Raw genomic sequence first — 72,089 nt, forward strand, 5'->3', positions numbered from 1 at the left:
TTTCATCGATTGAACTTATTTCACTCAGCGAGATCATTCTCCTTCCATGCAAAAAGATTTTATCTTCAAATACAAGAACTTTTCGTGTTTTTGTTGGTTTTCAGCAAATAAAAATATTTCAGCGAGCGAGAGGTTTTTTCTTTAATAGCTTCAGATTTTATCTTAAAATACAAGAACTTTTCGTGGTTCTTGTCAATTTTTGTTTGTTTTCATCGAATGAACTTATTTCAGTCAGCTGGAACTTTCTCCTTCCATGCAAAAAGATTTTATCTTCAAATACAAGAACTTTTCGTGGTTTTGTTGGTTTTCAGCAAATGAACATATTTCAGCGAGCGAGAAGTTTTTTCATTAATGGCTTAAGTTTTTACCTTAAAATACAAGAACTTTTCGTGGTTCTTTTCAATTTTTGTTGGTTTTCATCTATTGAACATATTTCACTCAGCGAGATCTTTCTTCTTTCATGCAAAAACATTTTATCTTCAAAGACAAGAACTTTTCGTGGTTTTGTTGGTTTTCAGCAAATGAACATTTCTCAGCGATCTGGAAGTTTTTTCTTTAATATCTTAAGATTTTATCTTAAAATACAAGAACTTTTCGTGGTTCTTGTCAATTTTTGTTCGTTTTCATCTAATGAACTTATTTCAGTCAGCTTGATCGTTCTTCTTTAAAGCAAAAATATATTATCTTCAAATACAAGAACTTTTTGTCGTTTTGTTGGTTTTCAGCAAATGAACATATTTCAGCGAGCTCGAAGTTTTTTCTTTGATAGCTTAAGATTTTATCTTAAAAATACAAGAACTTTTCCTGGATCTTGTCAATTTTTGTTGGTTTTCATCGATTGAACTTATTTCCCTCAGCTGGATCATTCTCCTTCCAAGCAAAAAGATTTTATCTTCAAATAGAAGAACTTTTCGTGGTTTTGTTGGTTTTCAGCAAATGAACATATTGCAGCGAGCTCGAAGTTTTTTCATTATTAGCGTAAGATTTCAACTTAAAATACAAGAACTTTTCGTGGTTCTTGTCAATTTTTGTTGGTTTTCATCTAATGATCTTATTTCACTCAGCTCGATCATTCTCCTTCAATGCAAAACGATTTTATCTTCAAATACAAGAACTGTTCGTGGTTTTGTTGGTTTCCAGCAAATGAAAATATTTCAGTGAGCGAGAAGTTTTTTCTTTCATAGCTTAAGATTTTATCTTAAAATACAAGAACTTTTCGTGGTTCTTGTCAATTTTTGTTGGTTTTCATCTGATGAACTTATTTCAGTCAGCAAGATCTTTCTTCCTCAATGCGAAAAGATTTTATCTTCAAATACAAGAACTTTTCGTGGTATTGTTGGTTTTCAGCAAATGAACATATTTCAGCGAGCTGGAAGTTTTTTCATTAAAAGCTTAAGATTTTATCTTCAAATACAAGAACTTTTCGTGGTTCTTGTCAATTTTTGTTGGTTTTCATCTATTGAACATATTTCACTCAGCGAGATCATTCTCCTTCCATGCAAAAAGATTTTATCTTCAAATAGAAGAACTTTTCGTGGTTTTGTTGGTTTTCAGCAAGTGAACATATTTCAGCGAGCATGAAGTTTTTTCTTTGATAGCTTAAGATTTTATCTTAAAATACAAGAACGTTTCGTGGTTCTTGTCAATTTTTGTTGGTTTTCATCAAATGAACTTATTTCAGTCAGCTGGAACTTTCTTCCTCAATGCGAAAAGATTTTATCTTCAAATACAAGAACTTTTCGTGGTATTGTTGGTTTTCAGCAAATGAACATATTTCAGCGAGCGAGAAGTTTTTTCTTTAATAGCTTAAGATTTTATCTTAAAATACAAGAACTTTTCGTGGTTCTTGTCAATTTTTGTTGGTTTTCATCGATTGAACTTATTTCACTCAGCGAGATCATTCTCCTTCCATGCAAAAAGATTTTATCTTCAAATACAAGAACTTTTCGTGTTTTTGTTGGTTTTCAGCAAATAAAAATATTTCAGCGAGCGAGAGGTTTTTTCTTCAATACCTTTAGATTTTATCTTAAAATACAAGAACTTTTCGTGGCTCTTGTCAATTTTTGTTTGTTTTCATCGAATGAACTTATTTCAGTCAGCTGGAACTTTCTCCTTCCATGCAAAAAGATTGTATCTTCAAATACAAGAACTTTTCGTGGTTTTGTTGGTTTTCAGCAAATGAACATATCTCAGCGATCTGGAAGTTTTTTCTTTAATAGCTTCAGATTTTATCTTAAAATACAAGAACTTTTCGTGGTTCTTGTCAATTTTTGTTGGTTTTCATCTCATGATCTTATTTCACTCAGCTCGATCATTCTCCTTCAATGCAAAAAGATTTTATCTTCAAATACAAGAACTTTTCGTGGTATTGTTGGTTTTCAGCAAATGAACATATTTCAGCGAGCTCAAAGTTTTTTCTTTGATAGCTTAAGATTTTATCTTAAAATACAAGAACTTTTCGTGGTTATTGTCAATTTTTGTTGGTTTTCATCCAATGATCTTATTTCACTAAGCTCGATCATTCTCCTTCAATGCAAAACGATTTTATCTTCAAATACAAGAACTTTTCGTGGTATTGTTGGTTTTCAGCAAATGAACATATTGCAGCGAGCGAGAAGTTTTTTCGTTAATAGCTTCAGATTTTATCTTAAAATACAAGAACTTTTCGTGGTTCTTGTCAATTTTTGTTGGTTTTCATCTGTTGAACATATTTCACTCAGCGAGATCATTCTCCTTCCATGCAAAAAGATTTCATCTTCAAATACAAGAACTTTTCGTGGTTTTGTTGGTTTTCAGCAAATGAACATATTTCAGCGAGCTTGAAGTTTTTTCTTTGATAGCTCAAGATTTTATCTTAAAAATACAAGAGCTTTTCGTGGTTCTTGTCAATTTATGTTGGTGTTCATCTAATGAACTTATTTCAGTCAGCTCGATCCTTCTTCTTTCATGCAAAAAGATTTTATCTTCAAATACAAGAACTTTTCGTGGTTTTGTTGGTTTTCAGCAAATGAACATCTTTCAGCTAGATGGAAGTTTTTTCTTTAATAGCTTCAGATTTTATCTTAAAATACAAGAACTTTTCGTGGTTCTTGTCAATTTTTGTTGGTTTTCATCGATTGAACTTATTTCACTCAGCTGGATCATTCTCCTTCCATGCAAAAAGATTTTATCTTCAAATACAAGAACTTTTCGTGGTATTGTTGGTTTTCAGCAAATGAACATATTTCAGCGAGCAAGAAGTTTTTTCTTTAATAGCTTAAGATTTTAGCTTCAAATACAAGAACTTTTCGTGGTTCTTATCAATTTTTCGTTCGTTTTCATCGAATGAACTTATTTCAGTCAGCAAGATCGTTCTTCTTTAATGCAAAAAGATATTATCTTCAAATACAAGAACTTCTCGTGGTTTTGTTGGTTTTCAGCAAATGAACATGTTTCAGCGAGCTGGAAGTTTTTTCTTTAATAGGTTCAGATTTATCTTAAAATACAAGAACTTTTCCTGGATCTTGTCAATTTTTGTTGGTTTTCATCGATTGAACTTATTTCACTCAGCTAGATCATTCTCCTTCCAAGCAAAAATATTTTATCTTCAAATAGAAGAATTTTTCGTGGTTTTGTTGGTTTTCAGCAAATGAACATATTGCAGCGAGCTCGAAGTTTTTTCATTATTAGCTTAAGATTTCAACTTAAAATACAAGAACTTTTCGTGGTTCTTGTCAATTTTTGTTCGTTTTCATGCATTGAACATATTTCACTCAGCGAGATCATTCTCCTTCCATGCAAAAAGATTTTATCTTCAAATACAAGAACTGTTCGTGGTTTTGTTGGTTTTCAGCAAATGAAAATATTTCAGCGAGCGAGAAGTTTTTCCTTTAATAGCTTAAGATTTTATCTTAAAATACAAGAACTTTTCGTGGTTCTTGTCAATTTTTGTTGGTTTTCATCTAATGAACTTATTTCAGTCAGCAAGATCTTTCTTCCTCAATGCGAAAAGATTTTATCTTCAAATACAAGAACTTTTCGTGGTATTGTTGGTTTTCAGCAAATGAACATATTTCAGCGAGCTGGAAGTTTTTTCTTTAATAGGTTCAGATTTTATCTTAAAATACAAGAACTTTTCCTGGATCTTGTCAATTTTTGTTGGTTTTCATCTAATGAACTTATTTCACTCAGCTAGATCATTCTCCTTCCAAGCAAAAAGATTTTATCTTCAAATACAAGAACTTTTCGTGGTTTTGTTAGTTTTGAGCAATTGAACATATTTCAGCGAGCTTGAAGTTTTTTCTTTGATAGCTTAAGATTTTATCTTAAAATACAAGAACTTTTCGTGGTTCATGTCAATTTTTGTTGGTTTTCATCGATTGAACTTATTTCACTCAGCGAGATCATTCTCCTTCCGTGCAAAAAGATTTTATCTTCAAATACAAGAACTTTTCGTGGTATTGTTGGTTTTCAGCAAATGAACATATTTCAGCGAGCTAGAAGTTTTTTCATTAATCGCTTAAGATTTTATCTTAAAATACAAGAACTTTTCGTGGTTCTTATCAATTTTTGTTCGTTTTCATCTAATGAACTTGTTTCAGTCAGCAAGATCGTTCTTCTTTAATGCAAAAAGATATTATCTTCAAATACAAGAACTTCTCGTGGTTTTGTTGGTTTTCAGCAAATGAACATATTTCAGCGAGCTGGAAGTTTTTTCTTTAATAGGTTCAGATTTATCTTAAATACAAGAACTTTTCCTGGATCTTGTCAATTTTTGTTGGTTTTCATCGATTGAACTTATTTCACTCAGCCAGATCATTCTCCTTCCAAGCAAAAATATTTTATCTTCAAATTGAAGAATTTTTCGTGGTTTTGTTGGTTTTCAGCAAATGAACATATTTCAGCGAGCGAGAAGTTTTTTCATTAATGGCTTAAGTTTTTACCTTAAAATACAAGAACTTTTCGTGGTTCTTTTCAATTTTTGTTGGTTTTCATCTATTGAACATATTTCACTCAGCGAGATCTTTCTCCTTTAATGCAAAAACATTTTATCTTCAAAGACAAGAACTTTTCGTGGTTTTGTTGGTTTTCAGCAAATGAACATTTCTCAGCGATCTGGAAGTTTTTTCTTTAATATCTTAAGATTTTATCTTAAAATACAAGAACTTTTCGTGGTTCTTGTCAATTTTTGTTCGTTTTCATCTAATGAACTTATTTCAGTCAGCTTGATCGTTCTTCTTTAAAGCAAAAATATATTATCTTCAAATACAAGAACTTTTTGTCGTTTTGTTGGTTTTCAGCAAATGAACATATTTCAGCGAGCTCGAAGTTTTTTCTTTGATAGCTTAAGATTTTATCTTAAAAATACAAGAACTTTTCCTGGATCTTGTCAATTTTTGTTGGTTTTCATCGATTGAACTTATTTCCCTCAGCTGGATCATTCTCCTTCCAAGCAAAAAGATTTTATCTTCAAATAGAAGAACTTTTCGTGGTTTTGTTGGTTTTCAGCAAATGAACATATTGCAGCGAGCTCGAAGTTTTTTCATTATTAGCGTAAGATTTCAACTTAAAATACAAGAACTTTTCGTGGTTCTTGTCAATTTTTGTTGGTTTTCATCTAATGATCTTATTTCACTCAGCTCGATCATTCTCCTTCAATGCAAAACGATTTTATCTTCAAATACAAGAACTGTTCGTGGTTTTGTTGGTTTCCAGCAAATGAAAATATTTCAGTGAGCGAGAAGTTTTTTCTTTCATAGCTTAAGATTTTATCTTAAAATACAAGAACTTTTCGTGGTTCTTGTCAATTTTTGTTGGTTTTCATCTGATGAACTTATTTCAGTCAGCAAGATCTTTCTTCCTCAATGCGAAAAGATTTTATCTTCAAATACAAGAACTTTTCGTGGTATTGTTGGTTTTCAGCAAATGAACATATTTCAGCGAGCTGGAAGTTTTTTCATTAAAAGCTTAAGATTTTATCTTCAAATCCAAGAACTTTTCGTGGTTCTTGTCAATTTTTGTTGGTTTTCATCTATTGAACATATTTCACTCAGCGAGATCATTCTCCTTCCATGCAAAAAGATTTTATCTTCAAATAGAAGAACTTTTCGTGGTTTTGTTGGTTTTCAGCAAGTGAACATATTTCAGCGAGCATGAAGTTTTTTCTTTGATAGCTTAAGATTTTATCTTAAAATACAAGAACGTTTCGTGGTTCTTGTCAATTTTTGTTGGTTTTCATCAAATGAACTTATTTCAGTCAGCTGGAACTTTCTTCCTCAATGCGAAAAGATTTTATCTTCAAATACAAGAACTTTTCGTGGTATTGTTGGTTTTCAGCAAATGAACATATTTCAGCGAGCGAGAAGTTTTTTCTTTAATAGCTTAAGATTTTATCTTAAAATACAAGAACTTTTCGTGGTTCTTGTCAATTTTTGTTGGTTTTCATCGATTGAACTTATTTCACTCAGCGAGATCATTCTCCTTCCATGCAAAAAGATTTTATCTTCAAATACAAGAACTTTTCGTGTTTTTGTTGGTTTTCAGCAAATAAAAATATTTCAGCGAGCGAGAGGTTTTTTCTTCAATACATTTAGATTTTATCTTAAAATACAAGAACTTTTCGTGGCTCTTGTCAATTTTTGTTTGTTTTCATCGAATGAACTTATTTCAGTCAGCTGGAACTTTCTCCTTCCATGCAAAAAGATTGTATCTTCAAATACAAGAACTTTTCGTGGTTTTGTTGGTTTTCAGCAAATGAACATATCTCAGCGATCTGGAAGTTTTTTCTTTAATAGCTTCAGATTTTATCTTAAAATACAAGAACTTTTCGTGGTTCTTGTCAATTTTTGTTGGTTTTCATCTCATGATCTTATTTCACTCAGCTCGATCATTCTCCTTCAATGCAAAAAGATTTTATCTTCAAATACAAGAACTTTTCGTGGTATTGTTGGTTTTCAGCAAATGAACATATTTCAGCGAGCTCAAAGTTTTTTCTTTGATAGCTTAAGATTTTATCTTAAAATACAAGAACTTTTCGTGGTTATTGTCAATTTTTGTTGGTTTTCATCCAATGATCTTATTTCACTAAGCTCGATCATTCTCCTTCAATGCAAAACGATTTTATCTTCAAATACAAGAACTTTTCGTGGTATTGTTGGTTTTCAGCAAATGAACATATTGCAGCGAGCGAGAAGTTTTTTCGTTAATAGCTTCAGATTTTATCTTAAAATACAAGAACTTTTCGTGGTTCTTGTCAATTTTTGTTGGTTTTCATCTGTTGAACATATTTCACTCAGCGAGATCATTCTCCTTCCATGCAAAAAGATTTCATCTTCAAATACAAGAACTTTTCGTGGTTTTGTTGGTTTTCAGCAAATGAACATATTTCAGCGAGCTTGAAGTTTTTTCTTTGATAGCTCAAGATTTTATCTTAAAAATACAAGAGCTTTTCGTGGTTCTTGTCAATTTATGTTGGTGTTCATCTAATGAACTTATTTCAGTCAGCTCGATCCTTCTTCTTTCATGCAAAAAGATTTTATCTTCAAAGACAAGAACTTTTCGTGGTTTTGTTGGTTTTCAGCAAATGAACATCTTTCAGCTAGATGGAAGTTTTTTCTTTAATAGCTTCAGATTTTATCTTAAAATACAAGAACTTTTCGTGGTTCTTGTCAATTTTTGTTGGTTTTCATCGATTGAACTTATTTCACTCAGCTGGATCATTCTCCTTCCATGCAAAAAGATTTTATCTTCAAATACAAGAACTTTTCGTGGTATTGTTGGTTTTCAGCAAATGAACATATTTCAGCGAGCAAGAAGTTTTTTCTTTAATAGCTTAAGATTTTATCTTCAAATACAAGAACTTTTCGTGGTTCTTATCAATTTTTCGTTCGTTTTCATCTAATGAACTTATTTCAGTCAGCAAGATCGTTCTTCTTTAATGCAAAAAGATATTATCTTCAAATACAAGAACTTCTCGTGGTTTTGTTGGTTTTCAGCAAATGAACATGTTTCTGCGAGCTGGAAGTTTTTTCTTTAATAGGTTCAGATTTATCTTAAAATACAAGAACTTTTCCTGGATCTTGTCAAATTTTGTTGGTTTTCATCGATTGAACTTATTTCACTCAGCTAGATCATTCTCCTTCCAAGCAAAAATATTTTATCTTCAAATAGAAGAATTTTTCGTGGTTTTGTTGGTTTTCAGCAAATGAACATATTGCAGCGAGCTCGAAGTTTTTTCATTATTAGCTTAAGATTTCAACTTAAAATACAAGAACTTTTCGTGGTTCTTGTCAATTTTTGTTGGTTTTCATCTCATGATCTTATTTCACTCAGCTCGATCATTCTCCTTCAATGCAAAACGATTTTATCTTCAAATACAAGAACTTTTCGTGGTATTGTTGGTTTTCAGCAAATGAGCATATTTCAGCGAGCGAGAAGTTTTTTCTGAATAGCTTAAGATTTTATCTTAAGATACAAGAACTTTTCGTGGTTCTTGTCAATTTTTGTTCGTTTTCATGCATTGAACATATTTCACTCAGCGAGATCATTCTCCTTCCATGCAAAAAGATTTTATCTTCAAATACAAGAACTGTTCGTGGTTTTGTTGGTTTTCAGCAAATGAAAATATTTCAGCGAGCGAGAAGTTTTTCCTTTAATAGCTTAAGATTTTATCTTAAAATACAAGAACTTTTCGTGGTTCTTGTCAATTTTTGTTGGTTTTCATCTAATGAACTTATTTCAGTCAGCAAGATCTTTCTTCCTCAATGCGAAAAGATTTTATCTTCAAATACAAGAACTTTTCGTGGTATTGTTGGTTTTCAGCAAATGAACATATTTCAGCGAGCTGGAAGTTTTTTCTTTAATAGGTTCAGATTTTATCTTAAAATACAAGAACTTTTCCTGGATCTTGTCAATTTTTGTTGGTTTTCATCTAATGAACTTATTTCACTCAGCTAGATCATTCTCCTTCCAAGCAAAAAGATTTTATCTTCAAATACAAGAACTTTTCGTGGTTTTGTTAGTTTTGAGCAATTGAACATATTTCAGCGAGCTTGAAGTTTTTTCTTTGATAGCTTAAGATTTTATCTTAAAGTACAAGAACTTTTCGTGGTTCATGTCAATTTTTGTTGGTTTTCATCGATTGAACTTATTTCACTCAGCGAGATCATTCTCCTTCCGTGCAAAAAGATTTTATCTTCAAATACAAGAACTTTTCGTGGTATTGTTGGTTTTCAGCAAATGAACATATTTCAGCGAGCTAGAAGTTTTTTCATTAATCGCTTAAGATTTTATCTTAAAATACAAGAACTTTTCGTGGTTCTTATCAATTTTTGTTCGTTTTCATCTAATGAACTTGTTTCAGTCAGCAAGATCGTTCTTCTTTAATGCAAAAAGATATTATCTTCAAATACAAGAACTTCTCGTGGTTTTGTTGGTTTTCAGCAAATGAACATATTTCAGCGAGCTGGAAGTTTTTTCTTTAATAGGTTCAGATTTATCTTAAAATACAAGAACTTTTCCTGGATCTTGTCAATTTTTGTTGGTTTTCATCGATTGAACTTATTTCACTCAGCCAGATCATTCTCCTTCCAAGCAAAAATATTTTATCTTCAAATTGAAGAATTTTTCGTGGTTTTGTTGGTTTTCAGCAAATGCACATATTGCAGCGAGCTCGAAGTTTTTTCATTATTAGCTTAAGATTTCAACTTAAAATACAAGAACTTTTCGTGGTTCTTGTCAATTTTTGTTGGTTTTCATCTCATGATCTTATTTCACTCAGCTCGATCATTCTCCTTCCATGCAAAAAGATTTTGTCTTCAAATACAAGAACTGTTCGTGGTTTTGTTGGTTTTCAGCAAATGAAAATATTTCAGCGAGCGAGAAGTTTTTCCTTTAATAGCTTAAGATTTTATCTTAAAATACAAGAACTTTTCGTGGTTCTTGTCAATTTTTGTTGGTTTTCATCGAATGAACTTATTTCAGTCAGCAAGATCTTTCTTCCTCAATGCGAAAAGATTTTATCTTCAAATACAAGAACTTTTCGTGGTATTGTTGGTTTTCAGCAAATGAACATATTTCAGCGAGCTGGAAGTTTTTTCTTTAACAGGTTCAGATTTTATCTTAAAATACAAGAACTTTTCCTGGATCTTGTAAATTTTTGTTGGTTTTCATCTAATGAACTTATTTCACTCAGCGAGATCATTCTCCTTCCAAGCAAAAAGATTTTATCTTCAAATACAAGAACTTTTCGTGGTTTTGTTAGTTTTCAGCAAGTGAACATATTTCAGCGAGCTTGAAGTTTTTTCTTTGATAGCTTAAGATTTTATCTTAAAATACAAGAACTTTTCGTGGTTCATGTCAATTTTTGTTGGTTTTCATCGATTGAACTTATTTCACTCAGCGAGATCATTCTCCTTCCGTGCAAAAAGATTTTATCTTCAAATACAAGAACTTTTCGTGCTATTGTTGGTTTTCAGCAAATGAACATATTTCAGCGAGCTTGAAGTTTTTTCTTTGATAGCTTCAGATATATCTTAGAATACAAGAACTTTTCGTGGTTCTTGTCAATTTTTGTTGGTTTTCATCGATTGAACTTATTTCAGTCAGCTGGATCTTTCTCGTTCCATGCAAAAGATTTTATCTTCAACTACAAGAACTTTTCGTGGTTTTGTTGGTTTTCAGCAAATGAACATATTTCAGCGAGCGAGAAGTTTTTTCATTAATCGCTTAAGATTTTTCCTTAAAATACAAGAACTTTTCGTGGTTCTTGTCAATTTTTGTTGGTTTTCATCGATTGAACTTATTTCACTCAGCGAGATCATTCTCCTTCCGTGCAAAAAGATTTTATCTTCAAATACAAGAACTTTTCGTGGTATTGTTGGTTTTCAGCAAATGAACATATTTCAGCGAGCTCGAAGTTTTTTCTTTAATAGCTTAAGATTTTATCTTAAAATTCAAGAACTTTTCGTGGTTCTTATCAATTTTTGTTCGTTTTCATCTAATGAACTTGTTTCAGTCAGCAAGATCGTTCTTCTTTAATGCAAAAAGATATTATCTTCAAATACAAGAACTTCTCGTGGTTTTGTTGGTTTTCAGCAAATGAACATATTTCAGCGAGCTGGAAGTTTTTTCTTTTATAGGTTCAGATTTATCTTAAAATACAAGAACTTTTCCTGGATCTTGTCAATTTTTGTTGGTTTTCATCGATTGAACTTATTTCACTCAGCGAGATCATTCTCCTTCCAAGCAAAAATATTTTATCTTCAAATAGAAGAATTTTTCGTGGTTTTGTTGGTTTTCAGCAAATGAACATATTGCAGCGAGCTCGAAGTTTTTTCATTATTACCTTAAGATTTCAACTTAAAATACAAGAACTTTTCGTGGTTCTTTTCAATTTTTGTTGGTTTTCATCTCATGATCTTATTTCACTCAGCTCGATCATTCTCCTTCAATGCAAAACGATTTTATCTTCAAATACAAGAACTTTTCGTGGTATTGTTGGTTTTCAGCAAATGAACATATTTCAGCGAGCGAGAAGTTTTTTCTGAATAGCTTAAGATTTTATCTTAAGAAACAAGAACTTTTCGTGGTTCTTGTCAATTTTTGTTGGTTTTCATCTGTTGAACATATTTCACTCAGCGACGTCATTCTCCTTCCATGCAAAAAGATTTTGTCTTCAAATACAAGAACTGTTCGTGTTTTTGTTGGTTTTCAGCAAATGAAAATATTGCAGCAAGCTGGAAGTTTTTTCTTTAATAGCTTAAGATTTTATCTTCAAATACAAGAACTTTTCGTGGTTCTTATCAATTTTTCGTTCGTTTTCATCTAATGAACTTATTTCAGTCAGCAAGATCGTTCTTCTTTAATGCAAAAAGATATTATCTTCAAATACAAGAACTTCTCGTGGTTTTGTTGGTTTTCAGCAAATGAACATATTTCAGCGAGCGAGAAGTTTTTTCTGAATAGCTTAAGATTTTATCTTAAGATACAAGAACTTTTCGTGGTTCTTGTCAATTTTTGTTCGTTTTCATGTATTGAACATATTTCACTCAGCGAGATCATTCTCCTTCCATGCAAAAAGATTTTATCTTCAAATACAAGAACTGTTCGTGGTTTTGTTGGTTTTCAGCAAATGAAAATATTTCAGCGAGCGAGAAGTTTTTCCTTTAATAGCTTAAGATTTTATCTTAAAATACAAGAACTTTTCGTGGTTCTTGTCAATTTTTGTTGGTTTTCATCTAATGAACTTATTTCAGTCAGCAAGATCTTTCTTCCTCAATGCGAAAAGATTTTATCTTCAAATACAAGAACTTTTCGTGGTTCTTATCAATTTTTCGTTCGTTTTCATCTAATGAACTTATTTCAGTCAGCAAGATCGTTCTTCTTTAATGCAAAAAGATATTATCTTCAAATACAAGAACTTCTCGTGGTTTTGTTGGTTTTCAGCAAATGAACATGTTTCTGCGAGCTGGAAGTTTTTTCTTTAATAGGTTCAGATTTATCTTAAAATACAAGAACTTTTCCTGGATCTTGTCAATTTTTGTTGGTTTTCATCGATTGAACTTATTTCACTCAGCTAGATCATTCTCCTTCCAAGCAAAAATATTTTATCTTCAAATAGAAGAATTTTTCGTGGTTTTGTTGGTTTTCAGCAAATGAACATATTGCAGCGAGCTCGAAGTTTTTTCATTATTAGCTTAAGATTTCAACTTAAAATACAAGAACTTTTCGTGGTTCTTGTCAATTTTTGTTGGTTTTCATCTCATGATCTTATTTCACTCAGCTCGATCATTCTCCTTCAATGCAAAACGATTTTATCTTCAAATACAAGAACTTTTCGTGGTATTGTTGGTTTTCAGCAAATGAACATATTTCAGCGAGCGAGAAGTTTTTTCTGAATAGCTTAAGATTTTATCTTAAGATACAAGAACTTTTCGTGGTTCTTGTCAATTTTTGTTCGTTTTCATGCATTGAACATATTTCACTCAGCGAGATCATTCTCCTTCCATGCAAAAAGATTTTATCTTCAAATACAAGAACTGTTCGTGGTTTTGTTGGTTTTCAGCAAATGAAAATATTTCAGCGAGCGAGAAGTTTTTCCTTTAATAGCTTAAGATTTTATCTTAAAATACAAGAACTTTTCGTGGTTCTTGTCAATTTTTGTTGGTTTTCATCTAATGAACTTATTTCAGTCAGCAAGATCTTTCTTCCTCAATGCGAAAAGATTTTATCTTCAAATACAAGAACTTTTCGTGGTATTGTTGGTTTTCAGCAAATGAACATATTTCAGCGAGCTGGAAGTTTTTTCTTTAATAGGTTCAGATTTTATCTTAAAATACAAGAACTTTTCCTGGATCTTGTCAATTTTTGTTGGTTTTCATCTAATGAACTTATTTCACTCAGCTAGATCATTCTCCTTCCAAGCAAAAAGATTTTATCTTCAAATACAAGAACTTTTCGTGGTTTTGTTAGTTTTGAGCAATTGAACATATTTCAGCGAGCTTGAAGTTTTTTCTTTGATAGCTTAAGATTTTATCTTAAAGTACAAGAACTTTTCGTGGTTCATGTCAATTTTTGTTGGTTTTCATCGATTGAACTTATTTCACTCAGCGAGATCATTCTCCTTCCGTGCAAAAAGATTTTATCTTCAAATACAAGAACTTTTCGTGGTATTGTTGGTTTTCAGCAAATGAACATATTTCAGCGAGCTAGAAGTTTTTTCATTAATCGCTTAAGATTTTATCTTAAAATACAAGAACTTTTCGTGGTTCTTATCAATTTTTGTTCGTTTTCATCTAATGAACTTGTTTCAGTCAGCAAGATCGTTCTTCTTTAATGCAAAAAGATATTATCTTCAAATACAAGAACTTCTCGTGGTTTTGTTGGTTTTCTGCAAATGAACATATTTCAGCGAGCTGGAAGTTTTTTCTTTAATAGGTTCAGATTTATCTTAAAATACAAGAACTTTTCCTGGATCTTGTCAATTTTTGTTGGTTTTCATCGATTGAACTTATTTCACTCAGCCAGATCATTCTCCTTCCAAGCAAAAATATTTTATCTTCAAATTGAAGAATTTTTCGTGGTTTTGTTGGTTTTCAGCAAATGCACATATTGCAGCGAGCTCGAAGTTTTTTCATTATTAGCTTAAGATTTCAACTTAAAATACAAGAACTTTTCGTGGTTCTTGTCAATTTTTGTTGGTTTTCATCTCATGATCTTATTTCACTCAGCTCGATCATTCTCCTTCCATGCAAAAAGATTTTGTCTTCAAATACAAGAACTGTTCGTGGTTTTGTTGGTTTTCAGCAAATGAAAATATTTCAGCGAGCGAGAAGTTTTTCCTTTAATAGCTTAAGATTTTATCTTAAAATACAAGAACTTTTCGTGGTTCTTGTCAATTTTTGTTGGTTTTCATCGAATGAACTTATTTCAGTCAGCAAGATCTTTCTTCCTCAATGCGAAAAGATTTTATCTTCAAATACAAGAACTTTTCGTGGTATTGTTGGTTTTCAGCAAATGAACATATTTCAGCGAGCTGGAAGTTTTTTCTTTAACAGGTTCAGATTTTATCTTAAAATACAAGAACTTTTCCTGGATCTTGTAAATTTTTGTTGGTTTTCATCTAATGAACTTATTTCACTCAGCGAGATCATTCTCCTTCCAAGCAAAAAGATTTTATCTTCAAATACAAGAACTTTTCGTGGTTTTGTTAGTTTTCAGCAAGTGAACATATTTCAGCGAGCTTGAAGTTTTTTCTTTGATAGCTTAAGATTTTATCTTAAAATACAAGAACTTTTCGTGGTTCATGTCAATTTTTGTTGGTTTTCATCGATTGAACTTATTTCACTCAGCGAGATCATTCTCCTTCCGTGCAAAAAGATTTTATCTTCAAATACAAGAACTTTTCGTGCTATTGTTGGTTTTCAGCAAATGAACATATTTCAGCGAGCTTGAAGTTTTTTCTTTGATAGCTTCAGATATATCTTAGAATACAAGAACTTTTCGTGGTTCTTGTCAATTTTTGTTGGTTTTCATCGATTGAACTTATTTCAGTCAGCTGGATCTTTCTCGTTCCATGCAAAAGATTTTATCTTCAACTACAAGAACTTTTCGTGGTTTTGTTGGTTTTCAGCAAATGAACATATTTCAGCGAGCGAGAAGTTTTTTCATTAATCGCTTAAGATTTTTCCTTAAAATACAAGAACTTTTCGTGGTTCTTGTCAATTTTTGTTGGTTTTCATCGATTGAACTTATTTCACTCAGCGAGATCATTCTCCTTCCGTGCAAAAAGATTTTATCTTCAAATACAAGAACTTTTCGTGGTATTGTTGGTTTTCAGCAAATGAACATATTTCAGCGAGCTCGAAGTTTTTTCTTTAATAGCTTAAGATTTTATCTTAAAATTCAAGAACTTTTCGTGGTTCTTATCAATTTTTGTTCGTTTTCATCTAATGAACTTGTTTCAGTCAGCAAGATCGTTCTTCTTTAATGCAAAAAGATATTATCTTCAAATACAAGAACTTCTCGTGGTTTTGTTGGTTTTCAGCAAATGAACATATTTCAGCGAGCTGGAAGTTTTTTCTTTTATAGGTTCAGATTTATCTTAAAATACAAGAACTTTTCCTGGATCTTGTCAATTTTTGTTGGTTTTCATCGATTGAACTTATTTCACTCAGCGAGATCATTCTCCTTCCAAGCAAAAATATTTTATCTTCAAATAGAAGAATTTTTCGTGGTTTTGTTGGTTTTCAGCAAATGAACATATTGCAGCGAGCTCGAAGTTTTTTCATTATTACCTTAAGATTTCAACTTAAAATACAAGAACTTTTCGTGGTTCTTTTCAATTTTTGTTGGTTTTCATCTCATGATCTTATTTCACTCAGCTCGATCATTCTCCTTCAATGCAAAACGATTTTATCTTCAAATACAAGAACTTTTCGTGGTATTGTTGGTTTTCAGCAAATGAACATATTTCAGCGAGCGAGAAGTTTTTTCTGAATAGCTTAAGATTTTATCTTAAGAAACAAGAACTTTTCGTGGTTCTTGTCAATTTTTGTTGGTTTTCATCTGTTGAACATATTTCACTCAGCGACGTCATTCTCCTTCCATGCAAAAAGATTTTGTCTTCAAATACAAGAACTGTTCGTGTTTTTGTTGGTTTTCAGCAAATGAAAATATTGCAGCAAGCTGGAAGTTTTTTCTTTAATAGCTTAAGATTTTATCTTCAAATACAAGAACTTTTCGTGGTTCTTATCAATTTTTCGTTCGTTTTCATCTAATGAACTTATTTCAGTCAGCAAGATCGTTCTTCTTTAATGCAAAAAGATATTATCTTCAAATACAAGAACTTCTCGTGGTTTTGTTGGTTTTCAGCAAATGAACATGTTTCAGCGAGCTGGAAGTTTTTTCTTTAATAGGTTCAGATTTATCTTAAAATACAAGAACTTTTCCTGGATCTTGTCAATTTTTGTTGGTTTTCATCGATTGAACTTATTTCACTCAGCTAGATCATTCTCCTTCCAAGCAAAAATATTTTATCTTCAAATAGAAGAATTTTTCGTGGTTTTGTTGGTTTTCAGCAAATGAACATATTGCAGCGAGCTCGAAGTTTTTTCATTATTAGCTTAAGATTTCAACTTAAAATACAAGAACTTTTCGTGGTTCTTGTCAATTTTTGTTGGTTTTCATCTCATGATCTTATTTCACTCAGCTCGATCATTCTCCTTCAATGCAAAACGATTTTATCTTCAAATACAAGAACTTTTCGTGGTATTGTTGGTTTTCAGCAAATGAACATATTTCAGCGAGCGAGAAGTTTTTTCTGAATAGCTTAAGATTTTATCTTAAGATACAAGAACTTTTCGTGGTTCTTGTCAATTTTTGTTCGTTTTCATGTATTGAACATATTTCACTCAGCGAGATCATTCTCCTTCCATGCAAAAAGATTTTATCTTCAAATACAAGAACTGTTCGTGGTTTTGTTGGTTTTCAGCAAATGAAAATATTTCAGCGAGCGAGAAGTTTTTCCTTTAATAGCTTAAGATTTTATCTTAAAATACAAGAACTTTTCGTGGTTCTTGTCAATTTTTGTTGGTTTTCATCTAATGAACTTATTTCAGTCAGCAAGATCTTTCTTCCTCAATGCGAAAAGATTTTATCTTCAAATACAAGAACTTTTCGTGGTATTGTTGGTTTTCAGCAAATGAACATATTTCAGCGAGCTGGAAGTTTTTTCTTTAATAGGTTCAGATTTTATCTTAAAATACAAGAACTTTTCCTGGATCTTGTCAATTTTTGTTGGTTTTCATCTAATGAACTTATTTCACTCAGCTAGATCATTCTCCTTCCAAGCAAAAAGATTTTATCTTCAAATACAAGAACTTTTCGTGGTTTTGTTAGTTTTCAGCAATTGAACATATTTCAGCGAGCTTGAAGTTTTTTCTTTGATAGCTTAAGATTTTATCTTAAAATACAAGAACTTTTCGTGGTTCATGTCAATTTTTGTTGGTTTTCATCGATTGAACTTATTTCACTCAGCGAGATCATTCTCCTTCCGTGCAAAAAGATTTTATCTTCAAATACAAGAACTTTTCGTGGTATTGTTGGTTTTCAGCAAATGAACATATTTCAGCGAGCTAGAAGTTTTTTCATTAATCGCTTAAGATTTTATCTTAAAATACAAGAACTTTTCGTGGTTCTTATCAATTTTTGTTCGTTTTCATCTAATGAACTTGTTTCAGTCAGCAAGATCGTTCTTCTTTAATGCAAAAAGATATTATCTTCAAATACAAGAACTTCTCGTGGTTTTGTTGGTTTTCAGCAAATGAACATATTTCAGCGAGCTGGAAGTTTTTTCTTTAATAGGTTCAGATTTATCTTAAAATACAAGAACTTTTCCTGGATCTTGTCAATCTTTGTTGGTTTTCATCGATTGAACTTATTTCACTCAGCCAGATCATTCTCCTTCCAAGCAAAAATATTTTATCTTCAAATTGAAGAATTTTTCGTGGTTTTGTTGGTTTTCAGCAAATGAACATATTGCAGCGAGCTCGAAGTTTTTTCATTATTAGCTTAAGATTTCAACTTAAAATACAAGAACTTTTCGTGGTTCTTGTCAATTTTTGTTGGTTTTCATCTCATGATCTTATTTCACTCAGCTCGATCATTCTCCTTCAATGCAAAACGATTTTATCTTCAAATACAAGAACTTTTCGTGGTATTGTTGGTTTTCAGCAAATGAACATATTTCAGCGAGCGAGAAGTTTTTTCTGAATAGCTTAAGATTTTATCTTAAGATACAATAACTTTTCGTGGTTCTTGTCAATTTTTGTTGGTTTTCATCTATTGAACATATTTCACTCAGCGACGTCATTCTCCTTCCATGCAAAAAGATTTTGTCTTCAAATACAAGAACTGTTCGTGGTTTTGTTGGTTTTCAGCAAATGAAAATATTTCAGCGAGCGAGAAGTTTTTCCTTTAATAGCTTAAGATTTTATCTTAAAATACAAGAACTTTTCGTGGTTCTTGTCAATATTTGTTGGTTTTCATCGAATGAACTTATTTCAGTCAGCAAGATCTTTCTTCCTCAATGCGAAAAGATTTTATCTTCAAATACAAGAACTTTTCGTGGTATTGTTGGTTTTCAGCAAATGAACATATTTCAGCGAGCTGGAAGTTTTTTCTTTAATAGGTTCAGATTTTATCTTAAAATACAAGAACTTTTCCTGGATCTTGTAAATTTTTGTTGGTTTTCATCTAATGAACTTATTTCACTCAGCTCGATCATTCTCCTTCCAAGCAAAAAGATTTTATCTTCAAATACAAGAACTTTTCGTGGTTTTGTTAGTTTTCAGCAAGTGAACATATTTCAGCGAGCTTGAAGTTTTTTCTTTGATAGCTTAAGATTTTATCTTAAAATACAAGAACTTTTCGTGGTTCATGTCAATTTTTGTTGGTTTTCATCGATTGAACTTATTTCACTCAGCGAGATCATTCTCCTTCCGTGCAAAAAGATTTTATCTTCAAATACAAGAACTTTTCGTGCTATTGTTGGTTTTCAGCAAATGAACATATTTCAGCGAGCTTGAAGTTTTTTCTTTGATAGCTTCAGATATATCTTAAAATACAAGAACTTTTCGTGGTTCTTGTCAATTTTTGTTGGTTTTCATCGATTGAACTTATTTCAGTCAGCTGGATCTTTCTCCTTCCATGCAAAAAGATTTTATCTTCAACTACAAGAACTTTTCGTGGTTTTGTTGGTTTTCAGCAAATGAACATATTTCAGCGAGCGAGAAGTTTTTTCATTAATCGCTTAAGATTTTTCCTTAAAATACAAGAACTTTTCGTGGTTCTTGTCAATTTTTGTTGGTTTTCATCGATTGAACTTATTTCACTCAGCGAGATCATTCTCCTTCCGTGCAAAAAGATTTTATCTTCAAATACAAGAACTTTTCGTGGTATTGTTGGTTTTCAGCAAATGAACATATTTCAGCGAGCTAGAAGTTTTTTCTTTAATAGCTTAAGATTTTATCTTAAAATACAAGAACTTTTCGTGGTTCTTATCAATTTTTGTTCGTTTTCATCTAATGAACTTGTTTCAGTCAGCAAGATCGTTCTTCTTTAATGCAAAAAGATATTATCTTCAAATACAAGAACTTCTCGTGGTTTTGTTGGTTTTCAGCAAATGAACATATTTCAGCGAGCTGGAAGTTTTTTCTTTAATAGGTTCAGATTTATCGTAAAATACAAGAACTTTTCCTGGATCTTGTCAATTTTTGTTGGTTTTCATCGATTGAACTTATTTCACTCAGCGAGATCATTCTCCTTCCAAGCAAAAATATTTTATCTTCAAATAGAAGAATTTTTCGTGGTTTTGTTGGTTTTCAGCAAATGAACATATTGCAGCGAGCTCGAAGTTTTTTCATTATTACCTTAAGATTTCAACTTAAAATACAAGAACTTTTCGTGGTTCTTGTCAATTTTTGTTGGTTTTCATCTCATGATCTTATTTCACTCAGCTCGATCATTCTCCTTCAATGCAAAACGATTTTATCTTCAAATACAAGAACTTTTCGTGGTATTGTTGGTTTTCAGCAAATGAACATATTTCAGCGAGCGAGAAGTTTTTTCTGAATAGCTTAAGATTTTATCTTAAGAAACAAGAACTTTTCGTGGTTCTTGTCAATTTTTGTTGGTTTTCATCTGTTGAACATATTTCACTCAGCGACGTCATTCTCCTTCCATGCAAAAAGATTTTGTCTTCAAATACAAGAACTGTTCGTGTTTTTGTTGGTTTTCAGCAAATGAAAATATTTCAGCGAGCGAGAAGTTTTTCCTTTAATAGCTTAAGATTTTATCTTAAAATACAAGAACTTTTCGTGGTTCTTGTCAATTTTTGTTGGTTTTCATCTCATGAACTTATTTCAGTCAGCAAGATCTTTCTTCCTCAATGCGAAAAGATTTTATCTTCAAATACAAGAACTTTTCGTGGTTTTGTTAGTTTTCAGCAAGTGAACATATTTCAGCGAGCTTGAAGTTTTTTCTTTGATAGCTTAAGATTTTATCTTAAAATACAAGAACTTTTCGTGGTTCATGTCAATTTTTGTTGGTTTTCATCGATTGAACTCATTTCACTCAGCGAGATCATTCTCCTTCCGTGCAAAAAGATTTTATCTTCAAATACAAGAACTTTTCGTGCTTTTGTTGGTTTTCAGCAAATGAACATATTTCAGCGAGCTTGAAGTTTTTTCTTTGATAGCTTCAGATATATCTTAAAATACAAGAACTTTTCGTGGTTCTTGTCAATTTTTGTTGGTTTTCATCGATTGAACTTATTTCAGTCAGCTGGATCTTTCTCCTTCCATGCAAAAAGATTTTATCTTCAATTACAAGAACTTTTCGTGGTTTTGTTGGTTTTCAGCAAATGAACATATTTCAGCGAGCGAGAAGTTTTTTCATTAATCGCTTAAGATTTTTCCTTAAAATACAAGAACTTTTCGTGGCTCTTGTCAATTTTTGTTGCTTTTCATCTGATGATCTTATTTCACTTCGCTCGATCATTCTCCTTCAATGCAAAACGATTTCATCTTCAAATACAAGAACTTTTCGTGGTATTGTTGGTTTTCAGCAAATGAACATATTGCAGCGAGCTCGAAGTTTTTTCTTTAATAGCTTAAGATTTTATCTTAAAATACAAGAACTTTTCGTGGTTCTTATCAATTTTTGTTCGTTTTCATCTAATGAACTTGTTTCAGTCAGCAAGATCGTTCTTCTTTAATGCAAAAAGATATTATCTTCAAATACAAGAACTTCTCGTGGTTTTGTTGGTTTTCAGCAAATGAACATATTTCAGCGAGCTGGAAGTTTTTTCTTTAATAGGTTCAGATTTATCGTAAAATACAAGAACTTTTCCTGGATCTTGTCAATTTTTGTTGGTTTTCATCGATTGAACTTATTTCACTCAGCGAGATCATTCTCCTTCCAAGCAAAAATATTTTATCTTCAAATAGAAGAATTTTTCGTGGTTTTGTTGGTTTTCAGCAAATGAACATATTGCAGCGAGCTCGAAGTTTTTTCATTATTACCTTAAGATTTCAACTTAAAATACAAGAACTTTTCGTGGTTCTTGTCAATTTTTGTTGGTTTTCATCTCATGATCTTATTTCACTCAGCTCGATCATTCTCCTTCAATGCAAAACGATTTTATCTTCAAATACAAGAACTTTTCGTGGTATTGTTGGTTTTCAGCAAATGAACATATTTCAGCGAGCGAGAAGTTTTTTCTGAATAGCTTAAGATTTTATCTTAAGAAACAAGAACTTTTCGTGGTTCTTGTCAATTTTTGTTGGTTTTCATCTGTTGAACATATTTCACTCAGCGACGTCATTCTCCTTCCATGCAAAAAGATTTTGTCTTCAAATACAAGAACTGTTCGTGTTTTTGTTGGTTTTCAGCAAATGAAAATATTTCAGCGAGCGAGAAGTTTTTCCTTTAATAGCTTAAGATTTTATCTTAAAATACAAGAACTTTTCGTGGTTCTTGTCAATTTTTGTTGGTTTTCATCTCATGAACTTATTTCAGTCAGCAAGATCTTTCTTCCTCAATGCGAAAAGATTTTATCTTCAAATACAAGAACTTTTCGTGGTTTTGTTAGTTTTCAGCAAGTGAACATATTTCAGCGAGCTTGAAGTTTTTTCTTTGATAGCTTAAGATTTTATCTTAAAATACAAGAACTTTTCGTGGTTCATGTCAATTTTTGTTGGTTTTCATCGATTGAACTCATTTCACTCAGCGAGATCATTCTCCTTCCGTGCAAAAAGATTTTATCTTCAAATACAAGAACTTTTCGTGCTTTTGTTGGTTTTCAGCAAATGAACATATTTCAGCGAGCTTGAAGTTTTTTCTTTGATAGCTTCAGATATATCTTAAAATACAAGAACTTTTCGTGGTTCTTGTCAATTTTTGTTGGTTTTCATCGATTGAACTTATTTCAGTCAGCTGGATCTTTCTCCTTCCATGCAAAAAGATTTTATCTTCAATTACAAGAACTTTTCGTGGTTTTGTTGGTTTTCAGCAAATGAACATATTTCAGCGAGCGAGAAGTTTTTTCATTAATCGCTTAAGATTTTTCCTTAAAATACAAGAACTTTTCGTGGCTCTTGTCAATTTTTGTTGCTTTTCATCTGATGATCTTATTTCACTTAGCTCGATCATTCTCCTTCAATGCAAAACGATTTCATCTTCAAATACAAGAACTTTTCGTGGTATTGTTGGTTTTCAGCAAATGAACATATTGCAGCGAGCTCGAAGTTTTTTCGTTAATAGCTTAAGATTTTATCTTAAAATACAAGAACTTTTCGTGGTTCTTGTCAATTTTTGTTGGTTTTCATCTGTTGAACATATTTCACTCAGCGAGATCATTCTCCTTCCATGCAAAAAGATTTCATCTTCAAATACAAGAACTTTTCGTGGTTTTGTTGGTTTTCAGCAAATGAACATATTTCAGCGAGCTTGAAGTTTTTTCTTTGATAGCTCAAGATTTTATCTTAAAATACAAGAACTTTTCGTGGTTCTTGTCAATTTTTGTTGGTTTTCATCGATTGAACTTATTTCACTCAGCTGGATCATTCTCCTTCCATGCAAAAAGATTTTATCTTCAAATACAAGAACTTTTCGTGGTATTGTTGGTTTTCAGCAAATGAACATATTTCAGCGAGCTGGAAGTTTTTTCTTTAATAGCTTAAGGTTTTATCTTAAAATACAAGAACTTTTCGTGGTTCTTATCAATTTTTGTTCGTTTTCATCTAATGAACTTATTTCAGTCAGCAAGATCGTTCTTCTTTAATGCAAAAAGATATTATCTTCAAATACAAGAACTTCTCGTGGTTTTGTTGGTTTTCAGCAAATGAACATATTTCAGCGAGCTGGAAGTATTTTCTTTAATAGGTTCAGATTTATCTTAAAATACAAGAACTTTTCCTGGATCTTGTCAATTTTTGTTGGTTTTCATCGATTGAACTTATTTCACTCAGCTAGATCATTCTCCTTCCAAGCAAAAATATTTTATCTTCAAATAGAAGAATTTTTCGTGGTTTTGTTGGTTTTCAGCAAATGAACATATTGCAGCGAGCTCGAAGTTTTTTCATTATTAGCTTAAGATTTCAACTTAAAATACAAGAACTTTTCGTGGTTCTTGTCAATTTTTGTTGGTTTTCATCTCACGATCTTATTTCACTCAGCTCGATCATTCTCCTTCAATGCAAAACGATTTTATCTTCAAATACAAGAACTTTTCGTGGTTCTTGTCAATTTTTGTTGGTTTTCATCTCATGAACTTATTTCAGTCAGCAAGATCTTTCTTCCTCAATGCGAAAAGATTTTATCTTCAAATACAAGAACTTTTCGTGGTATTGTTGGTTTTCAGCAAATGAACATATTTCAGCGAGCTGGAAGTTTTTTCTTTAATCGGTTCAGATTTTATCTTAAAATACAAGAACTTTTCCTGGATCTTGTCAATTTTTGTTGGTTTTCATCGATTGAACTCATTTCACTCAGCGAGATCATTCTCCTTCCGTGCAAAAAGATTTTATCTTCAAATACAAGAACTTTTCGTGCTTTTGTTGGTTTTCAGCAAATGAACATATTTCAGCGAGCTTGAAGTTTTTTCTTTGATAGCTTCAGATATATCTTAAAATACAAGAACTTTTCGTGGTTCTTGTCAATTTTTGTTGGTTTTCATCGATTGAACTTATTTCAGTCAGCTGGATCTTTCTCCTTCCATGCAAAAAGATTTTATCTTCAATTACAAGAACTTTTCGTGGTTTTGTTGGTTTTCAGCAAATGAACATATTGCAGCGAGCTCGAAGTTTTTTCATTATTAGCTTAAGATTTCAACTTAAAATACAAGAACTTTTCGTGGTTCTTGTCAATTTTTGTTGGTTTTCATCTCATGATCTTATTTCACTCAGCTCGATCATTCTCCTTCAATGCAAAACGATTTTATCTTCAAATACAAGAACTTTTCGTGGTTCTTGTCAATTTTTGTTGGTTTTCATCTCATGAACTTATTTCAGTCAGCAAGATCTTTCTTCCTCAATGCGAAAAGATTTTATCTTCAAATACAAGAACTTTTCGTGGTATTGTTGGTTTTCAGCAAATGAACATATTTCAGCGAGCTGGAAGTTTTTTCTTTAATAGGTTCAGATTTTATCTTAAAATACAAGAACTTTTCCTGGATCTTGTCAATTTTTGTTGGTTTTCATCTAATGAACTTATTTCAGTCAGCTGGATCATTCTCCTTCCAAGCAAAAAGATTTTATCTTCAAATACAAGAACTTTTCGTGGTTTTGTTAGTTTTCAGCAAGTGAACATATTTCAGCGAGCTTGAAGTTTTTTCTTTGATAGCTTAAGATTTTATCTTAAAATACAAGAACTTTTCGTGGTTCTTGTCAATTTTTGTTGGTTTTCATCGATTGAACTTATTTCAGTCAGCTGGATCTTTCTCCTTCCATGCAAAAAGATTTTATCTTCAATTACAAGAACTTTTCGTGGTTTTGTTGGTTTTCAGCAAATGAACATATTTCAGCGAGCGAGAAGTTTTTTCATTAATCGCTTAAGATTTTTCCTTAAAATACAAGAACTTTTCGTGGCTCTTGTCAATTTTTGTTGCTTTTCATCTGATGATCTTATTTCACTTAGCTCGATCATTCTCCTTCAATGCAAAACGATTTCATCTTCAAATACAAGAACTTTTCGTGGTATTGTTGGTTTTCAGCAAATGAACATATTGCAGCGAGCTCGAAGTTTTTTCGTTAATAGCTTAAGATTTTATCTTAAAATACAAGAACTTTTCGTGGTTCTTGTCAATTTTTGTTGGTTTTCATCTGTTGAACATATTTCACTCAGCGAGATCATTCTCCTTCCATGCAAAGAGATTTCATCTTCAAATACAAGAACTTTTCGTGGTTTTGTTGGTTTTCAGCAAATGAACATATTTCAGCGAGCTTGAAGTTTTTTCTTTGATAGCTCAAGATTTTATCTTAAAAATACAAGAGCTTTTCGTGGTTCTTGTCAATTTATGTTGGTGTTCATCTAATGAACTTATTTCAGTCAGCTCGATCCTTCTTCTTTCATGCAAAAAGATTTTATCTTCAAATACAAGAACTTTTCGTGGTTTTGTTGGTTTTCAGCAAATGAACATCTTTCAGCAAGATGGAAGTTTTTTCTTTAATAGCTTCAGATTTTATCTTAAAATACAAGAACTTTTCGTGGTTCTTGTCAATTTTTGTTGGTTTTCATCGATTGAACTTATTTCACTCAGCTGGATCATTCTCCTTCCATGCAAAAAGATTTTATCTTCAAATACAAGAACTTTTCGTGGTATTGTTGGTTTTCAGCAAATGAACATATTTCAGCGAGCTGGAAGTTTTTTCTTTAATAGCTTAAGGTTTTATCATAAAATACAAGAACTTTTCGTGGTTCTTATCAATTTTTGTTCGTTTTCATCTAATGAACTTATTTCAGTCAGCAAGATCGTTCTTCTTTAATGCAAAAAGATATTATCTTCAAATACAAGAACTTCTCGTGGTTTTGTTGGTTTTCAGCAAATGAACATATTTCAGCGAGCTGGAAGTATTTTCTTTATTAGGTTCAGATTTATCTTAAAATACAAGAACTTTTCCTGGATCTTGTCAATTTTTGTTGGTTTTCATCGATTGAACTTATTTCACTCAGCTAGATCATTCTCCTTCCAAGCAAAAATATTTTATCTTCAAATAGAAGAATTTTTCGTGGTTTTGTTGGTTTTCAGCAAATGAACATATTGCAGCGAGCTCGAAGTTTTTTCATTATTAGCTTAAGATTTCAACTTAAAATACAAGAACTTTTCGTGGTTCTTGTCAATTTTTGTTGGTTTTCATCTCACGATCTTATTTCACTCAGCTCGATCATTCTCCTTCAATGCAAAACGATTTTATCTTCAAATACAAGAACTTTTCGTGGTTCTTGTCAATTTTTGTTGGTTTTCATCTCATGAACTTATTTCAGTCAGCAAGATCTTTCTTCCTCAATGCGAAAAGATTTTATCTTCAAATACAAGAACTTTTCGTGGTATTGTTGGTTTTCAGCAAATGAACATATTTCAGCGAGCTGGAAGTTTTTTCTTTAATAGGTTCAGATTTTATCTTAAAATACAAGAACTTTTCCTGGATCTTGTCAATTTTTGTTGGTTTTCATCGATTGAACTCATTTCACTCAGCGAGATCATTCTCCTTCCGTGCAAAAAGATTTTATCTTCAAATACAAGAACTTTTCGTGCTTTTGTTGGTTTTCAGCAAATGAACATATTTCAGCGAGCTTGAAGTTTTTTCTTTGATAGCTTCAGATATATCTTAAAATACAAGAACTTTTCGTGGTTCTTGTCAATTTTTGTTGGTTTTCATCGATTGAACTTATTTCAGTCAGCTGGATCTTTCTCCTTCCATGCAAAAAGATTTTATCTTCAATTACAAGAACTTTTCGTGGTTTTGTTGGTTTTCAGCAAATGAACATATTGCAGCGAGCTCGAAGTTTTTTCATTATTAGCTTAAGATTTCAACTTAAAATACAAGAACTTTTCGTGGTTCTTGTCAATTTTTGTTGGTTTTCATCTCATGATCTTATTTCACTCAGCTCGATCATTCTCCTTCAATGCAAAACGATTTTATCTTCAAATACAAGAACTTTTCGTGGTTCTTGTCAATTTTTGTTGGTTTTCATCTCATGAACTTATTTCAGTCAGCAAGATCTTTCTTCCTCAATGCGAAAAGATTTTATCTTCAAATACAAGAACTTTTCGTGGTATTGTTGGTTTTCAGCAAATGAACATATTTCAGCGAGCTGGAAGTTTTTTCTTTAATAGGTTCAGATTTTATCTTAAAATACAAGAACTTTTCCTGGATCTTGTCAATTTTTGTTGGTTTTCATCTAATGAACTTATTTCAGTCAGCTGGATCATTCTCCTTCCAAGCAAAAAGATTTTATCTTCAAATACAAGAACTTTTCGTGGTTTTGTTAGTTTTCAGCAAGTGAACATATTTCAGCGAGCTTGAAGTTTTTTCTTTGATAGCTTAAGATTTTATCTTAAAATACAAGAACTTTTCGTGGTTCATGTCAATTTTTGTTGGTTTTCATCGATTGAACTCATTTCACTCAGCGAGATCATTCTCCTTCCGTGCAAAAAGATTTTATCTTCAAATACAAGAACTTTTCGTGCTTTTGTTGGTTTTCAGCAAATGAACATATTTCAGCGAGCTTGAAGTTTTTTCTTTGATAGCTTCAGATATATCTTAAAATACAAGAACTTTTCGTGGTTCTTGTCAATTTTTGTTGGTTTTCATCGATTGAACTTATTTCAGTCAGCTGGATCTTTCTCCTTCCATGCAAAAAGATTTTATCTTCAATTACAAGAACTTTTCGTGGTTTTGTTGGTTTTCAGCAAATGAACATATTTCAGCGAGCGAGAAGTTTTTTCATTAATCGCTTAAGATTTTTCCTTAAAATACAAGAACTTTTCGTGGCTCTTGTCAATTTTTGTTGCTTTTCATCTGATGATCTTATTTCACTTAGCTCGATCATTCTCCTTCAATGCAAAACGATTTCATCTTCAAATACAAGAACTTTTCGTGGTATTGTTGGTTTTCAGCAAATGAACATATTGCAGCGAGCTCGAAGTTTTTTCGTTAATAGCTTAAGATTTTATCTTAAAATACAAGAACTTTTCGTGGTTCTTGTCAATTTTTGTTGGTTTTCATCTGTTGAACATATTTCACTCAGCGAGATCATTCTCCTTCCATGCAAAAAGATTTCATCTTCAAATACAAGAACTTTTCGTGGTTTTGTTGGTTTTCAGCAAATGAACATATTTCAGCGAGCTTGAAGTTTTTTCTTTGATAGCTCAAGATTTTATCTTAAAAATACAAGAGCTTTTCGTGGTTCTTGTCAATTTCTGTTGGTGTTCATCGAATGAACTTATTTCAGTCAGCTCGATCCTTCTTCTTTCATGCAAAAAGATTTTATCTTCAAATACAAGAACTTTTCGTGGTTTTGTTGGTTTTCAGCAAATGAACATCTTTCAGCAAGATGGAAGTTTTTTCTTTAACAGCTTCAGATTTTATCTTAAAATACAAGAACTTTTCGTGGTTCTTGTCAATTTTTGTTGATTTTCATCGATTGAACTTATTTCACTCAGCTGGATCATTCTCCTTCCATGCAAAAAGATTTTATCTTCAAATACAAGAACTTTTCGTGGTATTGTTGGTTTTCAGCAAATGAACATATTTCAGCGAGCTGGAAGTTTTTTCTTTAATAGCTTAAGGTTTTATCTTAAAATACAAGAACTTTTCGTGGTTCTTATCAATTTTTGTTCGTTTTCATCTAATGAACTTATTTCAGTCAGCAAGATCGTTCTTCTTTAATGCAAAAAGATATTATCTTCAAATACAAGAACTTCTCGTGGTTTTGTTGGTTTTCAGCAAATGAACATATTTCAGCGAGCTGGAAGTATTTTCTTTAATAGGTTCAGATTTATCTTAAAATACAAGAACTTTTCCTGGATCTTGTCAATTTTTGTTGGTTTTCATCGATTGAACTTATTTCACTCAGCTAGATCATTCTCCTTCCAAGCAAAAATATTTTATCTTCAAATAGAAGAATTTTTCGTGGTTTTGTTGGTTTTCAGCAAATGAACATATTGCAGCGAGCTCGAAGTTTTTTCATTATTAGCTTAAGATTTCAACTTAAAATACAAGAACTTTTCGTGGTTCTTGTCAATTTTTGTTGGTTTTCATCTCACGATCTTATTTCACTCAGCTCGATCATTCTCCTTCAATGCAAAACGATTTTATCTTCAAATACAAGAACTTTTCGTGGTTCTTGTCAATTTTTGTTGGTTTTCATCTCATGAACTTATTTCAGTCAGCAAGATCTTTCTTCCTCAATGCGAAAAGATTTTATCTTCAAATACAAGAACTTTTCGTGGTATTGTTGGTTTTCAGCAAATGAACATATTTCAGCGAGCTGGAAGTTTTTTCTTTAATAGGTTCAGATTTTATCTTAAAATACAAGAACTTTTCCTGGATCTTGTCAATTTTTGTTGGTTTTCATCGATTGAACTCATTTCACTCAGCGAGATCATTCTCCTTCCGTGCAAAAAGATTTTATCTTCAAATACAAGAACTTTTCGTGCTTTTGTTGGTTTTCAGCAAATGAACATATTTCAGCGAGCTTGAAGTTTTTTCTTTGATAGCTTCAGATATATCTTAAAATACAAGAACTTTTCGTGGTTCTTGTCAATTTTTGTTGGTTTTCATCGATTGAACTTATTTCAGTCAGCTGGATCTTTCTCCTTCCATGCAAAAAGATTTTATCTTCAATTACAAGAACTTTTCGTGGTTTTGTTGGTTTTCAGCAAATGAACATATTGCAGCGAGCTCGAAGTTTTTTCATTATTAGCTTAAGATTTCAACTTAAAATACAAGAACTTTTCGTGGTTCTTGTCAATTTTTGTTGGTTTTCATCTCATGATCTTATTTCACTCAGCTCGATCATTCTCCTTCAATGCAAAACGATTTTATCTTCAAATACAAGAACTTTTCGTGGTTCTTGTCAATTTTTGTTGGTTTTCATCTCATGAACTTATTTCAGTCAGCAAGATCTTTCTTCCTCAATGCGAAAAGATTTTATCTTCAAATACAAGAACTTTTCGTGGTATTGTTGGTTTTCAGCAAATGAACATATTTCAGCGAGCTGGAAGTTTTTTCTTTAATAGGTTCAGATTTTATCTTAAAATACAAGAACTTTTCCTGGATCTTGTCAATTTTTGTTGGTTTTCATCTAATGAACTTATTTCAGTCAGCTGGATCATTCTCCTTCCAAGCAAAAAGATTTTATCTTCAAATACAAGAACTTTTCGTGGTTTTGTTAGTTTTCAGCAAGTGAACATATTTCAGCGAGCTTGAAGTTTTTTCTTTGATAGCTTAAGATTTTATCTTAAAATACAAGAACTTTTCGTGGTTCATGTCAATTTTTGTTGGTTTTCATCGATTGAACTCATTTCACTCAGCGAGATCATTCTCCTTCCGTGCAAAAAGATTTTATCTTCAAATACAAGAACTTTTCGTGCTTTTGTTGGTTTTCAGCAAATGAACATATTTCAGCGAGCTTGAAGTTTTTTCTTTGATAGCTTCAGATATATCTTAAAATACAAGAACTTTTCGTGGTTCTTGTCAATTTTTGTTGGTTTTCATCGATTGAACTTATTTCAGTCAGCTGGATCTTTCTCCTTCCATGCAAAAAGATTTTATCTTCAATTACAAGAACTTTTCGTGGTTTTGTTGGTTTTCAGCAAATGAACATATTTCAGCGAGCGAGAAGTTTTTTCATTAATCGCTTAAGATTTTTCCTTAAAATACAAGAACTTTTCGTGGCTCTTGTCAATTTTTGTTGCTTTTCATCTGATGATCTTATTTCACTTAGCTCGATCATTCTCCTTCAATGCAAAACGATTTCATCTTCAAATACAAGAACTTTTCGTGGTATTGTTGGTTTTCAGCAAATGAACATATTGCAGCGAGCTCGAAGTTTTTTCGTTAATAGCTTAAGATTTTATCTTAAAATACAAGAACTTTTCGTGGTTCTTGTCAATTTTTGTTGGTTTTCATCTGTTGAACATATTTCACTCAGCGAGATCATTCTCCTTCCATGCAAAAAGATTTCATCTTCAAATACAAGAACTTTTCGTGGTTTTGTTGGTTTTCAGCAAATGAACATATTTCAGCGAGCTTGAAGTTTTTTCTTTGATAGCTCAAGATTTTATCTTAAAAATACAAGAGCTTTTCGTGGTTCTTGTCAATTTCTGTTGGTGTTCATCGAATGAACTTATTTCAGTCAGCTCGATCCTTCTTCTTTCATGCAAAAAGATTTTATCTTCAAATACAAGAACTTTTCGTGGTTTTGTTGGTTTTCAGCAAATGAACATCTTTCAGCAAGATGGAAGTTTTTTCTTTAACAGCTTCAGATTTTATCTTAAAATACAAGAACTTTTCGTGGTTCTTGTCAATTTTTGTTGGTTTTCATCGATTGAACTTATTTCACTCAGCTGGATCATTCTCCTTCCATGCAAAAAGATTTTATCTTCAAATACAAGAACTTTTCGTGGTATTGTTGGTTTTCAGCAAATGAACATATTTCAGCGAGCTGGAAGTTTTTTCTTTAATAGCTTAAGGTTTTATCTTAAAATACAAGAACTTTTCGTGGTTCTTATCAATTTTTGTTCGTTTTCATCTAATGAACTTATTTCAGTCAGCAAGATCGTTCTTCTTTAATGCAAAAAGATATTATCTTCAAATACAAGAACTTCTCGTGGTTTTGTTGGTTTTCAGCAAATGAACATATTTCAGCGAGCTGGAAGTATTTTCTTTAATAGGTTCAGATTTATCTTAAAATACAAGAACTTTTCCTGGATCTTGTCAATTTTTGTTGGTTTTCATCGATTGAACTTATTTCACTCAGCTAGATCATTCTCCTTCCAAGCAAAAATATTTTATCTTCAAATAGAAGAATTTTTCGTGGTTTTGTTGGTTTTCAGCAAATGAACATATTGCAGCGAGCTCGAAGTTTTTTCATTATTAGCTTAAGATTTCAACTTAAAATACAAGAACTTTTCGTGGTTCTTGTCAATTTTTGTTGGTTTTCATCTCACGATCTTATTTCACTCAGCTCGATCATTCTCCTTCAATGCAAAACGATTTTATCTTCAAATACAAGAACTTTTCGTGGTTCTTGTCAATTTTTGTTGGTTTTCATCTCATGAACTTATTTCAGTCAGCAAGATCTTTCTTCCTCAATGCGAAAAGATTTTATCTTCAAATACAAGAACTTTTCGTGGTATTGTTGGTTTTCAGCAAATGAACATATTTCAGCGAGCTGGAAGTTTTTTCTTTAATAGGTTCAGATTTTATCTTAAAATACAAGAACTTTTCCTGGATCTTGTCAATTTTTGTTGGTTTTCATCGATTGAACTCATTTCACTCAGCGAGATCATTCTCCTTCCGTGCAAAAAGATTTTATCTTCAAATACAAGAACTTTTCGTGCTTTTGTTGGTTTTCAGCAAATGAACATATTTCAGCGAGCTTGAAGTTTTTTCTTTGATAGCTTCAGATATATCTTAAAATACAAGAACTTTTCGTGGTTCTTGTCAATTTTTGTTGGTTTTCATCGATTGAACTTATTTCAGTCAGCTGGATCTTTCTCCTTCCATGCAAAAAGATTTTATCTTCAATTACAAGAACTTTTCGTGGTTTTGTTGGTTTTCAGCAAATGAACATATTGCAGCGAGCTCGAAGTTTTTTCATTATTAGCTTAAGATTTCAACTTAAAATACAAGAACTTTTCGTGGTTCTTGTCAATTTTTGTTGGTTTTCATCTCATGATCTTATTTCACTCAGCTCGATCATTCTCCTTCAATGCAAAACGATTTTATCTTCAAATACAAGAACTTTTCGTGGTTCTTGTCAATTTTTGTTGGTTTTCATCTCATGAACTTATTTCAGTCAGCAAGATCTTTCTTCCTCAATGCGAAAAGATTTTATCTTCAAATACAAGAACTTTTCGTGGTATTGTTGGTTTTCAGCAAATGAACATATTTCAGCGAGCTGGAAGTTTTTTCTTTAATAGGTTCAGATTTTATCTTAAAATACAAGAACTTTTCCTGGATCTTGTCAATTTTTGTTGGTTTTCATCTAATGAACTTATTTCAGTCAGCTGGATCATTCTCCTTCCAAGCAAAAAGATTTTATCTTCAAATACAAGAACTTTTCGTGGTTTTGTTAGTTTTCAGCAAGTGAACATATTTCAGCGAGCTTGAAGTTTTTTCTTTGATAGCTTAAGATTTTATCTTAAAATACAAGAACTTTTCGTGGTTCATGTCAATTTTTGTTGGTTTTCATCGATTGAACTCATTTCACTCAGCGAGATCATTCTCCTTCCGTGCAAAAAGATTTTATCTTCAAATACAAGAACTTTTCGTGCTTTTGTTGGTTTTCAGCAAATGAACATATTTCAGCGAGCTTGAAGTTTTTTCTTTGATAGCTTCAGATATATCTTAAAATACAAGAACTTTTCGTGGTTCTTGTCAATTTTTGTTGGTTTTCATCGATTGAACTTATTTCAGTCAGCTGGATCTTTCTCCTTCCATGCAAAAAGATTTTATCTTCAATTACAAGAACTTTTCGTGGTTTTGTTGGTTTTCAGCAAATGAACATATTTCAGCGAGCGAGAAGTTTTTTCATTAATCGCTTAAGATTTTTCCTTAAAATACAAGAACTTTTCGTGGCTCTTGTCAATTTTTGTTGCTTTTCATCTGATGATCTTATTTCACTTAGCTCGATCATTCTCCTTCAATGCAAAACGATTTCATCTTCAAATACAAGAACTTTTCGTGGTATTGTTGGTTTTCAGCAAATGAACATATTGCAGCGAGCTCGAAGTTTTTTCGTTAATAGCTTAAGATTTTATCTTAAAATACAAGAACTTTTCGTGGTTCTTGTCAATTTTTGTTGGTTTTCATCTGTTGAACATATTTCACTCAGCGAGATCATTCTCCTTCCATGCAAAAAGATTTCATCTTCAAATACAAGAACTTTTCGTGGTTTTGTTGGTTTTCAGCAAATGAACATATTTCAGCGAGCTTGAAGTTTTTTCTTTGATAGCTCAAGATTTTATCTTAAAAATACAAGAGCTTTTCGTGGTTCTTGTCAATTTCTGTTGGTGTTCATCGAATGAACTTATTTCAGTCAGCTCGATCCTTCTTCTTTCATGCAAAAAGATTTTATCTTCAAATACAAGAACTTTTCGTGGTTTTGTTGGTTTTCAGCAAATGAACATCTTTCAGCAAGATGGAAGTTTTTTCTTTAACAGCTTCAGATTTATCTTAAAATACAAGAACTTTTCCTGGATCTTGTCAATTTTTGTTGGTTTTCATCGATTGAACTTATTTCACTCAGCTAGATCATTCTCCTTCCAAGCAAAAATATTTTATCTTCAAATAGAAGAATTTTTCGTGGTTTTGTTGGTTTTCAGCAAATGAACATATTGCAGCGAGCTCGAAGTTTTTTCATTATTAGCTTAAGATTTCAACTTAAAATACAAGAACTTTTCGTGGTTCTTGTCAATTTTTGTTGGTTTTCATCTCATGATCTTATTTCACTCAGCTCGATCATTCTCCTTCAATGCAAAACGATTTTATCTTCAAATACAAGAACTTTTCGTGGTATTGTTGGTTTTCAGCAAATGAACATCTTTCAGCGAGCGAGAAGTTTTTTCTGAATAGCTTAAGATTTTATCTTAAGATACAAGAACTTTTCGTGGTTCTTGTCAATTTTTGTTGGTTTTCATCTATTGAAGATATTTCACTCAGCGACGTCATTCTCCTTCCATGCAAAAAGATTTTGTCTTCAAATACAAGAACTGTTCGTGTTTTTGTTGGTTTTCAGCAAATGAAAATATTTCAGCGAGCGAGAAGTTTTTCCTTTAATAGCTTAAGATTTTATCTTAAAATACAAGAACTTTTCGTGGTTCTTGTCAATTTTTGTTGGTTTTCATCTAATGAACTTATTTCAGTCAGCAAGATCTTTCTTCCTCAATGCGAAAAGATTTTATCTTCAAATACAAGAACTTTTCGTGGTATTGTTGGTTTTCAGCAAATGAACATATTTCAGCGAGCTGGAAGTTTTTTCTTTAATAGGTTCAGATTTTATCTTAAAATACAAGAACTTTTCCTGGATCTTGTCAATTTTTGTTGGTTTTCATCTAATGAACTTATTTCACTCAGCTCGATCATTCTCCTTCCAAGCAAAAAGATTTTATCTTCAAATACAAGAACTTTTCGTGGTTTTGTTAGTTTTCAGCAAGTGAACATATTTCAGCGAGCTTGAAGTTTTTTCTTTGATAGCTTAAGATTTTATCTTAAAATACAAGAACTTTTCGTGGTTCATGTCAATTTTTGTTGGTTTTCATCGATTGAACTTATTTCACTCAGCGAGATCATTCTCCTTCCGTGCAAAAAGATTTTATCTTCAAATACAAGAACTTTTCGTGCTATTGTTGGTTTTCAGCAAATGAACATATTTCAGCGAGCTTGAAGTTTTTTCTTTGATAGCTTCAGATATATCTTAAAATACAAGAACTTTTCGTGGTTCTTGTCAATTTTTGTTGGTTTTCATCGATTGATCTTATTTCAGTCAGCTGGATCTTTCTCCTTCCATGCAAAAAGATTTTATCTTCAATTACAAGAACTTTTCGTGGTTTTGTTGGTTTTCAGCAAATGAACATATTTCAGCGAGCGAGAAGTTTTTTCATTAATCGCTTAAGATTTTTCCTTAAAATACAAGAACTTTTCGTGGTTCTTGTCAATTTTTGTTGGTTTTCATCTGTTGAACATATTTCACTCAGCGAGATCATTCTCCTTCCATGCAAAAATATTTCACCTTCAAATACAAGAACTTTTCGTGGTTTTGTTGGTTTTCAGCAAATGAACATCTTTCAGCTAGATGGAAGTTTTTTCTTTAATAGCTTCAGATTTTATCTTAAAATACAAGAACTTTTCGTGGTTCTTGTCAATTTTTGTTGGTTTTCATCGATTGAACTTATTTCACTCAGCTGGATCATTCTCCTTCCATGCAAAAAGATTTTATCTTCAAATACAAGAACTTTTCGTGGTATTGTTGGTTTTCAGCAAATGAACATATTTCAGCGAGCTGGAAGTTTTTTCTTTAATAGCTTAAGATTTTATCTTCAAATACAAGAACTTTTCGTGGTTCTTATCAATTTTTGTTCGTTTTCATCTAATGAACTTATTTCAGTCAGCAAGATCGTTCTTCTTTAATGCAAAAAGATATTATCTTCAAATACAAGAACATCTCGTGGTTTTGTTGGTTTTCAGCAAACGAACATATTTCAGCGAGCTGGAAGTTTTTTCTTTAATAGGTTCAGATTTATCTTAAAATACAAGAACTTTTCCTGGATCTTGTCAATTTTTGTTGGTTTTCATCGATTGAACTTATTTCACTCAGCGAGATCATTCTCCTTCCAAGCAAAAATATTTTATCTTCAAATAGAAGAATTTTTCGTGGTTTTGTTGGTTTTCAGCAAATGAACATATTGCAGCGAGCTCGAAATTTTTTCATTATTAGCTTAAGATTTCAACTTAAAATACAAGAACTTTTCGTGGTTCTTGTCAATTGTTGTTGGTTTTCATCTCATGATCTTATTTCACTCAGCTCGATCATTCTCCTTCAATGCAAAACGATTTTATCTTCAAATACAAGGACTTTTCGTGGTATTGTTGGTTTTCAGCAAATGAACATATTTCAGCGAGCGAGAAGTTTTTTCTGAATAGCTTAAGATTTTATCTTAAGATACAAGAACTTTTCGTGGTTCTTGTCAATTTTTGTTGGTTTTCATCTAATCAACTTATTTCAGTCAGAAAGATCTTTCTTCCTCAATGCGAAAAGATTTTATCTTCAAATACAAGAACTTTTCGTGGTTTTGTTGGTTTTCAGCAAATGAACATATTTCAGCGAGCGAGAAGTTTTTTCATTAATCGCTTAAGATTTTTCCTTAAAATACAAAAACTTTTCCTGGATCTTGTCAATTTTGTTGGTTTTCATCTAATGAACTTATTTCACTCAGCTAGATCATTCTCCTTCCAAGCAAAAAGATTTTATCTTCAAATACAAGAACTTTTCGTGGTTTTGTTAGTTTTCAGCAAGTGAACATATTTCAGCGAGCTTGAAGTTTTTTCTTTGATAGCTTAAGATTTTATCTTAAAATACAAGAACTTTTCGTGGTTCATGTCAATTTTTGTTGGTTTTCATCGATTGAACTTATTTCAGTCAGCTGGATCTTTCTCCTTCCATGCAAAAAGATTTTATCTTCAATTACAAGAACTTTTCGTGGTTTTGTTGGTTTTCAGCAAATGAACATATTTCAGCGAGCGAGAAGTTTTTTCATTAATCGCTTAAGATTTTTCCTTAAAATACAAGAACTTTTCGTGGTTCTTGTCAATTTTTGTTGGTTTTCATCTAATGATCTTATTTCACTTAGCTCGATCATTCTCCTTCAATGCAAAACGATTTTATCTTCAAATACAAGAACTTTTCGTGGTATTGTTGGTTTTCAGCAAATGAACATATTGCAGCGAGCTCGAAGTTTTTTCGTTAATAGCTTAAGATTTTATCTTAAAATACAAGAACTTTTCGTGGTTCTTGTCAATTTTTGTTGGTTTTCATCTGTTGAACATATTTCACTCAGCGAGATCATTCTCCTTCCATGCAAAAAGATTTCACCTTCAAATACAAGAACTTTTCGTGGTTTTGTTGGTTTTCAGCAAATGAACATATTTCAGCGAGCTTGAAGTTTTTTCTTTGATAGCTCAATATTTTATCTTAAAAATACAAGAGCTTTTCGTGGTTCTTGTCAATTTATGTTGGTGTTCATCGAATGAACTTATTTCAGTCAGCTCGATCCTTCTTCTTTCATGCAAAAAGATTTTATCTTCAAATACAAGAACTTTTCGTGGTTTTGTTGGTTTTCAGCAAATGAACATCTTTCAGCAAGATGGAAGTTTTTTCTTTAATAGCTTCAGATTTTATCTTAAAATACAAGAACTTTTCGTGGTTCTTGTCAATTTTTGTTGGTTTTCATCGATTGAACTTATTTCACTCAGCTGGATCATTCTCCTTCCATGCAAAAAGATTTTATCTTCAAATACAAGAACTTTTCGTGGTATTGTTGGTTTTCAGCAAATGAACATATTTCAGCGAGCTGGAAGTTTTTTCTTTAATAGCTTAAGATTTTATCTTAAAATACAAGAACTTTTCGTGGTTCTTATCAATTTTTGTTCGTTTTCATCTAATGAACTTATTTCAGTCAGCAAGATCGTTCTTCTTTAATGCAAAAAGATATTATCTTCAAATACAAGAACTTCTCGTGGTTTTGTTGGTTTTCAGCAAATGAACATATTTCAGCGAGCTGGAAGTTTTTTCTTTAATAGGTTCAGATTTATCTTAAAATACAAGAACTTTTCCTGGATCTTGTCAATTTTTGTTGGTTTTCATCGATTGAACTTATTTCACTCAGCTGGATCATTCTCCTTCCATGCAAAAAGATTTTATCTTCAAATACAAGAATTTTTCGTGGTTTTGTTAGTTTTCAGCAAGTGAACATATTTCAGCGAGCTTGAAGTTTTTTCTTTGATAGCTTAAGATTTTATCTTAAAATACAAGAACTTTTCGTGGTTCATGTCAATTTTTGTTGGTTTTCATCGATTGAACTTTTTTCACTCAGCGAGATCATTCTCCTTCCGTGCAAAAAGATTTTATCTTCAAATACAAGAACTTTTCGTGCTATTGTTGGTTTTCAGCAAATGAACATATTTCAGCGAGCTTGAAGTTTTACCTTTGATAGCTTCAGATATATCTTAAAATACAAGAACTTTTCGTGGTTCTTGTCAATTTTTGTTGGTTTTCAACTTATGAACTTATTTCAGTCAGCTGGATCTTTCTCCTTCCATGCAAAAAGATTTTATCTTCAAATACAAGAACTTTTCGTGGTTTTGTTAGTTTTCAGCAAATGAACATATTTCAGCGAGGAAGAAGTTTTTTCTTTAATAGATTAAGATTTTATCTTAAAATACAAGAACTTTTCGTGGTTCTTGTCAATTTTTGTTAGTTTTCATCTAATGAACTTATTTCACTCAGCAAGATCTTTCTTCTTTAATGCAAAAAGATGTTATCTTCAAATACAAGAACTTTTCGTGGTTTTGTTAGTTTTCAGCAAATGAACATATTTCAGCGAGCAAGAAGTTTTTTCTTTAATAGATCAAGATTTTATCTTAAAATACAAGATCTTTTCGTGGTTCTTGTCAATTTTTGTTGGTTTTCATCTAATGAACTTATTTCAGTCAGCTGGATCATTCTCCTTCCATGCAAAAAGATTTTATCTTCAAATACAAGAACTTTCCGTAGTTTTGTTAGTTTTCAGCAAATGAACATATTTCAGCGAGCAAGAAGTTTTTTCTTTAATAGATCAAGATTTTATCTTAAAATACAAGATCTTTTCGTGGTTCTTGTCAATTTTTGTTGGTTTTCATGTAATGAACTTATTTCAGTCAGCTAGATCATTCTCGTTCCATGCAAAAAGATTTTATCTTCAAATACAAGAACTTTTCGTGGTTTTGTTAGTTTTCAGCAAATGAACATATTTCAGCGAGCAAGAAGTTTTTTCTTTAATAGATCAAGATTTTATCTTAAAATACAAGATCTTTTCGTGGTTCTTGTCAATTTTTGTTGGTTTTCATCAAATGAACTTATTTCACTCAGCGAGATCTTTCTTCTTTCATGCAAAAAGAGTTTATCTTCAAATACAAGAACTTTTCGTGGTTTTGTTAGTTTTCAGCAAATGAACATATTTCAGCGAGCAAGAAGTTTTTTCTTTAATAGATTAAGATTTTATCTTAAAATACAAGAACTTTTCGTGGTTCTTGTCAATTTTTGTTGGTTTTCATCTGATGAACTTATTTCAGTCAGCTGGATCATTCTCCTTCCATGCAAAAAGATTTTATCTTCAAATACAAGAACATTTCGTGGTTTTGTTAGTTATCAGCAAATGAACATATTTCAGCGAGCCAGAAGTTTTTTCTTTAATAGATTAAGATTTTATCTAAAAATACAAGAACTTTTCGTGGTTCCTGTCAATTTTTGTTGGTTTTCATCGAATGAACTTATTTCAGTCAGCTGGATCTTTCTCCTTCCATGCAAAAAGATTTTATCTTCAAATACAAGAACTTTTCGTGGTTTTGTTAGTTTTCAGCAAATGAACATATTTCAGCGAGCAAGAAGTTTTTTCTTTGATAGATCAAGATTTTATCTAAAAATACAAGAACTTTTCGTGGTTCCTGTCAATTTTTGTTGGTTTTCATCGAATGAACTTATTTCAGTCAGCTGGATCATTCTCCTTCCATGCAAAAAGATTTTATCTTCAAATACAAGAACTTTTTGTGGTTTTGTTAGTTTTCAGCATATGAACATATTTCAGCAAGCAAGAAGTTTTTTCTTTAATAGATCAAGATTTTATCTTAAAATACAAGAACTTTTCGTGGTTCTGGTCAATTTTTGTTGGTTTTCATCTTGGAAACTTATTTCAGTCAGCTAGATCATTCTCGTTCCATGCAAAAAGATTTTATCTTCAAATACAAGAACTTTTCGTGGTTTTGTTAGTTTTCAGCAAATGAACATATTTCAGCGAGCAAGAAGTTTTTTCTTTAATAGATCAAGATTTTATCTTAAAATACAAGATCTTTTCGTGGTTCTTGTCAATTTTTGTTGGTTTTCATCAAATGAACTTATTTCACTCAGCGAGATCTTTCTTCTTTCATGCAAAAAGAGTTTATCTTCAAATACAAGAACTTTTCGTGGTTTTGTTAGTTTTCAGCAAATGAACATATTTCAGCGAGCAAGAAGTTTTTTCTTTAATAGATTAAGATTTTATCTTAAAATACAAGAACTTTTCGTGGTTCTTGTCAATTTTTGTTGGTTTTCATCTGATGAACTTATTTCAGTCAGCTGGATCATTCTCCTTCCATGCAAAAAGATTTTATCTTCAAATACAAGAACATTTCGTGGTTTTGTTAGTTATCAGCAAATGAACATATTTCAGCGAGCCAGAAGTTTTTTCTTGAATAGATTAAGATTTTATCTAAAAATACAAGAACTTTTCGTGGTTCCTGTCAATTTTTGTTGGTTTTCATCGAATGAACTTATTTCAGTCAGCTGGATCATTCTCCTTCCATGCAAAAAGATTTTATCTTCAAATACAAGAACTTTTCGTGGTTTTGTTAGTTTTCAGCAAATGAACATATTTCAGCGAGCAAGAAGTTTTTTCTTTGATAGATCAAGATTTTATCTAAAAATACAAGAACTTTTCGTGGTTCCTGTCAATTTTTGTTGGTTTTCATCGAATGAACTTATTTCAGTCAGCAGGATCATTCTCCTTCCATGCAAAAAGATTTTATCTTCAAATACAAGAACTTTTTGTGGTTTTGTTAGTTTTCAGCATATGAACATATTTCAGCAAGCAAGAAGTTTTTTCTTTAATAGATCAAGATTTTATCTTAAAATACAAGATCTTTTCGTGGTTCTTGTCAATTTTTGTTGGTTTTCATCAAGTGAACTTATTTCACTCAGCGAGATCTTTCTTCTTTAATGCAAAAAGATTTTATCTTCAAATACAAGAACTTTTCGTGGTATTGTTGGTTTTCAGCAAATGAACATATTTCAGCGAGCGAGAAGTTTTTTCTGAATAGCTTAAGATTTTATCTTAAGATAGAAGAACTTTTCGTGGTTCATGTCAATTTTTGTTGGTTTTCATCTATTGAACATATTTCACTCAGCGAGATCATTCTTCTTCCATGCAAAAAGATTTTATCTTCAAATACAAGAACTGTTCGTGGTTTTGTTGGTTTTCAGCAAATGAAAATATTTCAGCGAGCGAGAAGTTTTTCCTTTAATAGCTTAAGATTTTATCTTAAAATACAAGAACTTTTCGTGGTTCTTGTCAATTTTTGTTGGTTTTCATCTAATCAACTTATTTCAGTCAGAAAGATCTTTCTTCCTCAATGCGAAAATATTTTATCTTCAAATACAAGAACTTTTCGTGGTTTTGTTGGTTTTCAGCAAATGAACATATTTCAGCGAGCGAGAAGTTTTTTCATTAATCGCTTAAGATTTTTCCTTAAAATACAAGAACTTTTCCTGGATCTTGTCAATTTTTGTTGGTTTTCATCTAATGAACTTATTTCACTCAGCTAGATCATTCTCCTTCCAAGCAAAAAGATTTTATCTTCAAATACAAGAATTTTTCGTGGTTTTGTTAGTTTTCAGCAAGTGAACATATTTCAGCGAGCTTGAAGTTTTTTCTTTGATAGCTTAAGATTTTATCTTAAAATACAAGAACTTTTCGTGGTTCATGTCAATTTTTGTTGGTTTTCATCGATTGAACTTTTTTCACTCAGCGAGATCATTCTCCTTCCGTGCAAAAAGATTTTATCTTCAAATACAAGAACTTTTCGTGCTATTGTTGGTTTTCAGCAAATGAACATATTTCAGCGAGCTTGAAGTTTTACCTTTGATAGCTTCAGATATATCTTAAAATACAAGAACTTTTCGTGGTTCTTGTCAATTTTTGTTGGTTTTCAACTTATGAACTTATTTCAGTCAGCTGGATCTTTCTCCTTCCATGCAAAAAGATTTTATCTTCAAATACAAGAACTTTTCGTGGTTTTGTTAGTTTTCAGCAAATGAACATATTTCAGCGAGGAAGAAGTTTTTTCTTTAATAGATTAAGATTTTATCTTAAAATACAAGAACTTTTCGTGGTTCTTGTCAATTTTTGTTAGTTTTCATCTAATGAACTTATTTCACTCAGCAAGATCTTTCTTCTTTAATGCAAAAAGATGTTATCTTCAAATACAAGAACTTTTCGTGGTTTTGTTAGTTTTCAGCAAATGAACATATTTCAGCGAGCAAGAAGTTTTTTCTTTAATAGATCAAGATTTTATCTTAAAATACAAGATCTTTTCGTGGTTCTTGTCAATTTTTGTTGGTTTTCATCTAATGAACTTATTTCAGTCAGCTGGATCATTCTCCTTCCATGCAAAAAGATTTTATCTTCAAATACAAGAACTTTCCGCAGTTTTGTTAGTTTTCAGCAAATGAACATATTTCAGCGAGCAAGAAGTTTTTTCTTTAATAGATCAAGATTTTATCTTAAAATACAAGATCTTTTCGTGGTTCTTGTCAATTTTTGTTGGTTTTCATGTAATGAACTTATTTCAGTCAGCTAGATCATTCTCGTTCCATGCAAAAAGATTTTATCTTCAAATACAAGAACTTTTCGTGGTTTTGTTAGTTTTCAGCAAATGAACATATTTCAGCGAGCAAGAAGTTTTTTCTTTAATAGATCAAGATTTTATCTTAAAATACAAGATCTTTTCGTGGTTCTTGTCAATTTTTGTTGGTTTTCATCAAATGAACTTATTTCACTCAGCGAGATCTTTCTTCTTTCATGCAAAAAGAGTTTATCTTCAAATACAAGAACTTTTCGTGGTTTTGTTAGTTTTCAGCAAATGAACATATTTCAGCGAGCAAGAAGTTTTTTCTTTAATAGATTAAGATTTTATCTTAAAATACAAGAACTTTTCGTGGTTCTTGTCAATTTTTGTTGGTTTTCATCTGATGAACTTATTTCAGTCAGCTGGATCATTCTCCTTCCATGCAAAAAGATTTTATCTTCAAATACAAGAACATTTCGTGGTTTTGTTCGTTATCAGCAAATGAACATATTTCAGCGAGCCAGAAGTTTTTTCTTTAATAGATTAAGATTTTATCTAAAAATACAAGAACTTTTCGTGGTTCCTGTCAATTTTTGTTGGTTTTCATCGAATGAACTTATTTCAGTCAGCTGGATCTTTCTCCTTCCATGCAAAAAGATTTTATCTTCAAATACAAGAACTTTTCGTGGTTTTGTTAGTTTTCAGCAAATGAACATATTTCAGCGAGCAAGAAGTTTTTTCTTTGATAGATCAAGATTTTATCTAAAAATACAAGAACTTTTCGTGGTTCCTGTCAATTTTTGTTGGTTTTCATCGAATGAACTTATTTCAGTCAGCTGGATCATTCTCCTTCCATGCAAAAAGATTTTATCTTCAAATACAAGAACTTTTTGTGGTTTTGTTAGTTTTCAGCATATGAACATATTTCAGCAAGCAAGAAGTTTTTTCTTTAATAGATCAAGATTTTATCTTAAAATACAAGAACTTTTCGTGGTTCTGGTCAATTTTTGTTGGTTTTCATCTTGGAAACTTATTTCAGTCAGCTAGATCATTCTCGTTCCATGCAAAAAGATTTTATCTTCAAATACAAGAACTTTTCGTGGTTTTGTTAGTTTTCAGCAAATGAACATATTTCAGCGAGCAAGAAGTTTTTTCTTTAATAGATCAAGATTTTATCTTAAAATACAAGATCTTTTCGTGGTTCTTGTCAATTTTTGTTGGTTTTCATCAAATGAACTTATTTCACTCAGCGAGATCTTTCTTCTTTCATGCAAAAAGAGTTTATCTTCAAATACAAGAACTTTTCGTGGTTTTGTTAGTTTTCAGCAAATGAACATATTTCAGCGAGCAAGAAGTTTTTTCTTTAATAGATTAAGATTTTATCTTAAAATACAAGAACTTTTCGTGGTTCTTGTCAATTTTTGTTGGTTTTCATCTGATGAACTTATTTCAGTCAGCTGGATCATTCTCCTTCCATGCAAAAAGATTTTATCTTCAAATACAAGAACATTTCGTGGTTTTGTTAGTTATCAGCAAATGAACATATTTCAGCGAGCCAGAAGTTTTTTCTTGAATAGATTAAGATTTTATCTAAAAATACAAGAACTTTTCGTGGTTCCTGTCAATTTTTGTTGGTTTTCATCGAATGAACTTATTTCAGTCAGCTGGATCATTCTCCTTCCATGCAAAAAGATTTTATCTTCAAATACAAGAACTTTTCGTGGTTTTGTTAGTTTTCAGCAAATGAACATATTTCAGCGAGCAAGAAGTTTTTTCTTTGATAGATCAAGATTTTATCTAAAAATACAAGAACTTTTCGTGCTTCCTGTCAATTTTTGTTGGTTTTCATCGAATGAACTTATTTCAGTCAGCAGGATCATTCTCCTTCCATGCAAAAAGATTTTATCTTCAAATACAAGAACTTTTTGTGGTTTTGTTAGTTTTCAGCATATGAACATATTTCAGCAAGCAAGAAGTTTTTTCTTTAATAGATCAAGATTTTATCTTAAAATACAAGATCTTTTCGTGGTTCTTGTCAATTTTTGTTGGTTTTCATCAAGTGAACTTATTTCACTCAGCGAGATCTTTCTTCTTTAATGCAAAAAGATTTTATCTTCAAATATAAGACCTTTTCGTGGTTTTGTTAGTTTTCAGCAAATGCACATATTTCAGCGAGCAAGAAGTTTTTTCTTTAATAGATTAAGATTTTATCTTAAAATACAAGAACTTTTCGTGGTTCTTGTCAATTTTTGTTGGTTTTCATCTAATGAACTTATTTCACTCAGCGAGATCTTTCTTCTTTAATGCAAAAAGATTTTATCTTCAAATACAAGAACTTTTCGTGGTTTTGTTAGTTTTCAGCAAATGAACATATTTCAGCGAGCAAGAAGTTTTTTCTTTAATAGATCAAGATTTTATCTTAAAATACAAGATCTTTTCGTGGTTCTTGTCAATTTTTGTTGGTTTTCATGTAATGAACTTATTTCAGTCAGCTGGATCATTCTCCTTCCATGCAAAAAGATTTTATCTTCAAATACAAGAACTTTTCGTGGTTTTGTGAGTTTTCATCAAATGAACTTATTTCACTCAGCGAGATCATTCTTCTTTAATACAAAAAGATTTTATCTTCAAATACAAGAATTTTTCGTGGTTTTGTTAGTTTTCAGCAAATGAACATATTTCAGCGAGCAAGAAGTTTTTTCTTTAATAGATCAAGATTTTATCTTAAAATACAAGAAATTTTCGTGGTTCTGGTCAATTTTTGTTGGTTTTCATCTAAGAAACTTATTTCAGTCAGCTAGATCATTCTCGTTCCATGCAAAAAGATTTTATCTTCAAATACAAGAACTTTTCGTGGTTTTGTTAGTTTTCAGCAAATGAACATATTTCAGCGAGCAAGAAGTTTTTTCTTTAATAGATCAAGATTTTATCTTAAAATACAAGATCTTTTCGTGGTTCTTGTCAATTTTTGTTGGTTTTCATCAAATGAACTTATTTCACTCAGCGAGATCTTTCTTCTTTCATGCAAAAAGAGTTTATCTTCAAATACAAGAACTTTTCGTGGTTTTGTTAGTTTTCAGCAAATGAACATATTTCAGCGAGCAAGAAGTTTTTTCTTTAATAGATTAAGATTTTATCTTAAAATACAAGAACTTTTCGTGGTTCTTGTCAATTTTTGTTGGTTTTCATCTGATGAACTTATTTCAGTCAGCTGGATCATTCTCCTTCCATGCAAAAAGATTTTATCTTCAAATACAAGAACATTTCGTGGTTTTGTTAGTTATCAGCAAATGAACATATTTCAGCGAGCCAGAAGTTTTTTCTTTAATAGATTAAGATTTTATCTAAAAATACAAGAACTTTTCGTGGTTCCTGTCAATTTTTGTTGGTTTTCATCGAATGAACTTATTTCAGTCAGCTGGATCATTCTCCTTCCATGCAAAAAGATTTTATCTTCAAATACAAGAACTTTTCGTGGTTTTGTTAGTTTTCAGCAAATGAACATATTTCAGCGAGCAAGAAGTTTTTTCTTTGACTGATCAAGATTTTATCTAAAAATACAAGAACTTTTCGTGGTTCCTGTCAATTTTTGTTGGTTTTCATCGAATGAACTTATTTCAGTCAGCTGGATCATTCTCCTTCCATGCAAAAAGATTTTATCTTCAAATACAAGAACTTTTTGTGGTTTTGTTAGTTTTCAGCATATGAACATATTTCAGCAAGCAAGAAGTTTTTTCTTTAATAGATCAAGATTTTATCTTAAAATACAAGAACTTTTCGTGGTTCTGGTCAATTTTTGTTGGTTTTCATCTTGGAAACTTATTTCAGTCAGCTAGATCATTCTCGTTCCATGCAAAAAGATTTTATCTTCAAATACAAGAACTTTTCGTGGTTTTGTTAGTTTTCAGCAAATGAACATATTTCAGCGAGCAAGAAGTTTTTTCTTTAATAGATCAAGATTTTATCTTAAAATACAAGATCTTTTCGTGGTTCTTGTCAATTTTTGTTGGTTTTCATCAAATGAACTTATTTCACTCAGCGAGATCTTTCTTCTTTCATGCAAAAAGAGTTTATCTTCAAATACAAGAACTTTTCGTGGTTTTGTTAGTTTTCAGCAAATGAACATATTTCAGCGAGCAAGAAGTTTTTTCTTTAATAGATTAAGATTTTATCTTAAAATACAAGAACTTTTCGTGGTTCTTGTCAATTTTTGTTGGTTTTCATCTGATGAACTTATTTCAGTCAGCTGGATCATTCTCCTTCCATGCAAAAAGATTTTATCTTCAAATACAAGAACATTTCGTGGTTTTGTTAGTTATCAGCAAATGAACATATTTCAGCGAGCAAGAAGTTTTTTCTTTAATAGATTAAGATTTTATCTTAAAATACAAGAACTTTTCGTGGTTCTTGTCAATTTTTGTTGGTTTTCATCTAATGAACTTATTTCACTCAGCGAGATCTTTCTTCTTTAATGCAAAAAGATTTTATCTTCAAATACAAGAACTTTTCGTGGTTTTGTTAGTTTTCAGCAAATGAACATATTTCAGCGAGCAAGAAGTTTTTTCTTTAATAGATCAAGATTTTATCTTAAAATACAAGATCTTTTCGTGGTTCTTGTCAATTTTTGTTGGTTTTCATGTAATGAACTTATTTCAGTCAGCTGGATCATTCTCCTTCCATGCAAAAAGATTTTATCTTCAAATACAAGAACTTTTCGTGGTTTTGTTAGTTTTCAGCAAATGAACTTATTTCACTCAGCGAGATCATTCTTCTTTAATACAAAAAGATTTTATCTTCAAATACAAGAATTTTTCGTGGTTTTGTTAGTTTTCAGCAAATGAACATATTTCAGCGAGCAATAATTTTTTTCTTTAATAGATCAAGATTTTATCTTAAAATACAAGAACTTTTCGTGGTTCTGGTCAATTTTTGTTGGTTTTCATCTAAGAAACTTATTTCAGTCAGCTAGATCATTCTCGTTCCATGCAAAAAGATTTTATCTTCAAATACAAGAACTTTTCGTGGTTTTGTTAGTTTTCAGCAAATGAACATATTTCAGCGAGCAAGAAGTTTTTTCTTTGATAGATCAAGATTTTATCTAAAAATACAAGAACTTTTCGTGGTTCCTGTCAATTTTTGTTGGTTTTCATCGAATGAACTTATTTCAGTCAGCTGGATCATTCTCCTTCCATGCAAAAAGATTTTATCTTCAAATACAAGAACTTTTTGTGGTTTTGTTAGTTTTCAGCATATGAACATATTTCAGCAAGCAAGAAGTTTTTTCTTTAATAGATCAAGATTTTATCTTAAAATACAAGATCTTTTCGTGGTTCTTGTCAATTTTTGTTGGTTTTCATCAAGTGAACTTATTTCACTCAGCGAGATCTTTCTTCTTTAATGCAAAAAGATTTTATCTTCAAATATAAGACCTTTTCGTGGTTTTGTTAGTTTTCAGCAAATGAACATATTTCAGCGAGCAAGAAGTTTTTTCTTTAATAGATTAAGATTTTATCTTAAAATACAAGATCTTTTCGTGGTTCTTGTCAATTTTTCTTGGTTTTCATCAAATGAACTTATTTCAGTCAGCGAGATCTTTCTTCTTTAATGCAAAAAGATTTTATCTTCAAATACAAGAATTTTTCGTGGTTTTGTTAGTTTTCAGCAAATGAACATATTTCAGCGAGCAAGAATTTTTTTCTTTAATAGATCAAGATTTTATCTTAAAATACAAGAACTTTTCGTGGTTCTGGTCAATTTTTGTTGGTTTTCATCTAAGAAACTTATTTCAGTCAGCTAGATCATTCTCGTTCCATGCAAAAAGATTTTATCTTCAAATACAAGAACTTTTCGTGGTTTTGTTAGTTTTCAGCAAATGAACATATTTCAGCGAGCAAGAAGTTTTTTCTTTGATAGATCAAGATTTTATCTTAAAATACAAGATCTTTTCGTGGTTCTTGTCAATTTTTGTTGGTTTTCATCTAATGAACTTATTTCAGTCGGCTGGATCATTCTCCTTCCATGCAAAAAGATTTTATCTTCAAATACAAGAACTTTTCGTGGTTTTGTTAGTTTTCAGCAAATGAACTTATTTCACTCAGCAAGATCTTTCTTCTTTAATACAAAAAGATTTTATCTTCAAATACAAGGATTTTTCGTGGTTTTGTTAGTTTTCAGCAAATGAACATATTTCAGCGAGCAAGAAGTTTTTTCTTTAATAGATCAAGATTTTATCTTAAAATACAAGAAATTTTCGTGGTTCTGGTCAATTTTTGTTGGTTTTCATCTAAGAAACTTATTTCAGTCAGCTAGATCATTCTCGTTCCATGCAAAAAGATTTTATCTAAAAATACAAGAACTTTTCGTGTTTCCTGTCAATTTTTGTTGGTTTTCATCGAATGAACTTATTTCAGTCAGCTGGATCATTCTCCTTCCATGCAAAAAGATTTTATCTTCAAATACAAGAACTTTTTGTGGTTTTGTTAGTTTTCAGCATATGAACATATTTCAGCAAGCAAGAAGTTTTTTCTTTAATAGATCAAGATTTTATCTTAAAATACAAGAACTTTTCGTGGTTCTGGTCAATTTTTGTTGGTTTTCATCTTGGAAACTTATTTCAGTCAGCTAGATCATTCTCGTTCCATGCAAAAAGATTTTATCTTCAAATACAAGAACTTTTCGTGGTTTTGTTAGTTTTCAGCAAATGAACATATTTCAGCGAGCAAGAAGTTTTTTCTTCAATAGATCAAGATTTTATCTTAAAATACAAGATCTTTTCGTGGTTCTTGTCAATTTTTGTTGGTTTTCATCAAATGAACTTATTTCACTCAGCGAGATCTTTCTTCTTTCATGCAAAAAGAGTTTATCTTCAAATACAAGAACTTTTCGTGGTTTTGTTAGTTTTCAGCAAATGAACATATTTCAGCGAGCAAGAAGTTTTTTCTTTAATAGATTAAGATTTTATCTTAAAATACAAGAACTTTTCGTGGTTCTTGTCAATTTTTGTTGGTTTTCATCTGATGAACTTATTTCAGTCAGCTGGATCATTCTCCTTCCATGCAAAAAGATTTTATCTTCAAATACAAGAACATTTCGTGGTTTTGTTAGTTATCAGCAAATGAACATATTTCAGCGAGCCAGAAGTTTTTTCTTTAATAGATTAAGATTTTATCTAAAAATACAAGAACTTTTCGTGGTTCCTGTCAATTTTTGTTGGTTTTCATCGAATGAACTTATTTCAGTCAGCTGGATCATTCTCCTTCCATGCAAAAAGATTTTATCTTCAAATACAAGAACTTTTCGTGGTTTTGTTAGTTTTCAGCAAATGAACCTATTTCAGCGAGCAAGAAGTTTTTTCTTTGATTGATCAAGATTTTATCTAAAAATACAAGAACTTTTCGTGGTTCCTGTCAATTTTTGTTGGTTTTCATCGAATGAACTTATTTCAGTCAGCAGGATCATTCTCCTTCCATGCAAAAAGATTTTATCTTCAAATACAAGAACTTTTTGTGGTTTTGTTAGTTTTCAGCATATGAACATATTTCAGCAAGCAAGAAGTTTTTTCTTTAATAGATCAAGATTTTATCTTAAAATACAAGATCTTTTCGTGCTTCTTGTCAATTTTTGTTGGTTTTCATCAAGTGAACTTATTTCACTCAGCGAGATCTTTCTTCTTTAATGCAAAAAGATTTTATCTTCAAATATAAGACCTTTTCGTGGTTTTGTTAGTTTTCAGCAAATGAACATATTTCAGCGAGCAAGAAGTTTTTTCTTTAATAGATTAAGATTTTATCTTAAAATACAAGAACTTTTCGTGGTTCTTGTCAATTTTTGTTGGTTTTCATCTAATGAACTTATTTCACTCAGCGAGATCTTTCTTCTTTAATGCAAAAAGATTTTATCTTCAAATACAAGAACTTTTCGTGGTTTTGTTAGTTTTCAGCAAATGAACATATTTCAGCGAGCAAGAAGTTTTTTCTTTAATAGATCAAGATTTTATCTTAAAATACAAGATCTTTTCGTGGTTCTTGTCAATTTTTGTTGGTTTTCATGTAATGAACTTATTTCAGTCAGCTGGATCATTCTCCTTCCATGCAAAAAGATTTTATCTTCAAATACAAGAACTTTTCGTGGTTTTGTTAGTTTTCAGCAAATGAACTTATTTCACTCAGCGAGATCATTCTTCTTTAATACAAAAAGATTTTATCTTCAAATACAAGAATTTTTCGTGGTTTTGTTAGTTTTCAGCAAATGAACATATTTCAGCGAGCAATAATTTTTTTCTTTAATAGATCAAGATTTTATCTTAAAATACAAGAACTTTTCGTGGTTCTGGTCAATTTTTGTTGGTTTTCATCTAAGAAACTTATTTCAGTCAGCTAGATCATTCTCGTTCCATGCAAAAAGATTTTATCTTCAAATACAAGAACTTTTCGTGGTTTTGTTAGTTTTCAGCAAATGAACATATTTCAGCGAGCAAGAAGTTTTTTCTTTGATAGATCAAGATTTTATCTAAAAATACAAGAACTTTTCGTGGTTCCTGTCAATTTTTGTTGGTTTTCATCGAATGAACTTATTTCAGTCAGCTGGATCATTCTCCTTCCATGCAAAAAGATTTTATCTTCAAATACAAGAACTTTTTGTGGTTTTGTTAGTTTTCAGCATATGAACATATTTCAGCAAGCAAGAAGTTTTTTCTTTAATAGATCAAGATTTTATCTTAAAATACAAGATCTTTTCGTGGTTCTTGTCAATTTTTGTTGGTTTTCATCAAGTGAACTTATTTCACTCAGCGAGATCTTTCTTCTTTAATGCAAAAAGATTTTATCTTCAAATATAAGACCTTTTCGTGGTTTTGTTAGTTTTCAGCAAATGAACATATTTCAGCGAGCAAGAAGTTTTTTCTTTAATAGATTAAGATTTTATCTTAAAATACAAGATCTTTTCGTGGTTCTTGTCAATTTTTCTTGGTTTTCATCAAATGAACTTATTTCAGTCAGCGAGATCTTTCTTCTTTAATGCAAAAAGATTTTATCTTCAAATACAAGAATTTTTCGTGGTTTTGTTAGTTTTCAGCAAATGAACATATTTCAGCGAGCAAGAATTTTTTTCTTTAATAGATCAAGATTTTATCTTAAAATACAAGAACTTTTCGTGGTTCTGGTCAATTTTTGTTGGTTTTCATCTAAGAAACTTATTTCAGTCAGCTAGATCATTCTCGTTCCATGCAAAAAGATTTTATCTTCAAATACAAGAACTTTTCGTGGTTTTGTTAGTTTTCAGCAAATGAACATATTTCAGCGAGCAAGAAGTTTTTTCTTTGATAGATCAAGATTTTATCTTAAAATACAAGATCTTTTCGTGGTTCTTGTCAATTTTTGTTGGTTTTCATCTAATGAACTTATTTCAGTCGGCTGGATCATTCTCCTTCCATGCAAAAAGATTTTATCTTCAAATACAAGAACTTTTCGTGGTTTTGTTAGTTTTCAGCAAATGAACTTATTTCACTCAGCAAGATCTTTCTTCTTTAATACAAAAAGATTTTATCTTCAAATACAAGGATTTTTCGTGGTTTTGTTAGTTTTCAGCAAATGAACATATTTCAGCGAGCAAGAAGTTTTTTCTTTAATAGATCAAGATTTTATCTTAAAATACAAGAAATTTTCGTGGTTCTGGTCAATTTTTGTTGGTTTTCATCTAAGAAACTTATTTCAGTCAGCTAGATCATTCTCGTTCCATGCAAAAAGATTTTATCTTCAAATACAAGAACTTTTCGTGGTTTTGTTAGTTTTCAGCAAATGAACATATTTCAGCGAGCAAGAAGTTTTTTCTTTAATAGATCAAGATTTTATCTTAAAATACAAGATCTTTTCGTGGTTCTTGTCAATTTTTGTTGGTTTTCATCAAATGAACTTATTTCACTCAGCGAGATCTTTCTTCCTTCATGCAAAAAGATTTTATCTTCAAATACAAGAACTTTTCGTGGTTTTGTTAGTTTTCAGCAAATGAACATATTTCAGCGAGCAAGAAGTTTTTTCTTTGATAGATCAAGATTTTATCTTAAAATACAAGAACTTTTCGTGGTTCTTGTCAATTTTTGTTGGTTTTCATCTCATGAACTTATTTCACTCAGCGAGAACTTTCTCCTTCCATGCAAAAAGATTGTATCTTCAAATACAAGAACTTTTCGTGGTTTTGTTAGTTTTCAGCAAATGAACATATTTCAGCGAGCAAGAAGTTTTTTCTTTAATAGATCAAGATTTTATCTTAAAATACAAGATCTTTTCGTGGTTCTTGTCAATTTTTGTTGGTTTTCATCTGATGAACTTATTTCAGTCAGCTGGATCATTCTCCTTCCATGCAGAAAGATTTTATCTTCAAATACAAGATCTTTTCGTGGTTTTGTTAGTTTTCAGCAAATGAACATATTTCAGCGAGCAAGAAGTTTTTTCTTTAATAGATTAAGATTTTATCTAAAAATACAAGAACTTTTCGTGGTTCTTGTCAATTTATCTTGGTTTTCATCCAATGAACTTATTTCAGTCAGCTGGATCATTCTCCTTCCATGCAAAAAGATTTTATCTTCAAATACAAGAACTTTTCGTGGTTTTGTTAGTTTTCAGCAAATGAACATATTTCAGCGAGCAAGAAGTTTTTTCTTTAATAGATCAAGATTTTATCTTAAAATACAAGATCTTTTCGTGGTTCTTGTCAATTTTTCTTGGTTTTCATCTAATGAACTTATTTCAGTCAGCGAGATCTTTCTTCTTTAATGCAAAAAGATTTTATCTTCAAATATAAGACCTTTTCGTGGTTATGTTAGTTTTCAGCAAATGAACATATTTCAGCGAGCAAGAAGTTTTTTCTTTAATAGATTAAGATTTTATCTTAAAATACAAGATTTTTTCGTGGTTCTTGTCAATTTTTCTTGGTTTTCATCTAATGAACTTATTTCACTCAGCTAGATCTTTCTTCTTTAATGCAAAAAGATTTTATCTTCAAATACAAGAACTTTTCGTGGTTTTGTCAGTTTTCAGCAAATGAACATATTTCAGCGAGCAAGAAGTTTTTTATTTAATAGATTAAGATTTTATCTAAAAATACAAGAACTTTTCGTGGTTCTTGTCAATTTATCTTGGTTTTCATCTAATGAACTTATTTCAGTCAGCTGGATCATTCTCCTTCCATGCAAAAAGATTTTATCTTCAAATACAAGAACTTTTCGTGGTTTTGTTAGTTTTCAGCAAATGAACATATTTCAGCAAGCAAGAAGTTTTTTCTTTGATAGATCAAGATTTTATCTTAAAATACAAGAACTTTAAGTGGTTCTTGTCAATTTTTGTTGGTTTTCATCAAATGAACTTATTTCACTCAGCGAGATCTTTCTTCCTTCATGCAAAAAGATTTTATCTTCAAATACAAGAACTTTTCGTGGTTTTGTTAGTTTTCAGCAAATGAACATATTTCAGCGAGCAAGAAGTTTTTTCTTTAATAGATCAAGATTTTATCTTAAAATACAAGATCTTTTCGTGGTTCTTGTCAATTTTTGTTGGTTTTCATCTGATGAACTTATTTCAGTCAGCTGGATCATTCTCCTTCCATGCAGAAAGATTTTATCTTCAAATACAAGAACTTTTCGTGGTTTTGTTAGTTTTCAGCAAATGAACATATTTCAGCGAGCAAGAAGTTTTTTCTTTAATAGCACAAGATTTTATCTTAAAATACAAGAACTTTTCGTGGTTCTTGTCAATTTTTCTTGGTTTTCATCAAATGAACTTATTTCACTCAGCGAGATCTTTCTTCTTTAATACAAAAAGATTTTATCTTCAAATACAAGAATTTTTCGTGGTTTTGTTACTTTTCAGCAAATGAACATATTTCAGCGAGCAAGAAGTTTTTTCTTTAACAGATTAAGATTTTATCTTAAAATACAAGATCTTTTCGTGGTTCTGGTCAATTTTTGTTGGTTTTCATCTAAGAAACTTATTTCAGTCAGCTAGATCATTCTCGTTCCATGCAAAAAGATTTTATCTTCAAATACAAGAACTTTTCGTGGTTTTGTTAGTTTTCAGCAAATGAACATATTTCAGCGAGCAAGAAGTTTTTTCTTTAATAGCATAAGATTTTATCTTAAAATACAAGAACTTTTCGTGGTTCTTGTCAATTTTTCTTGGTTTTCATCAAATGAACTTATTTCAGTCAGCGAGATCTTTCTTCTTTGATGCAAAAAGATTTTATCTTCAAATATAAGAACTTTTCGTGATTTTGTTAGTTTTCAGCAAATGAACATATTTCAGCGAGCAAGAAGTTTTTTCTTTAATAGATTAAGATTTTATCTTAAAATACAAGAACTTTTCGTGGTTCTTGTCAATTTTTGTTGGTTTTCATCTAATGAACTTATTTCACTCAGCTAGATCTTTCTTCTTTAATGCAAAAAGATTTTATCTTCAAATACAAGAACTTTTCGTGGTTTTGTCAGTTTTCAGCAAATGAACATATTTCAGCGAGCAAGAAGTTTTTTCTTCAATAGATTAAGATTTTATCTAAAAATACAAGAACTTTTCGTGGTTCTTGTCAATTTATCTTGGCTTTCATCTAATGAACTTATTTCAGTCAGCTGGATCATTCTCCTTCCATGCAAAAAGATTTTATCTTCAAATACAAGAACTTTTCGTGGTTTTGTTAGTTTTCAGCAAATGAACATATTTCAGCGAGCAAGAAGTTTTTTCTTTAATAGATCAAGATTTTATCTTAAAATACAAGATCTTTTCGTGGTTCCTGTCAATTTTTGTTGGTTTTCATCTGATGAACTTATTTCAGTCAGCTGGATCATTCTCCTTCCATGCAGAAAGATTTTATCTTCAAATACAAGAACTTTTCGTGGTTTTGTTCGTTTTCAGCAAATGAACATATTTCAGCGAGCAAGAAGTTTTTTCTTCAATAGATTAAGATTTTATCTTAAAATACAAGAACCTTTCGTGGTTCTTGTCAATTTTTGTTGGTTTTCATCTAATTAACTTATTTCAGTCAGCTGGAGCATTCTCGTTCCATGCAAAAAGATTTTATCTTCAAATACAAGAACTTTTCGTGGTTTTGTTAGTTTTCAGCAAATGAACATATTTCAGCGAGCAAGAAGTTTTTTCTTTAATAGATCAAGATTTTATCTTAAAACACAAGATCTTTTCGTGGTTCTTGTCAATTTTTGTTGGTTTTCATCAAATGAACTTATTTCACTCTGCGAGATCTTTCTTCTTTAATGCAAAAAGATTTTATCTTCAAATACATGAATTTTTCGTGGTTTTGTTAGTTTTCAGCAAATGAACATATTTCAGCGAGCAAGAAGTTTTTTCTTTCATAGATCAAGATTTTATCTTAAAATACAAGAACTTTTCGTGGTTCTGGTCAATTTTTGTTGGTTTTCATCTAAGAAACTTATTTCAGTCAGCTGGATCATACTCGTTCCATGCAAAAAGATTTTATCTTCAAATACAAGAACTTTTCGTGGTTTTGTTAGTTTTCAGCAAATGAACATATTTCAGCGAGCAAGAAGTTTTTTCTTTAATAGATCAAGATTTTATCTTAAAATACAAGAACTTTTCGTGGTTCTTGTCAATTTTTCTTGGTTTTCATCAAATGAACTTATTTCAGTCAGCGAGATCTTTCTTCTTTGATGCAAAAAGATTTTATCTTCAAATATAAGAACTTTTCGTGATTTTGTTAGTTTTCAGCAAATGAACATATTTCAGCGAGCAAGAAGTTTTTTCTTTAATAGATTAAGATTTTATCTTAAAATACAAGAACTTTTCGTGGTTCTTGTCAATTTTTGTTGGTTTTCATCTAATGAACTTATTTCACTCAGCTAGATCTTTCTTCTTTAATGCAAAAAGATTTTATCTTCAAATACAAGAACTTTTCGTGGTTTTGTCAGTTTTCAGCAAATGAACATATTTCAGCGAGCAAGAAGTTTTTTCTTTAATAGATTAAGATTTTATCTAAAAATACAAGAACTTTTCGTGGTTCTTGTCAATTTATCTTGGCTTTCATCTAATGAACTTATTTCAGTCAGCTGGATCATTCTCCTTCCATGCAAAAAGATTTTATCTTCAAATACAAGAACTTTTCGTGGTTTTGTTAGTTTTCAGCAAATGAACATATTTCAGCGAGCAAGAAGTTTTTTCTTTAATAGATCAAGATTTTATCTTAAAATACAAGATCTTTTCGTGGTTCCTGTCAATTTTTGTTGGTTTTCATCTGATGAACTTATTTCAGTCAGCTGGATCATTCTCCTTCCATGCAGAAAGATTTTATCTTCAAATACAAGAACTTTTCGTGGTTTTGTTCGTTTTCAGCAAATGAACATATTTCAGCGAGCAAGAAGTTTTTTCTTCAATAGATTAAGATTTTATCTTAAAATACAAGAACCTTTCGTGGTTCTTGTCAATTTTTGTTGGTTTTCATCTAATTAACTTATTTCAGTCAGCTGGAGCATTCTCGTTCCATGCAAAAAGATTTTATCTTCAAATACAAGAACTTTTCGTGGTTTTGTTAGTTTTCAGCAAATGAACATATTTCAGCGAGCAAGAAGTTTTTTCTTTAATAGATCAAGATTTTATCTTAAAACACAAGATCTTTTCGTGGTTCTTGTCAATTTTTGTTGGTTTTCATCAAATGAACTTATTTCACTCTGCGAGATCTTTCTTCTTTAATGCAAAAAGATTTTATCTTCAAATACATGAATTTTTCGTGGTTTTGTTAGTTTTCAGCAAATGAACATATTTCAGCGAGCAAGAAGTTTTTTCTTTCATAGATCAAGATTTTATCTTAAAATACAAGAACTTTTCGTGGTTCTGGTCAATTTTTGTTGGTTTTCATCTAAGAAACTTATTTCAGTCAGCTGGATCATTCTCGTTCCATGCAAAAAGATTTTATCTTCAAATACAAGAACTTTTCGTGGTTTTGTTAGTTTTCAGCAAATGAACATATTTCAGCGAGCAAGAAGTTTTTTCTTTAATAGATCAAGATTTTATCTTAAAATACAAGATCTTTTCGTGGTTCTTGTCAATTTTTGTTGGTTTTCATCTCATGAACTTATTTCACTCAGCGAGAACTTTCTCCTTCCAAGCAAAAAGATTGTATCTTCAAATACAAGAACTTTTCGTGGTTTTGTTAGTTTTCAGCAAATGAACATATTTCAGCGAGCAAGAAGTTTTTTCTTTAATAGATCAAGATTTTATCTTAAAATACAAGATCTTTTCGTGGTTCTTGTCAATTTTTGTTGGTTTTCATCTGATGAACTTATTTCAGTCAGCTGGATCATTCTCCTTCCATGCAGAAAGATTTTATCTTCAAATACAAGAACTTTTCGTGGTTTTGTTAGTTTTCAGCAAATGAACATATTTCAGCGAGCAAGAAGTTTTTTCTTTAATAGCATAAGATTTTATCTTAAAATACAAGAACTTTTCGTGGTTCTTGTCAATTTTTCTTGGTTTTCATCTAATGAACTTATTTCACTCGGCTAGATCTTTCTTTAATGCAAAAAGATTTTATCTTAAAATACAAGATCTTTTCGTGGTTCTTGTCAATTTTTGTTGGTTTTCATCTAATGAACTTATTTCAGTCAGCTGGATCATTCTCCTTCCATGCAAAAAGATTTTATCTTCAAATACAAGAACTTTCCGTAGTTTTGTTAGTTTTCAGCAAATGAACATATTTCAGCGAGCAAGAAGTTTTTTCTTTAATAGATCAAGATTTTCTCTTAAAATACAAGATCTTTTCGTGGTTCTTGTCAATTTTTGTTGGTTTTCATCTGATGAACTTATTTCAGTCAGCTGGATCATTCTCCTTCCATGCAAAAAGAATTTATCTTCAAATACAAGAACTTTTCGTGGTTTTGTTAGTTTTCAGCAAATGAACATATTTCAGCGAGCAAGAAGTTTTTTCTTAAATAGATCAAGATTTTATCTTAAAATACAAGAACTTTTCGTGGTTCTTGTCAATTTTTGTTGGTTTTCATCAAATGAACTTATTTCACTCAGCGAGATCTTTCTTCTTTAATACAAAAAGATTTTATCTTCAAATACAAGAATTTTTCGTGGTTTTGTTAGTTTTCAGCAAATGAACATATTTCAGCGAGCAAGAAGTTTTTTCTTTAATAGATTAAGATTTTATCTTAAAATACAAGAACTTTTCGTGGTTCTGGTCAATTTTTGTTGGTTTTCATCTAAGAAACTTATTTCAGTCAGCTAGATCATTCTCGTTCCATGCAAAAAGATTTTATCTTCAAATACAAGAACTTTTCGTGGTTTTGTTAGTTTTCAGCAAATGAACATATTTCAGCGAGCAAGAAGTTTTTTCTTTGATAGATCAAGATTTTATCTTAAAATACAAGAACTTTTCGTGGTTCTTGTCAATTTTTGTTGGTTTTCATCTCATGAACTTATTTCACTCAGCGAGAACTTTCTCCTTCCATGCAAAAAGATTTTATCTTCAAATACAAGAACTTTTCGTGGTTTTGTTAGTTTTCAGCAAATGAACATATTTCAGCGAGCAAGAAGTTTTTTCTTTAATAGCATAAGATTTTATCTTAAAATACAAGAACTTTTCGTGGTTCTTGTCAATTTTTCTTGGTTTTCATCTAATGAACTTATTTCAGTCAGCGAGATCTTTCTTCTTTAATGCAAAAAGATTTTAATTTCAAATATAAGAACTTTTCGTGATTTTGTTAGTTTTCAGCAAATGAACAGATTTCAGCGAGCAAGAAGTTTTTTCTTTAATAGATTAAGATTTTATCTTAAAATACAAGAACTTTTCGTGGTTCTTGTCAATTTTTGTTGGTTTTCATCTAATGAACTTATTTCACTCAGCTAGATCTTTCTTCTTTAATGCAAAAAGATTTTATCTTCAAATACCAGAACTTTTCGTGGTTTTGTTCGTTTTCAGCAAATGAACATATTTCAGCGAGCCAGAAGTTTTTTCTTTAATAGATTAAGATTTTATCTAAAAACACAAGAACTTTTCGTGGTTCTTGTCAATTTATCTTGGTTTTCATCTAATGAACTTATTTCAGTCAGCTGGATCATTCTCCTTCCATGCAAAAAGTTTTTATCTTCAAATACAAGAACTTTTCGTGGTTTTGTTAGTTTTCAGCAAATGAACATATTTCAGCGAGCAAGAAGTTTTTTCTTGAATAGATCAAGATTTTATCTTAAAATACAAGATCTTTTCGTGGTTCTTGTCAATTTTTGTTGGTTTTCATCTGATGAACTTATTTCAGTCAGCTGGATCATTCTCCTTCCATGCAGAAAGATTTTATCTTCAAATACAAGAACTTTTCGTGGTTTTGTTAGTTTTCAGCAAATGAACATATTTCAGCGAGCAAGAAGTTTTTTCTTTAATAGATCAAGATTTTATCTAAAAATACAAGAACTTTTCGTGGTTCCTGTCAATTTTTGTTGGTTTTCATCGAATGAACTTATTTCAGTCAGCTGGATCATTCTCCTTCCATGCAAAAAGATTTTATCTTCAAATACAAGAACTTTTTGTGGTTTTGTTAGTTTTCAGCAGATGAACATATTTCAGCAAGCAAGAAGTTTTTTCTTTAATAGATTAAGATTTTATCTTAAAATACAAGAACTTTTCGTGGTTCTTGTCAATTTTTGTTGGTTTTCATCTAATGAACTTATTTCACTTAGCGAGATCTTTCTTCTTTAATGCAAAAAGATTTTATCTTCAAATACAAGAACGTTTCGTGGTTTTGTTAGTTTTCAGCAAATGAACATATTTCAGCGAGCAAGAAGTTTTTTCTTGAATAGATCAAGATTTTATCTTAAAATACAAGATCTTTTCGTGGTTCTTGTCAATTTTTGTTGGTTTTCATCTGATGAACTTATTTCAGTCAGCTGGATCATTCTCCTTCCATGCAGAAAGATTTTATCTTCAAATACAAGAACTTTTCGTGGTTTTGTTAGTTTTCAGCAAATGAACATATTTCAGCGAGCAAGAAGTTTTTTCTTTGATAGATCAAGATTTTATCTTAAAATACAAGAACTTTTCGTGGTTCTTGTCAATTTTTGTTGGTTTTCATCTCATGAACTTATTTCACTCAGCGAGAAATTTCTCCTTCCATGCAAAAAGATTTTATCTTCAAATACAAGAACTTTTCGTGGTTTTGTTAGTTTTCAGCAAATGAACATATTTCAGCGAGCAAGAAATTTTTTCTTTAATAGATCAAGATTTTATCTTAAAATACAAGATCTTTTCGTGGTTCTTGTCAATTTTTGTTGGTTTTCATCTGATGAACTTATTTCAGTCAGCTGGATCATTCTCCTTCCATGCAGAAAGATTTTATCTTCAAATACAAGAACTTTTCGTGGTTTTGTTAGTTTTCAGCAAATGAACATATTTCAGCGAGCAAGAAGTTTTTTCTTTAATAGCATAAGATTTTATCTTAAAATACAAGAACTTTTCGTGGTTCTTGTCAATTTTTCTTGGTTTTCATCTAATGAACTTATTTCAGTCAGCGAGATCTTTCTTCTTTAATGCAAAAAGATTTTATCTTCAAATATAAGAACTTTTCGTGATTTTGTTAGTTTTCAGCAAATGAACAGATTTCAGCGAGCAAGAAGTTTTTTCTTTAATAGATTAAGATTTTATCTTAAAATACAAGAACTTTTCGTGGTTCTTGTCAATTTTTGTTGGTTTTCATCTAATGAACTTATTTCACTCAGCTAGATCTTTCTTCTTTAATGCAAAAAGATTTTATCTTCAAATACAAGAACTTTTCGTGGTTTTGTTCGTTTTCAGCAAATGAACATATTTCAGCGAGCAAGAAGTTTTTTCTTTAATAGATTAAGATTTTATCTAAAAATACAAGAACTTTTCGTGGTTCTTGTCAATTTATCTTGGTTTTCATCTAATGAACTTATTTCAGTCAGCTGGATCATTCTCCTTCCATGCAAAAAGATTTTATCTTCAAATACAAGAACTTTTCGTGGTTTTGTTAGTTTTCAGCAAATGAACATATTTCAGCGAGCAAGAAGTTTTTTCTTGAATAGATCAAGATTTTATCTTAAAATACAAGATCTTTTCGTGGTTCTTGTCAATTTTTGTTGGTTTTCATCTGATGAACTTATTTCAGTCAGCTGGATCATTCTCCTTCCATGCAGAAAGATTTTATCTTCAAATACAAGAACTTTTCGTGGTTTTGTTAGTTTTCAGCAAATGAACATATTTCAGCGAGCAAGAAGTTTTTTCTTTAATAGATCAAGATTTTATCTAAAAATGCAAGAACTTTTCGTGGTTCCTGTCAATTTTTGTTGGTTTTCATCGAATGAACTTATTTCAGTCAGCTGGATCATTCTCCTTCCATGCAAAAAGATTTTATCTTCAAATACAAGAACTTTTCGTGGTTTTGTTAGTTTTCAGCAAATGAACATATTTCAGCGAGCAAGAAGTTTTTTCTTTAATCGATCAAGATTTCATCTTAAAATACAAGATCTTTTCGTGGTTCTTGTCAATTTTTGTTGGTTTTCATCAAATGAACTTATTTCACTCAGCGAGATCTTTCTTCTTTAATGCAAAAAGATTTTATCTTCAAATATAAGAACTTTTCGTGGTTTTGTTAGTTTTCAGCAAATGAACATATTTCAGCGAGCAAGAAGTTTTTTCTTTAATAGATCAAGATTTTATCTTAAAATACAAGATCTTTTCGTGGTTCTTGTCAATTTTTGTTGGTTTTCATCTGATGAACTTATTTCAGTCAGCTGGATCATTCTCCTTCCATGCATTAATATTTTATCTTCAAATACAAGAACTTTTCGTGGTTTTGTTAGTTTTCAGCAAATGAACATATTTCAGCGAGCAAGAAGTTTTTTCTTTAATAGCATAAGATTTTATCTTAAAATACAAGAACTTTTCGTGGTTCTTGTCAATTTTTGTTGGTTTTCATCGAATGAACTTATTTCAGTCAGCTGGATCATTCTCCTTCCATGCAAAAAGATTTTATCTTCAAATACAAGAACTTTTCGTGGTTTTGTTAGTTTTCAGCAAATGAACATATTTCAGCGAGCAAGAAGTTTTTTCTTTAATAGATCAAGATTTTATCTTAAAACACAAGATCTTTTCGTGGTTCTTGTCAATTTTTGTTGGTTTTCATCAAATGAAATTATTTCACTCAGCGAGATCTTTCTTCTTTAATGCAAAAAGATTTTATCTTCAAATACAAGAATTTTTCGTGGTTTTGTTAGTTTTCAGCAAATGAACATATTTCAGCGAGCAAGAAGTATTTTCTTTAATAGATGAAGATTTTATCTTAAAATACAAGATCTTTTCGTGGTTCTTGTCAATTTTTGTTGGTTTTCATCGAATGAACTTATTTCAGTCAGCTGGATCATTCTCCTTCCATGCAAAAAGATTTTATCTTCAAATACAAGAACTTTTCGTGGTTTTGTTAGTTTTCAGCAAATGAACATATTTCAGCGAGCAAGAAGTTTTTTCTTTAATAGATCAAGATTTTATCTTAAAATACAAGATCTTTTCGTGGTTCTTGTCAATTTTTGTTGGTTTTCATCAAATGAACTTATTTCACTCAGCGAGATCTTTCTTCTTTCATGCAAAAAGATTTTATCTTCAAATACAAGAACTTTTCGTGGTTTTGTTAGTTTTCAGCAAATGAACATATTTCAGCGAGCAAGAAGTTTTTTCTTTAATAGCATAAGATTTTATCTTAAAATACAAGAACTTTTCGTGGTTCTTGTCAATTTTTGTTGGTTTTCATCGAATGAACTTATTTCAGTCAGCTGGATCATTCTCCTTCCATGCAAAAAGATTTTATCTTCAAATACAAGAACTTTTCGTGGTTTTGTTAGTTTTCAGCAAATGAACATATTTCAGCGAGCAAGAAGTTTTTTCTTTAATAGATCAAGATTTTATCTTAAAATACAAGATCTTTTCGTGGTTCTTGTCAATTTTTGTTGGTTTTCATCAAATGAACTTATTTCACTCAGCGAGATCTTTCTTCTTTAATGCAAAAAGATTTTATCTTCAAATACAAGAATTTTTCGTGGTTTTGTTAGTTTTCAGCAAATGAACATATTTCAGCGAGCAAGAAGTTTTTTCTTTAATAGATCAAGATTTTATCTTAAAATACAAGATCTTTTCGTGGTTCTTGTCAATTTTTGTTGGTTTTCATCGAATGAACTTATTTCAGTCAGCTGGATCATTCTCCTTCCATGCAAAAGGATTTTATCTTCCAATAGAAGAACTTTTCGTGGTTTTGTTAGTTTTCAGCAAATGAACATATTTCAGCGAGCAAGAAGTTTTTTCTTTAATAGATCAAGATTTTATCTTAAAATACAAGATCTTTTCGTTGTTCTTGTCAATTTTTGTTGGTTTTCATCAAATGAACTTATTTCACTCAGCGAGATCTTTCTTCTTTAATGCAAAAAGATTTTATCTTCAAATACAAGAATTTTTCGTGGTTTTGTTAGTTTTCAGCAAATGAACATATTTCAGCGAGCAAGAAGTTTTTTCTTTAATAGATCAAGATTTTATCTTAAAATACAAGAACTTTTCGTGGTTCTGGTCAATTTTTGTTGGTTTTCATCTAAGAAACTTATTTCAGTCAGCTGGATCATTCTCGTTCCATGCAAAAAGATTTCATCTTCAAATACAAGAACTTTTCGTGGTTTTGTTAGTTTTCAGCAAATGAACATATTTCAGCGAGCAAGAAGTTTTTTCTTTAATAGATCAAGATTTTATCTTAAAATACAAGATCTTTTCGTGGTTCTTGTCAATTTTTGTTGGTTTTCATCAAATGAACTTATTTCACTCAGCGAGATCTTTCTTCTTTCATGCAAAAAGATTTTATCTTCAAATACAAGAACTTTTCGTGGTTTTGTTAGTTTTCAGCAAATGAACATATTTCAGCGAGCAAGAAGTTTTTTCTTTGATAAATCAAGATTTTATCTTAAAATACAAGAACTTTTCGTGGTTCTTGTCAATTTTTGTTGGTTTTCATCAAATGAACTTATTTCACTCAGCGAGAAATTTCTCCTTCCATGCAAAAAGATTTTATCTTCAAATCCAAGAACTTTTCGTGGTTTTGTTAGTTTTCAGCAAATGAACATATTTCAGCGAGCAAGAAGTTTTTTCTTTAATAGATTAAGATTTTATCTAAAAATACAAGAAATTTTCGTGGTTCTTGTCAATTTTTGTTGGTTTTCATCTAATCAACTTATTTCAGTCAGCTGGATCATTCTCCTTCCATGCCAAAAGATTTTATCTTCAAATACAAGAACTTTTCGTTGTTTTGTTAGTTTTCAGCAAATGAACATATTTCAGCAAGCAAGAAGTTTTTTTTTTAATAGATCAAGATTTTATCTTAAAATACAAAATCTTTTCGTGGTTCTTGTCAATTTTTGTTGGTTTTCATCAAGTGAACTTATTTCACTCAGCGAGATCTTTCTTCTTTAATGCAAAAAGATTTTATCTTCAAATATAAGACCTTTTCGTGGTTTTGTTAGTTTTCAGCAAATGAACATATTTCAGCGAGCAAGAAGTTTTTTCTTTAATAGATTAAGATTTTATCTTAAAATACAAGATCTTTTCGTGGTTCTTGTCAATTTTTGTTGGTTTTCATCTTATGAACTTATTTCACTTAGCGAGATCTTTCATCTTTAATGCAAAAATATTTTATCTTCAAATACAAGAACGTTTCGTGGTTTTGTTAGTTTTCAGCAAATGAACATATTTCAGCGAGCAAGAAGTTTTTTCTTTAATAGATCAAGATTTAATCTTAAAATACAAGATCTTTTCGTGGTTCTTGTCAATTTTTGTTGGTTTTCATCTGATGAACTTATTTCAGTCAGCTGGATCATTCTCCTTCCATGCAGAAAGATTTTATCTTCAAATACAAGAACTTTTCGTGGTTTTGTTAGTTTTCAGCAAATGAACATATTTCAGCGAGCAAGAAGTTTTTTCTTTAACAGCATAAGATTTTATCTTAAAATACAAGAACTTTTCGTGGTTCTTGTCAATTTTTCTTGCTTTTCATCTAATGAACTTATTTCAGTCAGCGAGATCTTTCTTCTTTAATGCAAAAAGATTTTATCTTCAAATACAAGAACTTTTCGTGGTTTTGTTAGTTTTCAGCAAATGAACATATTTCAGCGAGCAAGAAGTTTTTTCTTTAATAGATCAAGATTTTATCTTAAAATACAAGAACTTTTCGTGGTTCTTGTCAATTTTTGTTGGTTTTCATCTAATGAACTTATTTCACTCAGCAAGAACTTTCTTCTTTAATGCAAAAAGATTTTATCTTCAAATACAAGAACTTTTCGTGGTTTTGTTAGTTTTCAGCAAATGAACATATTTCAGCGAGCAAGAAGTTTTTTCTTTAATAGATCAAGATTTTATCTTAAAATACAAGATCTTTTCGTGGTTCTTGTCAATTTTTGTTGGTTTTCATCTAATGACCTTATTTCAGTCAGCTGGATCATTCTCCTTCCATGCAAAACGATTTTATCTTCAAATACAAGAACTTTCCGTAGTTTTGTTAGTTTTCAGCAAATGAACATATTTCAGCGAGCAAGAAGTTTTTTCTTTAATAGATCAAGATTTTATCTAAAAATACAAGAACTTTTCGTGGTTCTTGTCAATTTTTGTTGGTTTTCATCGAATGAACTTATTTCAGTCAGCTGCATCATTCTCGTTCCATGCAAAAAGATTTTATCTTCAAATACAAGAACTTTCCGTAGTTTTGTTAGTTTTCAGCAAATGAACATATTTCAGCGAGCAAGAAGTTTTTTGTTTAAGAGATCAAGATTTTATCTTAAAATACAAGAACTTTTCGTGGTTCTGGTCAATTTTTGTTGGTTTTCATCCAAGAAACTTATTTCAGTCAGCTGGATCATTCTCGTTCCATGCAAAAAGATTTTATCTTCAAATACAAGAACTTTTCGTGGTTTTGTTAGTTTTCAGCAAATGAACATATTTCAGCGAGCAAGAAGTTTTTTCTTTAATAGATCAAGATTTTATCTTAAAATACAAGATCTTTTCGTGGTTCTTGTCAATTTTTGTTGGTTTTCATCTAATGACCTTATTTCAGTCAGCTGGATCATTCTCATTCCATGCAAAACGATTTTATCTTCAAATACAAGAACTTTCCGTAGTTTTGTTAGTTTTCAGCAAATGAACATATTTCAGCAAGCAAGAAGTTTTTTTTTTAATAGATCAAGATTTTATCTTAAAATACAAAATCTTTTCGTGGTTCTTGTCAATTTTTGTTGGTTTTCATCAAGTGAACTTATTTCACTCAGCGAGATCTTTCTTCTTTAATGCAAAAAGATTTTATCTTCAAATATAAGACCTTTTCGTGGTTTTGTTAGTTTTCAGCAAATGAACATATTTCAGCGAGCAAGAAGTTTTTTCTTTAATAGATTAAGATTTTATCTTAAAATACAAGATCTTTTCGTGGTTCTTGTCAATTTTTGTTGGTTTTCATCTTATGAACTTATTTCACTTAGCGAGATCTTTCATCTTTAATGCAAAAATATTTTATCTTCAAATACAAGAACGTTTCGTGGTTTTGTTAGTTTTCAGCAAATGAACATATTTCAGCGAGCAAGAAGTTTTTTCTTTAATAGATCAAGATTTAATCTTAAAATACAAGATCTTTTCGTGGTTCTTGTCAATTTTTGTTGGTTTTCATCTGATGAACTTATTTCAGTCAGCTGGATCATTCTCCTTCCATGCAGAATGATTTTATCTTCAAATACAAGAACTTTTCGTGGTTTTGTTAGTTTTCAGCAAATGAACATATTTCAGCGAGCAAGAAGTTTTTTCTTTAACAGCATAAGATTTTATCTTAAAATACAAGAACTTTTCGTGGTTTTTGTCAATTTTTCTTGCTTTTCATCTAATGAACTTATTTCAGTCAGCGAGATCTTTCTTCTTTAATGCAAAAAGATTTTATCTTCAAATACAAGAACTTTCCGTAGTTTTGTTAGTTTTCAGCAAATGAACATATTTCAGCGAGCAAGAAGTTTTTTCTTTAAGAGATCAAGATTTTATCTTAAAATACAAGAACTTTTCGTGGTTCTGGTCAATTTTTGTTGGTTTTCATCCAAGAAACTTATTTCAGTCAGCTGGATCATTCTCGTTCCATGCAAAAAGATTTTATCTTCAAATACAAGAACTTTTCGTGGTTTTGTTAGTTTTCAGCAAATGAACATATTTCAGCGAGCAAGAAGTTTTTTCTTTAATAGATCAAGATTTTATCTTAAAATACAAGATCTTTTCGTGGTTCTTGTCAATTTTTGTTGGTTTTCATCTAATGACCTTATTTCAGTCAGCTGGATCATTCTCATTCCATGCAAAACGATTTTATCTTCAAATACAAGAACTTTCCGTAGTTTTGTTAGTTTTCAGCAAATGAACATATTTCAGCGAGCAAGAAGTTTTTTCTTTAATAGATCAAGATTTTATCTAAAAATACAAGAACTTTTCGTGGTTCTTGTCAATTTTTGTTGGTTTTCATCTAATGAACTTATTTCAGTCAGCTGGATCATTCTCGTTCCATGCAAAAAGATTTTATCTTCAAATACAAGAACTTTCCGTAGTTTTGTTAGTTTTCAGCAAATGAACATATTTCAGCGAGCAAGAAGTTTTTTCTTTAAGAGATCAAGATTTTATCTTAAAATACAAGAACTTTTCGTGGTTCTGGTCAATTTTTGTTGGTTTTCATCCAAGAAACTTATTTCAGTCAGCTGGATCATTCTCGTTCCATGCAAAAAGATTTTATCTTCAAATACAAGAACTTTTCGTGGTTTTGTTAGTTTTCAGCAAATGAACATATTTCAGCGAGCAAGAAGTTTTTTCTTTAATAGATCAATATTTTATCTTAAAATACAAGATCTTTTCGTGGTTCTTGTCAATTTTTGTTGGTTTTCATCAAATGAACTTATTTCACTCAGCGAGATCTTTCTTCTTTCATGCAAAAAGATTTTATCTTCAAATACAAGAACTTTTCGTGGTTTTGTTAGTTTTCAGCAAATGAACATATTTCAGCGAGCAAGAAGTTTTTTCTTTAATAGATTAAGATTTTATCTAAAAATACAAGAACTTTTCGTGGTTCTTGTCAATTTTTGTTGGTTTTCATCTAATGAACTTATTTCAGTCAGCTGGATCATTCTCCTTCCATGCAAAAAGATTTTATCTTCAAATACAAGAACTTTTCGTGGTTTTGTTAGTTTTCAGCAAATGAACATATTTCAGCGAGCCAGAAGTTTTTTCTTTAATAGATTAAGATTTTATCTAAAAATACAAGAACTTTTCGTGGTTCCTGTCAATTTTTGTTGGTTTTCATCGAATGAACTTATTTCAGTCAGCTGGATCATTCTCCTTCCATGCAAAAAGATTTTATCTTCAAATACAAGAACTTTTCGTGCTATTGTTGGTTTTCAGCAAATGAACATATTTCAGCGAGCAAGAAGTTCTTTCTTTGATAGATCAAGATTTTATCTAAAAATACAAGAACTTTTCGTGGTTCCTGTCAATTTTTGTTGGTTTTCATCGAATGAACTTATTTCAGTCAGCTGGATCATTCTCCTTCCATGCAAAAAGATTTTATCTTCAAATACAAGAACTTTTTGTGGTTTTGTTAGTTTTCAGCATATGAACATCTTTCAGCAAGCAAGAAGTTTTTTCTTTAATAGATCAAGATTTTATCTTAAAATACAAGATCTTTTCGTGGTTCTTGTCAATTTTTGTTGGTTTTCATCAAGTGAACTTATTTCACTCAGCGAGATCTTTCTTCTTTAATGCAAAAAGATTTTCGTGGTTTTGTTAGTTTTCAGCAAATGAACATATTTCAGCGAGCAAGAAGTTTTTTCTTTAATAGATTAAGATTTTATCTTAAAATACAAGAACTTTTCGTGGTTCTTGTCAATTTTTGTTGGTTTTCATCTAATGAACTTATTTCACTCAGCTAGATCTTTCTTCTTTAATGCAAAAAGATTTTATCTTCAAATACAAGAACTTTCCGTAGTTTTGTTAGTTTTCAGCAAATGAACATATTTCAGCGAGCAAGAAGTTTTTTCTTTAATAGATCAAGATTTTATCTAAAAATACAAGAACTTTTCGTGGTTCTTGTCAATTTTTGTTGGTTTTCATCTAATGAACTTATTTCAGTCAGCTGGATCATTCTCCTTCCATGCAAAAAGATTTTATCTTCAAATACAAGAACTTTCCGTAGTTTTGTTAGTTTTCAGCAAATGAACATATTTCAGCGAGCAAGAAGTTTTTTCTTTAATAGATCAAGATTTTATCTTAAAATACAAGATCTTTTCGTTGTTCTTGTCAATTTTTGTTGGTTTTCATCAAATGAACTTATTTCACTCAGCGAGATCTTTCTTCTTTAATGCAAAAAGATTTTATCTTCAAATACAAGAATTTTTCGTGGTTTTGTTAGTTTTCAGCAAATGAACATATTTCAGCGAGCAAGAAGTTTTTTCTTTAAGAGATCAAGATTTTATCTTAAAATACAAGAACTTTTCGTGGTTCTGGTCAATCTTTGTTGGTTTTCATCTAAGAAACTTATTTCAGTCAGCTAGATCATTCTCGTTCCATGCAAAAAGATTTTATCTTCAAATACAAGAACTTTTCGTGGTTTTGTTAGTTTTCAGCAAATGAACATATTTCAGCGAGCAAGAAGTTTTTTCTTTAATAGATCAAGATTTTATCTTAAAATACAAGATCTTTTCGTGTTTCTTGTCAATTTTTGTTGGTTTTCATCAAATGAACTTATTTCACTCAGCGAGATCTTTCTTCTTTCATGCAAAAAGATTTTATCTTCAAATACAAGAACTTTTCGTGGTTTTGCTAGTTTTCAGCAAATGAACATATTTCAGCGAGCAAGAAGTTTTTTCTTTGATAGATCAAGATTTTATCTTAAAATACAAGAACTTTTCGTGGTTCTTGTCAATTTTTGTTGGTTTTCATCAAATGAACTTATTTCACTCAGCGAGAACTTTCTCCTTCCATGCAAAAAGATTTTATCTTCAAATACAAGAACTTTTCGTGGTTTTGTTAGTTTTCAGCAAATGAACATATTTCAGCGAGCAAGAAGTTTTTTCTTTAATAGATTAAGATTTTATCTAAAAACACAAGAACTTTTCGTGGTTCTTGTCAATTTTTGTTGGTTTTCATCTAATGAACTTATTTCAGTCAGCTGGATCATTCTCCTTCCATGCAAAAAGATTTTATCTTCAAATACAAGAACTTTTTGTGGTTTTGTTAGTTTTCAGCATATGAACATATTTCAGCAAGCAAGAAGTTTTTTCTTTAATAGATCAAGATTTTATCTTAAAATACAAGATCTTTTCGTGGTTCTTGTCAATTTTTGTTGGTTTTCATCAAGTGAACTTATTTCACTCAGCGAGATCTTTCTTCTTTAATGCAAAAAGATTTTATCTTCAAAGACAAGAACTTTCCGTAGTTTTGTTAGTTTTCAGCAAATGAACATATTTCAGCGAGCAAGAAGTTTTTTCTTTAATAGATCAAGATTTTATCTTAAAATACAAGATCTTTTCGTTGTTCTGGTCAATTTTTGTTGGTTTTCATCTAAGAAACTTATTTCAGTCAGCTAGGTCATTCTCGTTCCATGCAAAAAGATTTTATCTTCAAATACAAGAACTT

Source organism: Heptranchias perlo, unplaced genomic scaffold, assembly GCF_035084215.1.
Source record: "Heptranchias perlo isolate sHepPer1 unplaced genomic scaffold, sHepPer1.hap1 HAP1_SCAFFOLD_98, whole genome shotgun sequence".
In the NCBI taxonomy this organism is placed as follows: domain Eukaryota; kingdom Metazoa; phylum Chordata; class Chondrichthyes; order Hexanchiformes; family Hexanchidae; genus Heptranchias; species Heptranchias perlo.